This window comes from Chionomys nivalis, chromosome 4 (genome assembly GCF_950005125.1).
Source record: "Chionomys nivalis chromosome 4, mChiNiv1.1, whole genome shotgun sequence".
Classification (NCBI taxonomy): Eukaryota; Metazoa; Chordata; class Mammalia; order Rodentia; family Cricetidae; genus Chionomys; species Chionomys nivalis.
The window spans coordinates 31,132,663-31,204,751 of NC_080089.1; the positions used below are offsets into that span (position 1 = coordinate 31,132,663).

General features: G+C 44.3%; 1 pseudogene; it reads right to left on the reverse strand.

Annotated features, from left to right (window-relative positions):
* Positions 1-1,315: 1,315 nt before the first annotated feature.
* On the reverse strand, positions 1,316-18,265 carry LOC130872706 (dihydrofolate reductase-like; annotated as a pseudogene).
* Between the last annotated feature and the right edge of the window lie 53,824 nt (positions 18,266-72,089).

Sequence of the window (72,089 nt, forward strand, 5' to 3'; positions counted from 1 at the left end):
GGTGGCTCTGACAAGTGTCCAGAGTGCTCCCAGCCCAGCATCTGCTGCCTGATTGCCATGGAGACGGCAGCTGTAGCAAAGTCCCCTTTGAGAACACACCAAGGAGATTTCTAGAACCATTTTGGAAGCATTTGTCTCCACAGTGCCCGCTAATCTCCCTTTCATTTGTAATTATTTTATCGCCTTGATTCTGTTCATTGGCACGGGGCCCACGGCTGATGCTGCTCCCTGCAGGGGTCCGCCGGGAGATATCCGCGCCCCGCCGTCTGCGTGGAGATGAAAAGGTGGAAAGAAGACTAGCCCAGCACCCTGTCTTCAAACAGACACTGTCTCCCGTGGGCAGCCCCAGGGAGGGCCTGGCTGATTGAAGTAGCCGGACTTATGAAGCCCATAGCCTTTGAGGCCAGCCGCCCTATCCCGGCCAAGAATAATTGAACAAATAGTTTATCTGGTGCACCAACAGCTGTAGAGCCGGGCGATTTGAGAGGATTAGGGGAGAGTAGTGAACGGATACTCCCACAGCGCCTCCAAATCCTTACCCTGAGTCTGACCAGCCAAGAGCACATGGTGAAGCCCTGACATCACCCTTTAAAGTCCCTTTCTCTCCCTTTCCGAGCGACTCTTCTCGGTGCTCCCAAGAATTTTAAGTGGACAAGGCAACTCCTTTCGAGGGTCCCCACCACGGGAATGCGGTCAGTGGGTCCTTGTAATTAATTACGCCGAACTCATTTCATCCCAGACATCTCAGATTCACAGTGGGGTGGGGGGGATTCTGGTCGGTCTGGGAGGCAGAGGCCACCGCCTTTCCTCAAGTCTGTGCTGCCGGCAGCTGTTGTGATGTCTAAGCAGGGCCAGGCCAAGTTCAGGCTGGATGAAAGGGACGTTATTTAGGAGGGCGATGGCAGAGGAAGACGAAACAGGACTCCTCCCCGAGAGAGAAAAAGTAACAAACAACTCCAAATGAGTCAAAGGTTTGTTTATTTATTCTTGTTTTCTTTCCTTAAAGAATATTTAATATAATCTAGTTAGGTGAATGGGAAATAAAAACATTATTTAGAATCATACCGGGGCTGGGTTGGGGCTCAACAGCATAGCATTTGCCCAGCATGCACCAGGCCCCAGGTTCCATCCCCAGCACTATGAAACAAGCACTCCCAGCTACCCCTCCCTAAAGAAATAATTGCTCCGTCGATCTGCGGTGGACCGCAGTCCCAGGGCCTCGTCAAAACCGCGATGTTAGGAGGAAAACAGAACAACGTGAAGTCAGCACACAGCAGTCTTCCATTAGGCTTCTCCTGAACTTCAAGTTTATATACTAAATGCCCCTTTCCTCCTGGACCTCAGAAAGGACACCTGTGTATTCTGGGAGATGTTTATATCTTCCCAAATCAATTTCTGGGAAAACCAGATTTCAGATTCCTGCATGATCCTTGTCATAATCCCAAACAGTTTGAGGAGCCCTGGCTGATTCATGGCTCCCTCGTGAACGGAACTGCCTCTGGCTGTCCAAACCTTGTCTACTTTATTTGATAATTCCGGTTGTTCAGTAAGTTTTAAGGCACTGTCCGGACTTTTGACAAGAAAATGAGTTCCTTGTGGTGGTCCCTTGAGGTCTCCACTGAGAACTATGTGAATTCTGTTCTTTACCAGCCCGTTTTCCTCAGGAGATCCAGCTTTCCCCACCCATTTACCAGGTTCTGTTTACCTCCCATGGAGACGGCTAGTCTCCTCTTTGGGAGGATTTGAACTCCTTCCGGAGCAGAGACCAGGACAGGTCTCCATTCTTATTGATGCTCATGCTGTGGGACACAGTGTTGATGCAGTTCTGGGATGAACCACGATGGCTGTGGCAGCCACTTCCTTGCCAGCCAGACGCCAGGCTCCCCTCAAGTTTGGTGCAAAATTCTATTTAGTTATTTTTAAATCAATGTAACCAGTAGATGAATACTTGAGTGAAGAAATTTGAGAGAAAAGCTGTATAACCTTCAAGGGAGTGTCATGCTTCTAACTATGACTCTGATTCAGAAATCGCAAAGCTAGAGAGGATTAGTAAATTAAATAACGTAAAAAAGAGTCTGTGGGGATGGGGAGATGGCTCAGTGGGATGGAGCGCTTACTACATATAAATGGAGACATGAGTTTGGACCCGTGAAAAAGCCAGCTGTGGCTAAGTGTTCCTGTGACCCCAGCACTGGGGAGGGTTAGGGGGCCAGATGTAGGACGATCCTTGGGGCTTGCTGAGCACCATCTTGGTGGAAAAACAGTATATATACTCCAGGTTCAGTGAGAGACCCTGTCTCAAAGGGGTACGGGGGAGAAGAGGAAGATTCTACACAGCCTCTTCTGGCCTCCACCGGTGTGTGCAGGGATGTCTACGTCTGTTCATATACACACACCAAACACTCTCGCTTTCTCTGAATGGCAAAGACATGATTTAAAAATATAATAAAATAAAAAAGGATTTGTAATCCACATTATAGAAAAGCCAGTTTGACTTAAGAACTCATAGGCACCGCCCTGCAAAATACTAAAAACCCCAAAGAAGAATGGATAGAGGGTGTGAACAGATCATTTCCAGGACAGCAAGTACAAAAGGCCCCTATATATACTCAAGTGAGGCTCAAACCCTATACTGGAGGAACAGTGCAAGTTGAAACATTTGAAACATACTTGAGGAAGCTTGGAGAGATGGCTGGATGGCAAGGAGATCCCGGGAAAGTATGAGGACCAGAGTCTGGGTCCCAGAACCCACAAATCAAGCCGGCTGTGATGCCACGCATGCTTCTAACCTGGCCTCCCTGTGGAGGATTGCTGGGCTTGGTAGCCAGCTATAAAATCTGATCTCTGAGTGCAGAGGAATGGTATGGTGGAGGGCTCTTCTGAAGCCTTCCTCTGACGTCATGCACAGGAGTGCCATGGACAAACATATACATACCCCATACTTACACACACACACACACACACACACACACACACACGATCATTTCTTACTTATCAGAATGAAAAAAAGAATTGATAACTCCTCTGTGGACACCACTGTGGGGAAATAGAAAAAACCTTTTACATTAATGTTGACAGGATACCACAGGGCAATTTAGCAATATCTGTCAAAATTTGGAAGTCATATACTCTCTGACACAGTAGGACCCTTGAAGATTTACTTTATAAACAATTTTCACACTGGCATGAGCGCAGGAGTAAATTCACTCACGTATTCATAACCTGAGGTATAATCAAACAAGTTACAGTGTGATCTTATAGTTGAAAGCAATACAGCTATAAAAAAGAATTAAAAAGATTTTTAGGAACTACTTTCCAGAGTACATTAGGTGGAAAAAACTCAAGGTGCATCAGAGTGTATCTAATACAAATATGAACTTATATTCATATTTGTATTTGTATTAGATGTATTCCACTGTTTCTTTTTTGTGTTAATTGACTTTTTGTATACTTTGGTCACAGTACACTCAGAGCTTGTTTTCCACAGTGGAGAAAATCAATTGTACCCTTGAGCCTCCAGTTTATAGGAGACTCACAGTCAACATGCTTTGATCTCTGATGCTCATAGACTCTTTCATTCATCTGCTTCCCCGATCCCGGACTACCGTGATCCACAGAGCAGAAGCAGGTGACTTCATGGATTTGGGGCAAAGAGGTGAAAACTATTTTGGACAATATCCTTACCTTTAAAATGTTTAATTTCATTTTTAAGTGAAAGCGAGACAGTTTTAGTTAAAGACTTTCTAGGACCAGGTGTCAATCTTGATTGCAAGAGTGACAACCGAGGCAGGGAAAAAAAATCTTTATAAACCCTAACACATGACACTGCCTCCCTTTTTATCAGGAGGATACAATCTTCTAGAAAAGTTATTAGCTCTTTGAAAATGGTGCCCACCGTATTTTTTATCCCTTTCACCCCTCCTCTAGCTCTTCCCATGGCTGGCACTGCATGCTACCTTTCCACTTCCGTGTTGGGATCTTGTCTGTCTGGAGCTTGCGCTGGTCTTGTGGTTGCTGTCATAAGCATGCGAGGTCATTTGTTCAGCTGCCCTGTTGTGTCCAGGGGACACTGTTTCCTTGTGGTCATTGGTCACCTCTGGCTTTTACAGTCTTCCAACCCCTTCTTCCTTAATGACCCCTGAGCCTTGGGTGTGGTTGGCTTTATAAAGGGTTTTCTTTGTCTCAGTCAGCAATCCTGCACTCTAGGTTAACACCCGATCTTATAAAGTCGTAAATTAAAGTTGTCTTGGATGTGATACAGATGTCCCACTTAGGGCTGAGCATCCTGCAGTTTCTTACTCTCTGCACTTTATCCAGTTTTCTGTTTCTGTGTTAATCCCCATCTACTGCAAATAGAGCTTCTCTGATAAGGGTTGAGAGATACAGTAATCTATGGATATGATGGTAAGTCATTAGAAATTGGTTCAGTACGAGGCCCATTTAGTAGAATAATCATAATAGGTTATCTCCTAGATCTTATGTCTAACCATAGAGTCTTGGCCCTGATATTAGTGCTAGGTATGGGAAATAGCTTGTATAGAAGGCCTTAAATCTAATCAGGAAGTGGTTGGTTACTCCTGTGATGTTCATGCCACTATTGGGTGTGTCTAGACAGGCCATTCATTATTGTAGTTTGCAGGTTCAGAGCTTGGTAAGAGTGATGATTGCTTTTCTTCCCCAGTATCACGGACAGCATTTTCCAACTGTGAATGCTAATCAATAAAGTGTGAAGCTTCCAGTCATATTCTATAACTCAACTATGTGATGTCTTCAGCAATACGGCCTTACTGTCAAGTTCCAGAGGGTAACCATTGCATTGGCAGTCATCTTTAATATCTGGGGCCAATGGAACCTCACTGGCCAAAAGAGGAAGTAACCCATTCCTGGCACTGGGCTTTTTATTTGTTAACTTGTAGTATCATTAGGGACATTGTTGTCATTGTGTGTGTGTGTGTGTGTGTGAGCATTAGTAGGTAGGTTTTTGTATGACTTTATTAGATAGGTCTTTAGTGTTTTTCCCTTTCTATATTTCTTCCTGTATTGATCAGGTTTTTTTTTTTTTTTTTTTTTTTTTTGGTCAACTTTACTCAAGCTTAGAAGAGGGAGCCTCATTTGGGCAATCCCTTCTATTAAACTGGCTTGTAGTTAAGTCTGTGATTAATGATTGATGTTGGAGGCCCAGCCAGCCCCCTGTGTGCGGTGCCACCCTTGGATTGTGATCCTGGATTTTATATGAAAGCAAACTGAGCAAGCCATGGAGAGCAAGCTAGTAAACAGTCTTCCTTCACGGTGTTTACCTAAGTTCCTGCCTCCTGGCTCCTGCTGGGAGTTCCTGCTCTTACTTCTCAATGCGGATCTGTCATGTGGAACTGTTAACTGAAATAAACCTTTTTTTCAAACTGAGTTTGATCAGTGTTTTATCATAGCAACACAGATGCAATTCAACCTGTTCTATTCCATTACCCCTTTTAAGTCTTTATAGCATTGTATTATATCTGCCCCTCATTGAAAGCACCCCCGTGGCCCCTTACTCGGTCCTGATCTCTATGGGTATTCTAAGTTAAACACAAATATATGAATATTGACAGCTAATATTCACATATAAGAGAAAATATGCCATGTTTGTCTTTCTGGGTTTAAGCTACCTTGCTCAGAGGTTTCCAGCATCTCCAGCTCCATTCGTTTATCTGTACATGTCGTAATTTTTTTTTTTGTAATGACAGTATTATTCCATTGTAGAAATATACTATATTTTCATTATGTACTTACTGGTTGATGACCATCTAAGCTGTTTCCATTTTCTAGCTATTGTGAGTAGAGCAGCAATGAGCATGGATGAGCAGCTATCTCTGCAGTGGGGTACAGGGTTCTTCAGGTTTGTGCGCAAGAGTGATATAGCTGGATCATGAGCACTGGCGGCACTGGTGGCTGCCAGTTCAATTATTTTCACTCAGTTCTGTACCTTTTGCTATGGGTGTCTAGTATCCAGTGACGTTGTAAAATGCTTTAGGAAATCAAGCCAGCCATTTTTCTTCTTGGAGGGGAGGCATCTTTCTGTGCACAGGGTGCACACTGGGAAGCTGAGAGGAGAGGAGTGGTGTGTGTGTGTGTCTGCATGTTGGCATGTGTTAGACACACACGTGTATGTATGTGTGCGTATGTGTGCATGGAGTCCAGAAGATGATATTGGAAATCACTGTCAATCACTCTCCTACCTTATTCATTGAAGCAAGGGCTTCCGATGACTCCCCTCTCCTCCCCAGATGTCACTGATCTGACTAGTCTTGATAGCCCACTTGCTCTGAAGAGTTTCATTTCAACTTTCTGTGGTGGGCCACTGTGTTCACTGTCATTATGTGGGCTCTGGGGATTTGAACTCAGGTTTTGGGGCAAGGGCTTTAGCCACTGAGCCATCTTGCTGGCTCTTTATAAGTTTCTTAATAAAACCCTACAACTTATATGCACTACAGGAGTAGAAAGAAGAAATAAGAGCATTTCAGTGAAGGGAGGGAAGAACTTCAGAAATGAAATCTCTCTCTCTCTCTCTCACACACACACACACACACACACAGGGGGGGGGGAGGGAGGGAAGGAAGGAGGGAGGGAGGGAGGGAGGGAGGGAGAGAGAGAGAGAGAGAGAGAGAGAGAGAGAGAGAGAGAGAGAGAGAGACTGCAAGTGTGTGGAGAGCAGAGGACAACTGTATTAAGTTGGTTCTCTCTTCCCACCTTTCTGTAGGTTCTGGAAATCATGGTATCACGCGTAGGCTGCCAGGCTTCCGTGGCAAGAGCTTTTGCCTACTGAGCCACCTTGTTCTCCTTGGAGACCTTTTAGAGGATCTTTGTCTTATGCACTTTTCCCTAACAGTTTTGGAGTTTTGGGTCTTACATTAAAGTCATTTTGAATCGCCTTTTGTACAGGGTGTGAGGGATCTAGCTTCATCCCTTTACACATGTATATCCAGTTTTTTCCCAGGACTATTGTTGAAGAGTTTGTCTTTGGTATCTTTGTTAAAAACCAGGTGATAATTGCCACATGGCTCTATTTCTGGGACTTCTGTTGTATCCCATTATTTGGTCTATGTATTAAAAACACAAATGATGGCTCTGAAGGATAACATGATGCTTCCAACCTTATTCTTTTTGTCTGAGAATATGCTGGGTACCCAGAGTCCTTTGTGACTCCATATGAATTTTAGGATTTCCTTTTTCTGTTTCTTTGAAGAATAGTATTGAAATTTTTAATTAATTTATTTATTTGAGAATGTCATACATGAGTGCTACATTTAAATCATTTCTACTCCTCCTCTCCTCCTTCCAGCTTCCTTCTTACTCCCTCTCAAATTCATGACCTTTTCTTCTTTATTATGATTTTACACACACACACACACACTCACACACACTCACACACACCTTACTCAGCCCATTTAGTGTTGCTCATATCTGTGTGTGTGTTTAGGGCCGACCACTGTGATTGCACAGCCTAACAATGGGCTCTTCTGGGGAAGACGGATTTTCCCTCTCCCGGCAAAGATCGCCTGGCTCTTCATGTAGAGGGGATGCCTTATGGTATTTCCCTGTCTACTCTGGTGTTTTGATGGTGGTTATTGCACTGGTTGTACAGATCACTTTTGGTAATAGAGCGATTTTTGTGACACAGACTTGCCAACCCGTGATCTGTGTCTATTTTAGTCCCATTCTTCAGTGTTTTAAATTTCCACTGTAGGCGACTTTCACTTCCTTGGTTGGGTTTAGTAAACGTGCAATTCATTATTTTTGAAGCAATTGGAAATGGGATTTTTTTTCTGATTTATTTCTTAGAATGTTTGTTATTGGTCTCTAAAAAAAGTCAGGTTTTTTGTTTATTGATTTTTGAACCCTGCTAAACTGTTCTAGCTAAACTTCAATCACAATATTGAATAGGAGTGAAGAAAATAGACACCTTGTCTCATTCTTGATTTTTGTGTAAAAGAGCTGAGCATTTCTCCACCTGATATAATAAGTTTTCATTTGTGACTTGTGTAAATATTGAGGTAAGTTCTTTCTTTTCCTAATTCTTCAGGACTTTAAAGTTTGTTGGTCTTTTCTGCATTTACTGTGATAATCTTGTCATTTTTGTCTTTAAGTCTATTTGTGTGATATATATTAATTTTCATATTTGGAACCATCTTTGTATCTTTGAAATAAAACTTACTTGCTCATGGTGAAAAATTTTAATATATAATTGAATTCAATTTATAAGTGTCTTTTAAAGCACTTTTGCACCCTTGTTCGTCACAGTTGGTGGACAATTTACTCTCTCTCTCTCTTTTGGTTACAGGGTTTTTCTGTGTGGTCCTGGCTGTCCTAGAACTTGCTCTGTAGACCAGGCTGGCCTAGAATTCAGAAATACGTTTGCCTCTGAGTCCCCAGTGCTGGGATTAAAGGCACGACAACTTATCTTTTCTTGTGTTCTTATGTGGTTTCTGTACCTGTGTAATACTAGTTTCTTAAAATGAGTTTTGTAGCATCTCTTTCCCTTCTATCTGTGGAATCGCTTGAGGAGCCCTGGCATTAGTTCATCCATAAAGACGTATGAGGCTTCAGCCTTGACTCTGTCTAGGTCTGTGCTTTGTTTAACTGGGAGACAGCTTATTAATGCTTCATCTTGTTGCTGGTTATAGACCAGTTTAAGTTACTTAAATTGTCTTGGCTTAATTTTGGTAGACCATATATGTCTAGACATTTATCCATTTCTTCTACATTTCCTAATATACTGGAATATAGATTTTCAAAATATACCTTGATTTTCATGGGCGCAATGTCTCCCTTTTTGTTTATAATTATATTATTATGGACCTATCTTTTCTTTTCTTTATTTGGCTAAAGGCTTGCCAACTTTATCCTTTTGAATAAGTGTTTGATATGTCTATTATTCTGTGCTGTTTTTATTTCATCAATTTCTGCCTGATCGCCCTGCCCCGTGTGGATGGGCACTGTAGTCACCACTGTTACTGGGTTTCGATTCATCTTTATGGCTGGTACAGTTTATAACATTGCTGTACTAGAACCCACTGTATGTGCAAATGACTGTTCTAGAACATAAATCCAGACAGGGACCCTGGCAGCAGCCCAGACCCGGATATTACCATGGGTAACAATCAAGCCACCCACATCAGCCTGCTCTGCATGGCTTTCACCTCTTCAGATCTGCCTCTGTCTATAAGACATGGACCATTCTCTCTCTCTCTTCAGATCTGCCTCTGTCCATAAGACATGGACCATTCTCTCTCTCTCTTCAGATCTGCCTCTGTCCATAAGACATGGACCATTCTCTCTCTCTCTCCCATATATTTGCTCACCGTAATCATGCTGGGCTTCCAGTGCCACAGGCTCCGGGTGGGTGTGTATTTTCTTCTTGGCACCCCAGGCATGACTGTGGGTCTCCCTGTCATGCTCAGTCCCTAATAACACTGGGCAGGGCCATGTTTTCTCCTTGGTGCCTTGGCTCCCTTCACCTTTCAAACCCGAACATCTCCCAGAGTCCTGATGGTGAAATGGGTCTATCTTACATTAGACCCAGCAGAAGTGGGCTAGAGATGCATCTGTCAGACTTACAAACCTTGACAATGTTGCTCATTTGCCGTGTGAGTGCTACACAAAGGTCTATGGCGGATGCTTCTGATTTTATACAATTACTAAATTTAGATAGAATATTCTAGGTGTTCTATCAGAGTTTGCTATATGACACAAATAGTTTTGCTATAGTATTTCACTGTGCTTGTTTCAGGAAAAAGACCAAGGAGGAGAGTTTCTGAATGGTCCCGTGAAAACGAGCCCAGACTTCATTAGTTGCCCCAGACTTCTGTTTTGCTGGCTGTAAAAGAAGCTCGCACGATGAAAGTCACGTTCCTCCAACCCTGTGAGAAAGGAAGGGTCCTCCCCAGGTGCTGGGGTTTGCCCCAGGAGATTGTGTTAGCTGACCCTCTTTGAATCTACAGTGGGGTGGGTTTAGAATGCCAGGAGTGGACCAGGGGCAGCATGTGGGTCAGTACCGCTATCATTGCTTCTCTTCAAGATCATCTGGAAGTCTGTGGGCCCTCCATGCATGCTCACCACGGGCTCTCCCATCAGAAAGGAGGGCTGAAGGGAGCACTGGCAGTCTGTAGAGAGACTGGGAACTTCTGAATTAAGGAGGTTACTTATGATTGGCAGCAACACAGGGAGGCTGGGTTGTGTCCCGGACCTCTGAACAACTGTCGTCAAGACACATCCCATCTCAGGGTGACTCTGGGGGTTTCATCTGTGAACACAGGCATGCACAGTCTTTCTAGACTTGACTAGACTTTCTAGACTTGACTAGACTTCTTTCTAGACTAGACTTCGCTGGTAATGGTTGGCAGAACAGAGGAGTTATAAAAGCATTTTACTATCGTCACCTCTAGGGGGCATGCCAGGACTCCCGATGGCTTTAAATAGTCAAGCGGGCAATTTTTCATCATTCCCAATGTCTCTGGGGACCCGAGTTCTAAGTGAAAAAGAATTTACCGTGTAGGGAAGGAACCTGAGGCTGAACTCATAAGTGAGCAAGAAAGGAGAAGGCGGTAGACACGTCAGGAAGAAAAGGCGTAGAGAGACCGAATCCGAGGAGGGTCCCAGCTGTGCAAGGAAGGCAGCGCTGCAGGCTAAACCTGAAGCCGAGCACAGGGGGAATTTGTAGCTGTTTTGAAAATGGGTGCGGTCTTCCCACGCGGTGAACCCTGGGTAATCCAGGAACACATCGGATAAAAACGATGACACCGATAGGCTGTGAGGCCCATGGGCACCTGGCCATCACAAAGGTGTTACAGACGGAGGACAGTATGTATTAGAGACGTGGCCAAGGGGTCAGAGAAGAGCCAAAGGCAGCAGACTGTGAGGAGCAGCAGGAATTAATATGTGCAAAGAAAAGGTGAAAGTTGTGAATGTGACGGAGGAAGGAGGAAGCCGTGGGAGGAAGACGTCACTGCGAAGGAAGCAGCGTGTAGGGTTGGGGGCATGGTATGCAGGGAATGGAAAGGCAGACATGGCTGCTTTCCTGGATGGGAGATGGAGGAGTGGCTAACATAGGCTGGAAGGATGGGAAGGGGTCTGAACTCAACCCCGAGGACCGCAAGAACCTTTGGAAGGTTTAGGGAGGCCCATGTGTGGAAGGAATGAGGCGTTGCAGGGACTCCAGTTAGAACTGGCTACCCCCACACCAGAGAGAGATGGTGTGGACTGATGTGCTCTAGAGGGAACATGATGTTCAGTAGGGTAGCCAGACTCAATTTCCAAACCCATGGCTTCACCGACAAATGAGGAAAACCGATCCTATTGAGCCCCCTCAAGCGAGACAGATAACGTGAAGAAACGCTCCTTCTACTGCGAGCATCTTCTTCACTGTGTGGACAGGCAACTACAGAAACCTACCTACCACTTCACCTGGGGTGGGGGCTCTGTTTGCCCCACAGCTAAAATACCCTGGCACTTTAAGCATCACTGAAGAAAGAGATAAAATTCCAGTTGGCCTCTAACCAGAGACCCGGATTAACGAGATGCTATCTATTACCAGGCATGTTTGCAAGAGTCTCGCAACTCCACTGAAGAAACACTTTCTTCTGGGATCCCTTGAGTTTCTGCAGGCCAGCTGTTTGCTGCAGAGGCAGCGGCAGAGCACAGTTCCTACTTGCAGCCTTGCATTGGAAGAACAGAATACTCTGATAGACGAGAACTGGCTTTGTCACCTTCTGTCGCGTGGTACAGTCCCAGAAGTGGATCACAGCCCTTCAGGAGAGTAGGCACCAGGACTAGTGGCTAGGCTTTCAGCAAAAGGTTTTCCACCAGGAGCCGAACATGCTGCTCATGGCATACCCAGAACACAAGTTTACCTAGCCTGTGATCGGAGATCAATCTGAGCGTGCTGGAGATGTGGTCTGGGACCCTCAGTGGGAGGTGTGAGTGCCTGGCCTGTAACCCTAGGACTTCTCAGAGCTTTGGGTCATAAACTCAAGTCTGTCTGTCTATTCTTATCGCCTCACAGGTGCTGGCAAGTCCCCAAGCACACCAGGGGACTCTCAGAGCTCAGATTACCCCAGCCTGTGGGGTCACCTGCTGCAGGAGCGATATTCTCATCCCTTGTGGCTTCTCAGGAGTCCCCACCATACCAAGTGTAGCAGTGATACAGACGGAAACAGAAGGAGCAACGCTGTTGGGGAGCGCACCCCCAGAAGTCCACACAGTTTACAGTCTTGTGTTCTCGTCAATGCTGTTGGGGAGCTCACCCCCGGAAGTCCACACAGTTTACAGTCTTGTGTTCTTCTAGGCACTAGGCTAGGTTTGCAGACTGCCTTTGTGATCAACACGAAGACCTCCTCACCTGGGGACTTTGGCTACTGTGGAGCAGGACAGGGAAACAACAAATGCAGTTATTTTCTTCCTTTTGAATGTTGCTGACTCAACATTCAGCCTGACGCATTTGGGTGGAAACGTCATTCCTTCTGATGCAAGGCGTGGCAAGGGAGCCCATGCTGTCAAGAAGCCTAACCTCTTGGGGCCGGCATTCTGCTGCAGAGATCTGTTCTGTTATGAGCTAGGGTAGAAAAACAGCACAGCCACAAGGCAGTTGCTGCCTGCACATTAGGGAGGAAAGCAGAGTTCAAGACGTCAGATCGGAACCTTTTAGGTTCGTGTGGGAACTGTTGCTGCTTTAATAACATCACACTGTCCAATCCAAGGCATCTTCCCGTTTATCTAGGCGTTCTCGTGTTTCTTTCAAAATTATTTTGGAGGCTTTTTTTTTGGAGTTCTAGGTGCAAACATTGTGGAACTTTTGTTAACTTTATTCCTAGGTATTATCTCGTTTCCATGTTAGTGTAGATGAAGTTTTTCACCTTGAGTTTCAGTTTCGAAGGTCAATTGTGCAACCTCACTGGGCACTTACGTTAGTGGCTTTCCAGGTGTCTTCTGTGCGTTCTCTAGAGGCCACACGGTTTCACCTGCACGTATGCATAATTTTGCTCTTTTCTTCAATCCTCGTGCCTGTCACTTTGGGTGGATCTTCGAAAATAACGTGGAATACGAATTGTGAAAATGGGGAAAGAGAGATGAGGCTAGAGAAAGCATTTCCAGTCGCTTACAAACTTTGGTCCAGACAAATGTGGCCCTTTGTCCCTATGGGTAGGATGCCACCCAGGGCTGGGGAGTGCACTTTAAAGAGGCGTGAAGGCATAAGCCAGAGAAATGCTTGACTATTATATGGTTAAAATCCCTTGTTTTTTTTTTTTTTTTATTTTTACACAGAAAACTTAAGAAACCCATGATTGTACTTGTGGAGCACCAGAGTTATAACTCATCAAGGGACTGAAATGCTAGGAAATTCTCAAGTGGGTAGAATGGTCAGAGAAAGAACTGAGCTAGGCGGTCCCTGGGTGCTTCAATCACGTGGGTGAAGTCCTGTGAATGGGTGGGCTCGGCCCCGCAATGCCTTGTTTGTTTCTGACCTTTGACACATGCGATTTCAGGCTTAGTTCACTGCCAATGAAGCGGGAGGCAGGGGCTCTTGCTCAACTTCTTCCTGTGTTTGTTAATAATTATCACCCAGTTCATAATGGGCCTTGCAATGCTCCCACTTCCTTTAATTAATTTGCCCTGTATTAATTATTGGAGTATTTTGTTTTATAAAGGTGATGACTAAGCCAGTCGGCAGGTTCAGAACTGCCCTGTTGGCATTTGACTGACAAGGGCTTGGTCTCCCCATTCAGCCCCATCCATTCAGGAGGATGCATCATTCTCTCTTGACATCAGGTGTGGCAAAGGAGCTGGGCTTGCCAGCGAGCCTGACCTCCTGGGGCAGAGATCTTGTCGGGACCGCTGAGTCAGGGAGGTCAGCTCTCTTTATGACCACATGAAACTGAACACAGCCAGCTTCTGTACAAAACACGGTGGCGCCTGTGAGTACTGGCAAGGTGACCTTAGGACCAGGGCTCCTCTGCCAGAGGTCTGGAATCTTCAGTTTCTTGGCTAACCTTAACATATTCTTAAAGGATACAGGGCAAAGCTTTTCATGGAATGAAGGGATATTTCTTCTTTGTTTCTCTTTTGTTTTCCTTCTCCCTTTCACTCTATCCCTCCCTTCTTTCATCCTCCCCCTTTGCTGGCGACTGGACGAGGGCCTTGCACACACCAAGCAAGCCGTCTAACACGCAACTACATCACCAGGCCTTGAGCTCGTTCCTAAAGTTGATTTTTGATCTTTCTGTGTTTCCCTGTCTTGTAGAAGCTGATTCTCTGCCTCCCCCCTCCACAAAGTTACTGCCCTTTCACCCCAATTTCATTCCCCTCTCCTGATGGAAATCTTATGAAACTTCAGGTGGGACTCACAGCTCTATGGGGTGGACTCCGAGGGTGTGTCAGCCGGGCCAACATGGTGGAGATTGCGGCACAGACTCCGTTCATGGCAGTCACCTCCTAACATCTCCCCTGCCTCCTGTGTGGAGCGACTCCTCTCCAGTCTACACTCAGGGTGCTTTCTCCAGGTCTCAGGATTCTTGCCACCCCCTCCTTAAACCTATCTAATGGGTCTTTGTCACCTGAAAACAAATCTGTAACTCAGTAGCTTGGTACCCAGGTTCTCCAAGTCCCTGTCACCACCCTCCGCCATCCCTGAAGCAGCTGCCACCACTCCCTCGTGGCTATTCAGAAATCATCATTGGGGGAAATTCTGAGCACCTGGTGATGCCCCGGCCACCATATTTCACACACGTCATCTGCCTCCTTGGCTGCTGCTTTTCAATGACCCTACCTACCTTTGGTGCTCTTGGGAGTCTCCCTGACTCATCCCAGGCCCACTTCCTCTACCTTTTTGCCATTGCCCTCTACATAGCAGAACCAGTCCCATGTGAGAATGATTTATCTCGCCCTTTCTTGCCAGCTCTTGACTATTGGATTATGCCTTTCTCAGGGCTGGGACTAGGCTTATTCATCTTCATAATCCCGGGCCTCTCGGCAAGCTTTTCTCACAAAGGAAGAAGAATGACTAGGGCTTACCAGACTGAACAAATGAAGGGAGAAGAAAGCGCTGAGCTCAATGCAGCCTTTGCTCTGATACAAATGCATGTTATCTAAAAACAAAGTTGCACAATTTTCAAAAAGCCACCCCCTTTGAGATTAAACCTAAGACTCATTTCTTTTTCTCTCTAATGCTATTGAAATTTCAGAACAAATAAAATCTTGATACTAAGCCAACTCAAAGCAACTGGGCTCACACATCCTTATTCAGTCTCCCAACATTGCAATCCTCCTGCCTCAGGAGCTGTCAGCCTGCTTAGGCTTTTGACGGCTCTAGGTCAACCCCTGACTTCAGTTTGCTAAGTGTCAGTTATTTTCTGGTACTTTCACCATTTAGTGATTGTCTCTCTGTAAGGAACCCCACTGCCTCATCTTAGAGATCCCCGGAAGATGGGAAGATATCCATCTACGCTCTGTAAGCAATGCCCTGCCCAGTTTTTCTCTAACTGGAAAACCTCCGCCATAGTCAAACAAAAAAGTTGCTTTCAGAACTGTAAGCCCAGACTGTGCACCTCCACAGGGTGGAATTTATGTCTCATAGTGACCTCTATTCCTTCATGCCATGCCTTGAAAGTCGTTCTTCTACTTAGAAGGTGGAACTGAACCAGCTCCATCTTGTGCCCAGTAGATCTGCGCTTCAGTGAAAGAAACCCACGGAGTAATTTTCTCTTGTACATGTTCACATTCCAACTACAAGTGTGTTGGATTGGAGTGGGGTGCAGTGGCAGGGGAACGGGACGTCAATCTACCCGTTTGTTGTCAAATTCTCCAGACTTTGAGGAAGACTATGGAGGGAAGGAGGGGTGAGCTGAGATACCAAAGCTACCAAAGAGAGCTAAGGGTTCATGGCTCAAAATCAACATGGTTGGATGCAGACAGGTGGAAGAGGGCGTTGGCAGGTGGAGTCGCTGAGGGTGGAATTGGTGAGCTCAGCAGAGATGGGCTGAGCCTTCCAGAGTAGGCGGCAGAGGTTGCCACTCATCAGAAGCAGCCAAGGATGTTGGCCCTGGAGCAGAGCCTCAAGTTCTGGGAATCTTGGGGGAGGAGATGAGGACAAATGGATCTGGGCAGATCTGCCAAAATCCCAGGAAGAAAACAGCTCACTAGAGGAGTTCTGCCTCGGGCTGGGTTTGAAGGTACCATTCAGTCTGGGTGGGTCTTAAATTCTGTAACCTTTGTGTTCTGAAAAATCATTCTTCTTAGTTCAAATATTTTGCGTGATCCTTCCATGTCTTCTCAGCATGCCAGCCTTCCCCAGGATGGCTTCTGAGGTGCTCTCCTCAGGGTGAGCCTCCTCCCTAAGGTTTTTTTTTTTTTTTTCTTGACTTCCTCTGGGTTGCTGCCCTCAGAATAGATTACGACTTAGGACAAAGCAGGAGGAGCCTTGAATTCCCCCTTCTGCAATTCAGGTAGCAGGCAAGTTCCCTTCCCCAAGCTGCCTAGCTAATCCGCATTCCGAATTCCCAGGGAGTGCAGCGCCCTGAAGCTCACCGGGATGCAAATTGGTAATTTTCTATTTTTCTGCCAAGCCTCTAACATCAGCTTTAGTTTCATAACCTCAGTCACCCTTCCCTTCCCCTCCCTTGCTGCACGTACCGAGCCCTCCCCTGTAGCCCAGATACGCACCTGCAGGAAAACTTGGCATGGTCGTCCTCGTCTGTCACCGCTTCAAACAGCTCGAGTGTGCTGATGACAGATAAAGTAATTGCAGAGCGTACAAATGACTTAATATTTGATGTGCTAAAATAATTTTATAATGCCATGTGTTTGTATAATTTATAGCTGGAATCCATGGTTTTCGTCTTGCTTCCATTGGTACCTGGCTGCCCTTCCAGGAGAGCTGTGGGAATCTTCGCTCTGTGGCTCCCATCTCTGTGCACAAGGAGAAGCTGACTTTGGACGGCATCAACGATACCCATTGATTTCCACATCTCCAGGGCCCTAGTCAGTTCTTAGCATGTCGAGGAGCTTAAAAATATTTGATGAATATGTTAATAGCAGTTTGAGAGTCAGCTAACAAATATTTATCGAGTGCTCCTACGTGCCAAGCTCCATTCTAGGCATTGGAGCACCACAAGAAACAAGGCAGACAAGGCCCATACCCTCGGGGAGTTTAACGTTTGGTAAGAAAGCTAGACACTGAGGGAGGAAATAGAAAGGGACGAGAGGAGTGTTTTCAATCGGGAGAGTGGCATGCTTAGATTTTTCTACTAGAAAAATTCCCATATTGATACCAGTGGTTGATGAGTAGCCAATCTGAAGGGTGGCCAGGGAATTAGGCCATTGATAGAAGGTGGAGGTCTATCAGTCACACTGGCTCAGATTCTGAAATAAAGGGCAGGCAAGACAATAGAAGAAAATGGCCCTGTTTTCTTTGGAAAAAAAAAACAAACTTTTTTTCCTTTTTTTTTTCTGGCATCTGTCCATTGTAGATAGTACCAGTTTACATCAGGGTGTTTTCATCCAGGTATGTGATGTTCTCTGACCACATCCCCCTCCCACTACCTATCCTGGTGTAGTCCCTTCCATTTGACAGTTTTCGCTTCTGCTTTTGTGCCATTTGAAACACAGACGTGATTTTATGTATCTGTATACAATTTAGAATCTACAAATTGGGAGGGGGGGATTGGCACAATTTTTTTTCTGAGTCTGACTTAATTTGATTAATGTGATGACCTCTGATTATGTCTGTGTTTCTGCAAATGACACAATTTTGTTGTTCTTTATGGCTGAATAAAATTCCACTGTGTACGTATATCACATTTTTTGATTGCATGTGTGTGCACATGCATGTGTGTGTGTGTGTGTGTGTGTATGCATGTGTGTACATGTGTGTGTGGTTCAGAAGTGCATACAGTCCCAAAGCCTCAATTACTCTTCACCTTATTCACAGAGGTGGACTCTTTCAGATTAACCTAGGGCTCAGCATTTCCACTAATCTAGATTAGAGGAACATTTCCTCTGATGCTGACACTGCCAGTCTTTCCCTACCTATCTTAGTGCTCTAGCATGTTTCAGTTCAAAGGGAACAGTGATAATAAGTTCCGGGGATCCCCTGACTTTGCCTTCTGAGTGCCAGTATTACAGGTGGGCTACCATACCCTCTCAAAACTTATATGGATACCGAGGATTGGAACTCTGATCCTTACCCTTGCATGGCAAGAGCTTTCCCTGCGGAACCATCTCCCCAGTCCTCTCCCATTTTCCTTGTGCAGTCCTCTGATAATGCATAGCTAGGTTGATTTCCTAACTTAGCTGTTGTGATAGTGATGAAATACACACGGCTATGCAAGTGCCTCTGTGTGCACTGACTCACAGCACCTCTGGTAAATAAATACCCAGGAGGGAGACGGTTGGCTCATACCATAAATGTATGTTTAGATTTTGGGGGAGCCACCATACTGATGTCTACAGTAGTTACGTAAAGGCTTCTTTTTCTCTATCGTTGTTAACTTTTTTCCTAAATGGCAGCCATTCTGACTGAGTCAAGATTGAATCTCAATGGATTAACAGTTTTAATTTGCATTCCCTTGATATGCACAAGAGTCAGTTCTGAATGGATCAAAGAACTTAATGCGAGACCTGAAATTGTGAAATCATTAGACAAGAAACCAGGAAGAAAGATTCAAGATCTAGGCCTAGACAAGGCCTTTCTGAAAAGGACTCTAAAAGCCGTGGCAGCAGTAGACAAATGGGATTTCAGGAAATGGAAAACTTCTGGGCAGCAAAGGAAACAGTCAAGCCTAGAGAATGGGAGAAAAAAAAAATGCTAAGTATACACATTTGACAGAGGATTAGTATCTAGAATATACAAACGACTAAAAAACCAAAATACCACTAAATCACACAATCAATGGGTTAATGAGCAGATGATTCTCTGAAGATGAAGTACAAACAGGGGATGCTGATGCCTTGGGTGCAAGGCAAGCACTCGGTCTGCGGCCATGCTACAGCCCTAGTCCAAAATGCTGACAAACCAAACAAGGTGAAGTACAACCGGCCCATCACAAAGGAAACAGATGATTCCTAGACAGAAACTTCTGTCCCCCTTGTGCTTTATTTCTTAATGCCACCCTCAGTTCTGTGTGAAAGGGCAAATGAGAAGACTATAGCTGGGAAAGGTTCGTCCAAGATGTCTGTTCCTCCCTCCTGTGAGATCTGACCCTCTTCCTTGGTCTGAGGACCCCCCTCTCTCTTAGACTTCCAAAGCTGCGGGTGATGTCCTGGTACCAGTTGCTCAGGCTTGCCAGTGACATCACACCAAAGACTGAAAGTGAGCATAGGGGCCATACTTATACCACGGAAATGTACATGAACTCAGGGAGTTTATTTTTCTTGAGAAGCAGATAATTAATCACATACTACCACACCATGGCTGGCCATTCCACAGTGAAACTAGAGGCAAGCAGCCCGAAGCCCTCACAGATTGCAAAGGGTATCTGTTTTCCACATAGCACCTAGTTCCTGGCTCACTGAGGCGTGTCATTTCTGTCTCTGTACGGCTAGCTTTGACGATTCCTCTGATTCTGACTCTGCCAGTCTCTCCCTACCTATCTTAGTTCTCTAGCATGTTGTTAGTCCCAAAGGCAACAGCGATAATAAGCTCGCTCACATGAAGGGGATGTGTGTTTCTCTTTTGGAGAGGAAGAAATGGTCCCCTTTTTAGTCCTCTGTCCCAACTGCAAGTCGATATTCTGCATTCCCACTGATACACATGTTCTGGGGCAGGCTGATGATTTACTGTCTGTCTTTCAATTCCTTCTCTTTTGCCCATTTGGGATGTGTGTGTATTAGAACAAAAAGATAGAGAAAACAAGACAAATTAGCTTTGCTCATTTACTGCCCCTATGGAAGATAGTTGATAGATGATGTAATCCATGAGGTGTGTTGGAAGTGGTCTGGACATAACAGAACGGGGCTCTTCTGCTTACTGTTTGCTCACCATGAGGCCTCTGTGTGTTCCCTGATGACGGTGGGGAGGGAACCACACCAAGCACACATTTGGCCTAGGAATTAAATACAGAAGCTCATCAGCATCCGCTAATTCTTTTCCTTCCTTACGTGCAGTCTAAAACCCCGTGACTTCACTTTCTTGGTTTCTCTTTCTTCTATCCTTCCTTCCTTCCTTTCTTTTATTCTTCTTTCTTTAACTGCTTTGGACTAGAACCCAGGGCTGTACACACTAAGCAAGTATTCTGCCATTGAGTTACCTTCCTAGCCTAAAATGTTCTTTTTTTCTTTTTTTATTGATTTTTATTGAGCTTTACATTTTTCTCTGCTCCTCTCCCTGCCCCTCCTCTCTCCCCCTTCAACCCTCCCCCAAAGTCCCCATGCTCCCAATTTACTCAGGAGACTTATGTTTTTCTACTTCCCATGTAGATTAGATCTATGTAAATCTCTATTAGTGTCCTCATTGTTGTCTAATTTCTCTGGGATTGTGATTTGTGGGCTGGTTTTCTTTGCTTTATGTTTAAAAACCACATATGAGTGAGTACATGTGATAATTGTCTTTCTGTGTCTGGGTTACCTCACTCAAAATAATGTTTTCTAGCTCCATCCATTTTCCTGCAAAATTCAAGATGTCATTATTTTTTTCTGCTGTGTAGTACTCCACTGTGTAAATGTACCAGATTTTCCTTATCCGTTCTTTGATCAAGGGGCATTTAGGTTGTTTCCAGGTTCTGGCTATTACAAACAATGCTGTTATGAACATAGTTGAGCACATGTCCTTGTGGCACAATTGAGCATCCTTTTGGATATATACCCAAAAGTGGTATTACTGGGTCTTGAGGAAGGTTGTTTCCTAATTTTCTGAGAAATCATCATGCTGATATGCAAAGGGGCTGTACCAACTTCCATTTCTACCAGCAATGCAGAAGTGTTCCCTTTTCCCCTCAACCTAACCAGCATTAGTTGTCATCAGTGTTTTTGATCTTGGCCATTCTTTCAAGATGTAAGATGGAATCTCAGAGTTGTTTTGATTTGCATTTCTCCGATGACTAAGGATGTTGAACATTTCCTTAAGTGTCTTTCAGACATTTTAGATTCCTCTGTTGAGAGTTCTCTGTTTAGGTCTGTACTCCATTTTTTTAAGTTGGATTATGTGTTCTTTTGATTACCAATTTCTTGAGTTCTTTGTATATTTTGGAGATCAGACCTCTGTCTGATGTGAAGTTAGTGAAGATCTTTTCCCATTCTATAGGTTGTTGTTTTGTCTTGTTGACCGTGTCCTTTGCTTTACAGAAGCTTTTCAGTTTCAGGAGGTCCCATTTATTAATTGTTTCTCTCAGTGTCTGTGCTACTGGGGTTCTATTTAGGAAGTGGTTCCCTGTGCCAATGCGTTCAAGTGTACTTCCCACTTTCTCTTCTATAAGGTTCAGTGTGGCTGGCTTTATGTTGAGGTCTTTGATCCATTTGGACTTGAGTTTTGTGCATGGCGATAGATATGGGTCTATTTTCATTCTTCTACATGTTGATATGCAGTTATGCCAGCACCATTTGTTAAATATGCTTTCTTTTTTCCATTTGATATTTTTTTACTTCTTTGTCGAAAATCAGGTGTTCAAAGGTGTGTGGATTGATATCTGGATCTTCTATTTGGTTCCATTGGTCCTTCTGTCTGTTCTTATGCCAATACTAGGCTGTTTTCAGTACTGTAGCTCTGTAGTAGAGTTTGAAGTCAGGGATTGTGATGCCTCCAGAAGTTCTTTTATTGTACAGGATTGTTTCAGCTATCCTGGGTTTTTTGCTTTTCCATTTGAAGTTGAGTACTGTTCTTTCAAGGTCTGTGAAGAATTTTGTGGGGATTTTGATGGGCATTCCATTGAATCTGTAAATTGCTTTTGGTAAGATTGCCATTTTTACTATGTTAATTCTGCCTACCCAAGAGCATGGGAGATATTTCCATTTTCTGGTGTCTTCTTCAATTTCTTTCTTTCTTTTTTTTTTTTTTTATTGTTTAATATATAATCTTTATTTTGTAGAAGAAGTTCTTTAGAAAACAAGAGCTGTAGGAATTAAGGAAGGTTGCATGGAAATTTAAGTCAGAGCAAGATTAATTTCTCTAGGGTGCATTGATCACCTTTCTTGGGAATCTTATTACAAAGCAAAGCAAGTTAACTTATGCACAACCTGTTTGGGCATACAAATAGTGCTTAATCCTTGTGTTTTATGAGCGGATTGCTGAAAGGATAAACAATAAGATACAACTGTCTGTGTCTTAATTAATTTAGAAGTATTTTTCATTAGTCTACATTGAAAAAGAAAGTATGCATTGTCCCTTGAATTGTAATGAATTTCAGTGTAATGACATAGCAGTTGATTGTTAAAATTAAGCTTGTATATCATGAGCATGTTTAAAGAGAATATTTCTTTTTTTTTTTTTATTATATATTTTTTTTTATTCTTTTTTAATTAAAATTTCCAACTGCTCCCCGTTTCCCATTTCCCTCCCCTCCTCCCACACATTGCCCCCTCCCCCCTCTCCCCTCCCCTATCCCCACTCCTCTTCTCCTCCCCCCAGTCCATTCCCCCTCCCTCTCGCTACTGAAGAGCAGTCCAAATTCCCTGCCCTACAGGAAGACCAAGGTCCTCCCACTTCCATCCAGGCCCAGGAAGGTGAGCATCAAAACAGGCTAAGCTCCCACAAAGCCAGTTCATGTATTAGGATCGAAACCTAGTGCCATTGTCCTTGGCTTCTCATCAGCCTTCATTGTCCGCCATGTTCAGAGAGTCCAGTTTCAACCCATGCTTATTCAGTCCCAGTCCAGCTGGCCTTGGAGAGCTCCCAATAGATCAGTTCCACTGTCACTGTGGGTGGGTGCACGCCTCGTGGTCCTGATTTCCTTGCTCATGTTCTCCCTCCTTCTGCTCTTCATTTGGACCTTAAGAGCTCAGACGGTTGATCCAAATTGGGTCTCTGTCTCTCTCTCGATCCATCGCCAGATGAAAGTTCCTGTGCCATTCTCCTTGGCCTCTCGTCAGCTCTCATTGTCCGCCACATTCCGAGAGTCCGGTTTTATCCCATGTTTTTTTCAGTAGCAGTCCAGCTGACCTTGGTGAGCTCCCAATAGATCGGCCCCACTGTCTCAGTGGTTGGGTGCACCCCTCATGGTCCTGACTTCCTTGTTCATGTTCTCTCTCCTTCTGCTCCTCATTATAACCTTGGGAGCTCAGTCCGGTGCTCCAGTGTGGGTCTCTGGCTCTATCTCCATCCATCGCTAGATGAAGGTTCTATGGCGATATGCAAGATATTCATCAGTAAGATTATAGGATAGGTTCATTTCAGGTTCCCTATCCTCAGGTGCCCCAATGAACTAACTGGGGACATTGCCCTGGGCATCTGGTAGCCATTCCAAGTTCAAGTCTCTTGTCACCCCTTAGGTGGCTCCCTTACCTAAGGTATGAGTTTCCCTGCTCCCCTATCCAACCTTTCTTTATCCCCATTCACCCCGATTCCCCCAGTTCCCCTCATCCTCTCCTTCACACTTTTCTCTCCCCATCACCCCTCATCCCCATCCCACCCCACCCCCAAGATTCCAATTTTTTGCCCATCAGTCATGACTATTTCCCATAGCTGGGAGGATATCTATATGTTTTCCCTTGGGTTTACCCTCTTGTTTAGCTTCTTTAGGATCACAAATTATAGACTCAGTGGCCCCTATCCATGGCTAGAAACCAATTATGAGTGAGTACATCCCATGTTCTTCTTTTTGGGTCTGGGTTACCTCACTAAGGATCGTATTTTCTATTTCCATCCATTTGCATGCAAAATTCGAGAAGTCATTGTTTTTTACCGCAGAGTAGTACTCTAATGTGTATATATTCCACACTTTCTTCATCCATTCTTCCATTGAAGGGCATCTAGGTTGCTTCCAGGTTCTGGCTATTACAAATAATGCTGCTATGAACATAGTTGGACAAATGCTTTTGTCATATGATAGGGCATCTCTTGGGTATATTCCCAAGAGTGGTATTGCTGGGTCCAGGGGTAGGTTGATCCCAATTTTTCTGAGAAACCGCCACACTGATTTCCAAAGTGGTTGCACAAGTTTGCAGTCCCACCAGCAATGGATGAGGGTACCCCTTTCTCCACAACCTCTCCAGCAAAGGCTATCCTTGGTGTTTTTGATTTTAGCCATTCTGACAGGTGTAAGATGATATCTCAAAGTTGTTTTGATTTGCATTTCTCTGATCGCTAAGGAGGTTGAGCATGACCTTAAGTATCTTTTGGCCATTTTAACTTCTTCTGTTGAGAATTCTCTGTTCAGTTCAGTGCCCCATTTTTTAATTGGGTTAATTATCCTTTTAAAGTCTAGTTTCTTGAGTTCTTTATATATTTTGGAGATCAGACCTTTGTCTGTTGCGGGGTTGGTGAAGATCTTCTCCCAGTCAGTAGGCTGCCTTTTTGTCTTAATGACAGTGTCCTTTGCTTTACAGAAGCTTCTCAGTTTCAGGAGGTCCCATTTATTCAATGTTGTCCTTAATGTCTGTGCTGCTGGGGTTATACATAGGAAGCGATCTCCAGTGCCCATATGTTGTAGGGTACTTCCCATTTTCTCTTCTATCAGGTTCAGTGTGTTCAGATTGATATTGAGGTCTTTGATCCATTTGGACTTGAGTTTTGTGCATGGTGATAGATATGGGTCTATTTTCATTCTTCTACAGGTTGACATCCAATTGTGCCAGCACCATTTGTTGAAGATGCTTTCTTTCTTCCATTGTATACTTTTAGCTCCTTTATCAAAAATCAGTTGTTCATAGGTTTGTGGGTTAAAATCCGGGTCTTCTATACGATTCCATTGGTCGACTTCTCTGTTTTTATGCCAGTACCACGCTGTTTTCATTACTGTAGCTCTGTAATAGAGTTTGAAGTCAGGGATGGTAATGCCTCCAGAAGTTCCTTTATTGTATAAGATTGTTTTGGCTATCCTGGGTTTTTTGTTTCTCCATATAAAGTTGATTATTGTCCTTTCAAGATCTGTGAAGAATTTTGATGGGATTTTAATGGGGATTGCATTGAATCTATAAATTGCCCTTGGTAGAATTGCCATTTTTACTATGTTGATTCTCCCAATCCAAGAGCAAGGGAGATCCTTCCATTTTCTGGTATCCTCTTCAATTTCTTTCTTCAGTGCCTTAAAGTTTTTGTCAAATAGATCTTTCACTTCCTTGGTTAGAGTTACCCCAAGATATTTTATGCTGTTTGTGGCTATCGTGAAAGGTGATGATTCTCTTATTTCTCTCTCTGCTTCCAGATCCTTTGTGTATAAGAGGGCGACTGATTTTTTGGAGTTGATCTTGTATCCTGCCACATTACTAAAGGCGTTTATCAGCTGTAGGAGTTCTTTGGAGGAGTTTTTGGGGTCGCTCATGTACACTATCATATCATCTGCAAATAATGCAAGTTTAACTTCTTCCTTTCCAATTTGAATCCCCTTTATCCCCTTATGTTGTCTTATTGCTATTGCTAAAACTTCGAGAACTATATTGAAGAGGTATGGAGAGAGTGGACAGCCTTGGCGTGTTCCTGATTTTAGTGGGATGGCTTTAAGTTTCTCTCCATTTAATTTGATATTAGCTGTCGGCTTGCTGTATATAGCTTTAATTATATTTAGGTATGACCCTTGTATCCCTAATCTCTCCAAGACTTTTATCATAAAGGGATGTTGAATTTTGTCAAATGCTTTTTCAGCATCTAATGAAACGATCATATGGTTTTTTTCTTTCAGTTTATTTATATGATGGATTACATTGATAGATTTGCGTATGTTAAACCAGCCCTGCATCTCTGGTATGAAGCCTACTTGATCATAATGGATAATTTTTCTAATGTGTTCTTGGATTCGGTTTGCCAGAATTTTGTTGAGGATTTTTGCGTCGATGTTCATGAGTGAGATTGGCCTGTAATTCTCTTTCTTGGTTGTGTCTTTGTGTGGTTTTGGTATCAGAGTTACTGTAGCTTCATAAAAGGAATTTGGCAATGACTCTTCTGTTTCTATATTGTGAAATACATTAAGGAGAATAGGTATTAGGTCTTCTTGGAAGTTCTGGTAGAATTCTGCATTGAAACCATCTGGTCCTGGACTTTTTTTGGAAGGGAGGTTTTTGATAACAGCTTCTAATTCTTCACGACTAACCGGTCTATTTAGGTTGTTCACCTGGTCCTGGTTTAACTTTGGTAAATGGTATTTATCTAAAAAAGCGTCCATTTCTTTTACATTTTCCAGTTTTGTGGCATACAGGCCTTTGTAGTAAGATCTAATGATTCTCTGAATTTCCTCTGTGTCTGTGGTTATGTCTCCCTTTTCATTTCTGATCTTATTAATTTGCAAATTCTCTCTCTGCCGTTTGATTAGTTTGGATAGGGGTTTATCAATCTTGTTGATTTTCTCCAGGAACCAGCTTTTTGATTCATTGATTCTTTCAATTGTTTTCTGTGTCTCTATTTTGTTGATTTCAGCCCTCAGTTTGATTATTTCCAGTCTTCTACCCCTTCTAGGTGAGTCTGCTTCTTTTTTTTCTAGAGCTTTCAGGTGGGCTGTTAAGTCTCCAATGTGTGCTTTCTCTGTTTTCTTTAAGTGGGCAGTTAGTGCTATGAACTTTCCTCTCAGAACTGCTTTCATAGTGTCCCATAGGTTTGAGTATGTTGTTTCTTTATTTTCATTGTCTTCAAGGAAGAGTTTAATTTCTTTCTTTATTTCTTCCTTAATCCAGGAATGGTTCAGTAGTTGACTATTCAGTTTCCATGAGTTTGTAGGCTTTCTGGGGGTAGCATTGTTGCAGAATTCTAGCTTTAATCCATGGTGATCTGATAAGATACAGGTGGTTATTAATATTTTTTTGTAACTGTGGATGTTTGCTTTGTTACCGAGTATGTGGTCGATTTTTGAGAAGGTTCCATGAGCTGCAGAGAAGAAGGTATATTCTTTCCTATTTGGGTGGAATATTCTATAGATGTCTGTTAAGTCCATTTGATTCATTACCTCCATTAATTCTCTTATTTCTCTGTTAGGTTTCTGTCTACTTGACCTGTCCATTGGTGAGAGAGGAGTATTAAAGTCTCCTACTATTAATGTGTGCGGTTTGATGGCTGCCTTGAGTTTTAACAATGTTTCTTTTACGTACGTGGGTGCTTTTATATTAGGGGCATAGATATTCAGGATTGAGACTTCATCCTGATGAATTGTTCCTGTTATGAGTAGAAAATGTCCCTCTCCATCTCTCCTGATTGATTTAAGTTTGAAGTCAACTTTGTTAGAAATTAGTATGGCCACCCCTGCTTGTTTCTTAGGTCCATTTACTTGATAAGCCTTATCCCAACCCTTTATTCTGAGTAGGTGCCTGTCTTTGTGGTTGAGGTGTGTTTCTTGTAAACAGCAGAATGTTGGATCCTGTTTTCGTATCCAATCTCTTAGTCTGTGCCTTTTTATAGGAGAGTTGAGTCCATTGACATTAAGTGATATTAATGACCAGTGGTTGTTAACTCCGGTCATTTTTTAAGTTGGAAATTTTGTGTGTTCCCCTTCTTTGTGTTGCGCTGGTGAAGGGTCTCTAGTTGTCTGAGATATTGTGGTCATTGTTGGACTCCTTGGTTAGTGATTTTCCTTCTATTACTTTCTGTAAGGCTGGATTAGTGGCTACGTATTGTTTAAATTTGTTTTTATCCTGGAAAATTTTGTTTTCTCCATTTATAGTGAACGAAAGCTTGGCTGGGTATAGTAGTCTGGGCTTGCATCCATGGTCTCTTAGTTTCTGCAGTACATCTATCCAGGACCTTCTGGCTTTCATGGTTTCCATAGAGAAGTCAGGTGTAAGTCTGATAGGTTTACCTTTATAAGTAACTTGGCCTTTTTCCTTTGCTGCTCTTAGTATTCTTTCTTTATTCTGTATGCTTTGTGTTTTGATTATTATATGGCGAGAGGATGTTTTTTTTTGATCCAGCCTATTCGGTGTTCTGTATGCTTCTTGAATCTTCATAGGTATATCTTTCTTTAGGTTGGGAAAGTTTTCTTCTATAATTTTATTAAGTATATTTTCTGGACCGTTGAGCTGCGCTTCTTCTCCTTCTTCTATTCCTATTATTCTTAGGTTTGGTCTTTTTATTGTGTCCCATATTTCCTGAATGTTTTGTGATGAGAATTTGTTGGCCTTGCTGTTTTCTTTGATCAGCATGTTTATTTTCTCTATGGTATCTTCAGAATCTGAGATTCTTTCTTCTATCTCTTGTATTCTGTTGGTTATGCTTGCTTCTGTAGTCTCTATTCGTTTACCTAGATTTTCCCTGTCCAGCTGACCTTCTGTTTGTGTTTTCTTCTTTGCCTCCATTTCAGTTTTTAAGTCTTGAACTGTTTCCATTATCTGTTTGATTGTTTTTCCTTGGTTTCCTAGGGTATCATTCACTGATTTACTCAATTCTTCAAACTTTCTGTTATACTTCTCATCCATTTCTATAAGGGCATTTTTTACATGTTGTTTAAGGGCGTCAATCACTTTCATAAAGTCAATTTTATCTACTTCTTCATGATTAAGGTGTTCATGTCCACCTGTTGGGAGGTCGCTGGGTTCTGGTGGTTTCATATAGTTTTTCAGATTGTTAGGTGAATTCTTGCATTGGCGCCTGCCCATCTCTTTCTCTGAATGCTCCCCTCTGGATCTTCTTTTACCGGATCAGGTCTCCTTGCCTACTGATGTACCTTCCCAGTGATGGCTCTCTGCAGTGCTAGTCTCCTGGTGTTATAGTGATGTCTCTCCTTGCTTGTTGCAGGCAGGCCAGTGAGACAAAGGAGGTCTCGCCTGCCTACTTGCCCTGAGGATTTGCCCCCAGCGCCAGACAGACTGAGCTGGATGGTGTTATGTGCCCAAAGAGGAAAGGGGACAGAAGGAAGAAGGGTTCTGGATGCAAGCTGGGTGGGACAAGAAGAGAGAGGCAGTATGGGGGGGTAGAGCCCCTGCAGGGAGCCCGGGGAGTATAGGGAGGGGGATGAGGGACTTCAGAGTTCCCTGTCCAGGGCTGCTTCCGCCGCCACTGGTCACAAACTCACCGCCCTGCTGTCTCTCCTGGTGCCGAGATCAGATCTCCGTGCAGGTTGGGTAGTTCGTAAACAAAGCGCCTACCTTGGTTGGTGCAGGCGGGCCAGTGAGACAAAGGAGGTCTCGCCTGCCTACTTGCCCTGAGGGTTTGCCCCCAGCGCCAGACAGACTGAGCTGGATGGTGTTATGTGCCCAAAGAGGAAAGGGGACAGAAGGAAGAAGGGTTCTGGATGCAAGCTGGGTGGGACAAGAAGAGAGAGGCAGTATGGGGGGGTAGAGCCCCTGCAGGGAGCCCGGGGAGTATAGGGAGGGGATGAGGAACTTCAGAGTTCCCTGTCCAGGGCTGCTTCCGCTGCCACTGGTCACAAACTCACCGCCCTGCTGTCTCTCCTGGTGCCGAGATCAGATCTCCGTGCAGGTTGGGTAGTTCGTAAACAAAGCGCCTACCTTGGTTGGTGCAGGCGGGCCAGTGAGACAAAGGAGGTCTCGCCTGCCTACTTGCCCTGAGGGTTTGCCCCCAGCGCCAGACAGACTGAGCTGGATGGTGTTATGTGCCCAAAGAGGAAAGGGGACAGAAGGAAGAAGGGTTCTGGATGCAAGCTGGGTGGGACAAGAAGAGAGAGGCAGTATGGGGGGGTAGAGCCCCTGCAGGGAGCCCGGGGAGTATAGGGAGGGGATGAGGAACTTCAGAGTTCCCTGTCCAGGGCTGCTTCCGCCGCCACTGGTCACAAACTCACCGCCCTGCTGTCTCTCCTGGTGCCGAGATCAGATCTCCGTGCAGGTTGGGTAGTTCGTAAACAAAGCGCCTACCTTGGTTGGTGCAGGCGGGCCAGTGAGACAAAGGAGGTCTCGCCTGCCTACTTGCCCTGAGGGTTTGCCCCCAGCGCCAGACAGACTGAGCTGGATGGTGTTATGTGTCCAAAGAGGAAAGGGGACAGAAGGAAGAAGGGTTCTGGATGCAAGCTGGGTGGGACAAGAAGAGAGAGGCAGTATGGGGGGGTAGAGCCCCTGCAGGGAGCCCGGGGAGTATCTTCAATTTCTTTCTTTAAAGATTTAAAGTTCTTGTCATACAAGTCTCCCACTTGTTTGGTTAGAGTTACTCTGAGATATTTTATGCTACTAAAATGAACTTTAATGCATGATGTTTGCATCTTTGCTTTGAGGAGACAATGGCAGTCACCTATGAAGACATACAAGCCTAACCTTGCCCACACTGACCCAGAAGCAATGCCAAGGTTCAAGCATTTGGAAATTTTTGGATAAGATGGTGGACTTGATGTTGCCTCTGTGTACTTGGAGAGAGAGAACAGTTAGAACAAGACAAAGTGGACTCTACAGTTAAAAAAAAGGAGGGGAGGAGGGACAGGGAAGGAGGAAGGGGGAGTGGTGTAGGAGTTTCTTCTGTTTGTGTGTTGCTTTCATTGGTTAATGAATAAGGAAACTGCTTTGGCCTAGTTGATAGGGTGGAATGTAGGTAGGCAGAGAAAACAGAACTGAATTCTGGGAGGAAGAAAGCAGAGTCAGGAGAAGCCATGGATGCTCCGCCTCAGATGGACACTGGTTAGAATCTCTGGTAAGCCACTGCCACATGGCGATACACATATTATTGGAGATGGGTTAATCTAACATGTAAGAGTTAGCCAATAAGAAGTTAGAGCTAATGGCCAAGCAAAGTTTTAATTAATACAGTTTCTGTGGTTATTTTGGGTGTAAGCTAGCTGGGCAGCTGGGACAAACAAAGGGCCTATTCCTTGTAATGGGAGGGAGGGAGGGAGGAAGGAGAGAGAGCACTTTGGAAATCCATAGAGATCCAGGGCAGTTGAAGTGCCTGGAGGAAAACAAGAGAGCTACAGGGAAAAGAAGGCAGTCAATCTGGACACAGCTCCACCATGAGCAGGGAGGGGGAGCAGAAGCCTCACCCTAAAGCTGTTTTTCCCACCTCTGTCAGTGTACTGAGAGTTGAGTCCTCAAACGTGAGCTTTTTAATAAGATCTTCCCAATAAAATGAGAAGAGTTAATCAAACCATTCAATCATCTATTCTTGTTGGTTATTCAGTCCCAGAGCCCATCTCCAAAAGGCTCCAAGGAGATGGCACCGAAGAGAATCAGGTGGAACTCTCAAATATTATAGACTGAACCAACATGATAAGGCTGGGGTGTTCCCTTACGACTCTGGTTTTATCCATCATGTAGCAATAATAATACACTTGAAAAGCAGAGTTATTGGTCCCGCAACTTGTCCTTCATGAGACAGGGAACAGGGAGGAGAGCTGGGCTGGGGCTTCAAGGGTGACTGCTCAGATGTGACACAGTATGGTCTCCATGATCATATTTCCCTAATCCCGAATCAGACACATCACTTCCCAATGGCTTGCAGGAGCTCTGAAATGCAGTATGGCATCAGAGAACAAGAAGCAGTGATGCTGTTTGGCTCACACACCACCTTTTGCCACCCAGTTCAGGGAGGGACAAGAGATGGGACAGAATCTCATCCCCCGGGAATCAGTAAATCGTGCCACGACAAGGCTCTTCCATTGTGCTCATTCTTAATGTCTCTCAGTCCCCTGCTATACTCCTCTGTGCCCTTCTCCTCAGACCCTTATTTTCATTTGAGGCACTCTCCAAAAGACATACTCCTTAAACTTTCCAGATGTGTCCTTCACGCCATCACTTGGATGGCAGTGATGTCTCTATACATTCTTTCTTCTCTGGGTTAGTTGATCTGATGACAGATCAGAATAGTGGTGGCCGCAGATAAAGGTTTTGAGAGGTGGAAGGCAGAGTGTTCAGTCCCATGACACACATCTGAACTGGCAGACATCTGAGGAGGAAAGAAGAAATCTGCAGAAGAAGGTAGGTATGATAAGGTTTGCCTGAAATCCTAGCACTACAGAGATTGAGGTAGAATAATTGTGAGTCTAGGTCAGCCTGGACCACACATGTCTAAAATAAATTGTAGAAAGGCTGCAGAGAGTCCATCAATCTTGTTTTTAATTTTTAAAATGTAAATTAGAATAAGATCGCAAGAATTCCAGGAAAACTCACCCATGGACAACACCAGGATGAAAATGTGAGTCAAGAGGTGCTTGCTGCGGTGCTGTGTTGAACCGAGTGGCTAGAAGTAGTTTGAATTGCATTAGTAAGAGAAGGATTAAACAAGTTATTCCTCGTCCAGTTAGCTTTACATTTCCTGAAGAGGGGAAAATGCCTTTGGGTTCAGGACAGTCTGTTTCCGTTTGAGTGAAAGAAATTTTATGTGGAGCAGTAAGAGTACGTGTGTGGTGTGTGTGTGTGTGTGTGTGTGTGTGTGTGTTCAAATACCCTCAACTCTTAACTGGACTCTTCAGGGCAGTGGGATTAAGAAGGAGGAGCATCAGGGAGTATTAATTTTTATTTTGTTTATGTTCTGATATTTGAATCCTGTGGTAAAACTTATAGGAAATAAAGGTATTTACTGTTGACAGAGGCTGCTCATTCCTTTCCAGCTGCCCAGATCTGAAATAATCATAGAGAAATGTTGCGGGAGGTCCTTCCGCTCCTCCAGCCAATAGCCGCTGAGATACCAGCCCACTGGGGCGTGGTCTCTCTCCCTTTAAAAATGAGGCTACTTCCCTCCTCGCTCTCTTTACTTCCTGCTCCGGTTCTGGCAACTAGACTTCTTCCTAATTGCGCAGAGGGCTGTTGTCTGGGACGGTGATCTGTAAGATTTTTCCCCTTTAAATAAATACCACCCTATTAATCATAATTCCAAACTGGTGTGGGATTGTTTATGACTTACGCCAACAGAGAAACTATATTATTTGCAATACTGTTTGGCCAATAGTTTAAGTATCTTTTTAGCTAGCTCTTATATCTTAAATTAACCCTGTTTCTATTAATCTGTATATCACCAGGTGGCTATGGCTTACCCAGCAGAGTTTTGGCTGGCAGCTCGCATCTTTCTCCTCTGGCAGTCACGTGGTATCTCTTTGACTCTGCCTACTCTCTCCTCTATCTGCTTAGAACTCCCTCCTTGCCCTATTCTGCACTGCAACAGACCCAAAGCAGTTTATTAACCAATAAAAGCAACACATAGACAGAAGGACTTCCCACACAAATTTACAAAACACAATACAATTCCATTTCCACTCTGCTCTTGAGAGCTAGGAAATTCTGGCCTTCACATGGAGCTCAGGCATGGTCTATGAGGGACCAGCTGTTCATGGCTGATTAGGATGAAATGCTTAGTTCTCCTTGGAGTGGGGACTTGTCTTACAGTTTGAGGAGGAACTTCTCTTCGTGGGGGAGACCTTCACACAGTCACCTTCGAATGGTGCCAGATGCAATTCAGGGATCTACCATTAGCAGAAACTTCATTCCAAGACCCAGGCAGGTAGGCAGGTAGCATAAAGAAACCTGTCAAGATGTCATAGAATCTTCCATTCCACCAGCAGGGTTCACACCTCGTTTCAGGGCTTGCTTATTCTATTATTTACATTCTTTAATTGTGTTAACGGCAGAACTTAGGGCCCTGTATTTGCAAGGCATTTACTCTACTACTGAGCTGTTTCCCAACCTACCTGACTATGTGGTTTTGGAGAATAAATAGGAGAGAAATCTAGAAATAAGAACGACTAGCCACCAGCCTTAGGGAAATGGGGATTCCTTAGAGGGATCAGCGAGTTCTTCAGAGCCAGTTATCTGAACACGTGTGGGCTGAAGACAGCAGACACTGTCCAGAGGCAGCAGGGCCTTGTATCCAGGGTGACTCAGCTAGTTCCAGTGGCCAGGTCGGGACTTAAAGAAAACCAGGATGAAGGTAGCTTCAGCTGCACAGGAGCAGTGGATAGTCCTGAAAAGGCAGAGTCCCTCATGGTGGCCACCATGGCCTAGGACGGAAGTGATGCGCATACTATTTTCTAAGTGTGCTGAAGGTTCTGTGAAGAAGTCTCCTCTCCCACTTCTGAGCAGGATGTGACTGCGCTCTGTCTATCTCACTGTATGACTGAATGACTGGTGTCACAGGACTTGACTGGTGGTGCCCTGCCCAGATCCTTGAGCCCTGGACACCTGTGATTCTGTCCAGGCTGAGAAGACAGGCAGGGACCAGGGCCACCTCTGTCACCCTTGTTCATTATTTCCCAGATACAGACCTGGAGGAATAAGATGAATAGAAAACCAGTGAAATAGGCTAGTATCTGTCCCTGATACCCTGACAGCCAGGGCCGTGCATGGGAACCCTTAGTGTGAGACTGACTTGGTGATCAGAGGGTTTCTGCCACTGCTGTGGGATAGGGGTGACAGGCAACAGCTCCCAGGGAGCAGAAGCTCCTCGAGACCAGCCTTCATGGGCTCTTCAGTATCAGACAGAGGGCAAGGGGTAGAAGAAAAAGACAGGTTTTGGGCCAGCCTGCTTGATATGCAATGCTGGTGACATTTCTGGGCTTTAGGTCCCCCATCTGTAAAATTGCACTTCTTAAGATTTGCTATGACCCCTGAATGATGGCTGATAGAGAAAGGACATTCCTTTCTCTATGTCACCGGTTAACATTGTTTCCCTTGGGAGGAAATGATCTCTGGAGAAATGATTTGATCAGTGCTTTGGGTCAGAAGGCAAAGTGTAAAGGGCCTTTGGCAGAGCCAGAATCTGAGATGGAGATTTGGAGGGGAATTGCCCATTCTCCCACGGAGGCCAGAGAAGAGTGTTTGTCTAGCATGCTTGGTCCCATCCTCAGAACCACAAACGAAAGCAAACAAACAAAGAACAACGAAACTCAAAAATTGTGCTCTGGAGATTATAGACGTAAACTAGCAGGAAAACAAAGTCTTCGAGGTGTGTGGAGTGACGTCAACCCCTAACACTTTCTCCATATTCAGTTTTCTAGGAATTCATTTATATAGAAGTGAACCCCCCATGTGTGTGTGTGGGGGGGGTCATTGAGGATGAGGGTACGTCAGAGCACAAACATCATATATAGATGAGATACTCAAAAAAGTTATACTTGTTAGATAGTGTTGGAAGACTGACTTCCCAAAGGCCAATGAGCTTGGAATCACACCAGGTTTAACAATCTCTTTTTTTTTTTTTTAAAAAAGAACATTTCTATTCTATTCTGTTCTGTTCTGTTCTGTCCTGTTCTGTCCTGTCCTGTCCTATCCTATCCTTTCTGTTTATTATATTTTTGTGTGTGTGCACACTTGCTCTTGCCTTGATGTGCAAGCAGAGGTCAGAGGACAGCTGATGCTTGTTCTCTCCTTTCATTATGTGACCATCAAGTTTGGCAGCAAGTGCCTTCACCTGCTGAGCCATCTTGCCAGCCCTAACGGAATTTTTAGAGCAAGGGAACTTCGTGGTGCAACTTTCTAACCCTCTCCTCCTCTTCTTTCTTCTCCGACACCATGGTGCAACCTTCTAACCCTCCCCCTCTTCTTTTTCTTCTCCGCTTCCTCCTTCAGCATCCTTATTTAGCAAGGAGAGAGAAACAAGTTCAAGTGAAGTAGTTTGCTTAGTCAAGATCACACGGCACCCATGGACACGACTAGTTTTAAATTCCTTGTTGTCTGCTTCTAGCCCATAGCTGTCCCTGCAGAGCCAGACCACCTGTCCATCATGAAAGGCTTGTGGTCTCAGGTAACAGATGAGGAACTTAATCTCACAGGTCTTGTGCAACCCGCCTGAGGTCAGATCAGGCTTCATGCAGGGCACTTATGGGCTGGGGTGGGGTGGGCAGCCACTGACAGGGCCTTCTGGGCTGAGGAGAGCTGCTTCTCTTTCAGATAAATAACTCCGCTGGCAAGATCATCCCTGCTAATCCTGGTTACTAATTATGCCAAAGTGTCCCTACTGTGAAGGCAGATTAAGGATTACAGGGGCAGAACCGGGCGCAGCACCCAGGAGGCCTGCACTCACACCCCGCTTTGACTTCAGGGCCGCACCTGTTTTATTCTCGAGGCTCCAAGTTTCATTTGGTCACACTTCAAAGCATAATCTCACATAAAAAGGCTAAATTTAGTGTTGGTCAAAGAATTGCAGAGGAGTAAGTCACCAGGCAGTCATTACCAACTCTAGTTATTGGTGATTAAGGGGAAAATGCCCTAGGAAGAGGACAATCAGCTACATAATTGAACCTCATGGAGGTTTTGAAAGGTAACGCTATGTGTGTCTGCATATATTCTTAATTTAGAAAGCACAGCCTCTGTATCAGGTGCCACAGAAGCCCCACTGGCCATCAGAGTAGAGGGGACACTAGAATGACCACACTGGGGGTGATCCATAGGTGTTAGGGGCCAGAAGAAGACACTGTAAGAGGGAATGATGATCATCCCATGCCTTTTAGATCAGTATTGCTCTATCTCAGTTATACTTCCAATAGCCAAGTCTGGTGGCACATGCCTGCATTCCCAACACTCTGCAGGCAAGGCAAGAGCATCCAAAGTTTGAGGTCAGCATGTACTACACAGTGTCACAATTAAAGAAGCTGCCAAAAGGTCACCAGCTAAATTCTTTACCTAGGACAAGAGAATCATGGAAAAGCAAGGAAGAAAGGGAAGGAGGCCTCTCCACAGCAACAAGAAGAATAATGAGGAAGGCATGAGCGACATGCAGGGCTTTATCCTTAGGATGTAGGCCCGTTCATATGACTATGGGAAGGTTTCTGGGGTTCTGCAGATGCACGGGGGCACTGGCACATTGATGGGAATGACACGGTGATTGTTAGGTGTCCACTTGCCTCTCTGAGCATCTTTGTCATTACGACAGGGTCTCTAGATTCTGGGATCTCTAGACGGAGGAAGCTGCTTATATAGCTCCTAAGTAGTGCCGTCTAGTTGACGATACCCAGGGAAGGTTGTAAATGCACGTCATCAAGAGGGCAGTGGAGGATGTTAGCCCGTACTGGGTAGTGGGAATAGCTTTGCCTTCAGTGACATCATCATGGCTGCTGGAAACTGGTTGGGATGGGAGTTTCAAAAAATTCCATTTTTCACTTATAATGAACTATAAATGACAGATAACAATGTATACATTCAGAGTATGCAATGTGGTATTTTCGTAAACACATGTCAAATGCCTGGTAAAATGACGCCTTTGGCTAAGCTGGCACAGCCATGGGCACAGCTTCGCTTGCCCTTTGTGATGAGAACACAGTCTGCTCTTCCCATAAAGTATTTAAGAGGACACCGCTTGCTCTGACACTTCAATACATCTCTAGAGCTCACAGATAATTGGAAGCTAATACCTTTAGGTCAAGATTGTATCCACAAAGTAGCTACCCACCCCTCTTTGAGCGTGGTTTTTAAAGATGCCACCTGTGCGGTCAGGCAGCATTCAGCTTCCTGTGTCCGGGTTAATTTGTTTGGCATAGTGTTCTCTGGGCTCATCCATGTTATCCCAAATGGCCGTTTTCTTCTTTTGAAAGGCTGAGTGATGTTTCATTGTAGCAAATGCAGTGACTCTTGTTATGTGTGCACCCCTCTTCTTTGTCCACTTGCCTGTTGGTGGACACTTAGGTGACTTCCCGATATTGGATGTTGTGAATAAAACTATAAGGAACATTGAAGTAAAGATACTTCTTTGAGAAAGCAACTTTGTTTCCTATGTGGATATCCAGAAGTAGGATTACTGGCTATGCTAGCCAGTTTTTGTCAGTTTGACACAAACTAGTGTCTCCTGGGAAGAGGGAACTTCAATTGAGAAATTACCCCATCGGATTGTCTTGTAGACGTGCTTGTGGGACATCTTTTTGATTAATTATTGATGTGGGTGGATTCAGCTTACTGAGGGCAGAGCTGCGCCTGGGCAGGTGGTCCTGGGTGCTATGAGAAAGCAGACTGAGCAATTCATGGGGAGCAAGTCCGTAATCAGTCCTTCCCCATGGCCTCTACTTCAGTTCCTGCCTTCAACTCCTGCTTGAACGCTTGCCCTGGCTTCCCTTCATGACAGACTGATCTATAAGATGCAGAGTGAACTCTTTCCTGCCCAAGATGCTTTGGTCAGTTTTTTCCCTCCACAGCAACAGAAAGTAAACCAGACACTGGGTTATATGGCAGTTCTATTTTTTTTTCTCTAGAACTTGTATGGTTTCTCATAATGGCTATATTATTTATATTCCCACGATGGGACTATTTACACCATGAAGATTCACAAAGGGAGCAAACACTTCCCTTTTCTGGAGAACTGGTTTAAACACACACAAGTAAACAACAAATGAAAAGCCACTGGCCATTTGTGAGAGACTAAAATTCAGTTCCAGCAGCATCAAGTGCTGGCAAGAAAGCAGAATGACAAAGGCTCTCATTCGGTGCTGGCAGGAACGCAGAATCGCGTGGCTACTTTGGAAGGCAGTTTCTTGCAAATCTAAACATATTCCTACCGTAAGCTCCAGCAGTCACATTCCTTGGTATTTATTCAAAGGACTTGAAAACTTAGGTTTACACAAAAGCCTACAAGTGGATGTTTATAGCAGCTTTATTCTTTACTGCCCAACTGGAAGCAGCTAAAATGTCTTGCAATTGATGAATGAATAAACTACAGCTCATCCACACAGTGGAGTATTATTCACTGGTAAAAAGAAATGAAGCCTTAAGCTGCAAAATTATGCAGAGGAATTGAGATGCATATTGTCAAGAGAAAGAAGCCAGCCTGGAAAGACTACATATGGTGTGATTTCCAACTGCCCAACATTCTGGAAAAAGCAACACCTGTGGGGTCCAGAAATGGCAGTGACTTCTGGCTCTAGGTGAAGTGGGGAGGGTTGAGCAGGTGGAGCTCATGGATCTTTAAGGACTTTTAACAATCCTATCCTGCGTGACACTGTAAGGGCAAGTGTGTGGCCTGTGTGATGTCAAAACCCAGAAGCTGCAAACAGAGGATGCTCCCTAAAATAAACACGGGTCTTAGTCAATAATCATGCATCAATATTGGCTCATGAGTGTCTCATAAATGCTTTATGTTAATAACAGGAAAAACTGTGGGTAGTGAGGGACAGAGAAAATGTTTGGTAAGCTTTAACAAAAGTTTATTAATTAAAAAAAACACCAGTGTGTCATTACTGTGCATATGTAATGAATTATTGAGTCAATGGTCATTGAGTCATGTAAGTGTGCTGGCACACTTACAAGGAACTTTATTTTTTTATACCATTGTCTTGTCTGGAAACTCCCTCCCCCCTTTAAGCCAATGCCTTGATCTGTAGCCCAGGCTGGACTGAAGCTACCTGGTTGTCTGATTTTCTTTCCTCTTCTTATTGATAGCATCGGCAGAAACTTGCCTGGTCTTTATAAACATTGAGAAACATCTCTAAGAGTAGTACAAAGTTAAGTCCATGGGACTATTTAAACACCCCTGACCTGAGGCTGGGCTGCGTCAGGTTGGGAGGCCACAGTGCAGAAGGGACTTGACGTCCTTACTCTCCCGTCTGCACCCACAGTTCTGCTATGGCTCCTCTGGAGATGAGGCAGGTAGCAGGAGAGGCAATTATGTCCATAGTCTCTCTGATACGTCCCAAGATGGGTGCCTGTCCCAGTTTAGCCTCTATGCTAGATCTCTGGACCCAAGTCAGGGCCTCCTGTGTCTGGCTACTTTAAACTTTTAAGTTCTAGAGGCCAGGGATGTAGCTTAGTTGGTAGAGCCCCAAATGCACAGGTCCTGGGTTTGATTCCCAGCATCACATGAACAAGATGTGGTGGTTCCCACCTATAATCTCAGCACTTAAAGGATGGAGGTAGGTAATCGTCAGGGTCATTCTCAACTACGTGGTGAGCTGGAGACCAGCCTGGGTTATATAACATCCCATCTCAAACCAAAAAACCCAGAAAACAAGATATATACAAATGCACACACACGCATGCGTGTGCACACACACACAAATGGATAAACAACAAAACCAAAGCTAAGGGACTGGAGATATGACTCAGCAGTTTAGCATTGGCTGCTCTTTCAGAGAACCTGGGTTTGATTCCTAACATCTTTGTGATAGCTTGCAACAAACAGGCTAGCAGAGAGAAACAGAGAGAGGCAGAGAGACAGAGACATGAGAGAGGAGAGGCAGAGATGGAGAAAAAGATAGAGTCAAGAGTGGCCGTGGTGGGGGTCCTGACATTCAAAAGCTGACTTGGCATGTATAGTTGAGCCTATTGGATACACACAACCACACAGAATACCCACCGCAGAATACCCCGAGGTCATGATAAAAGGAGGCAAAGCCAAGCCACTTCTTACTTTGTCTAATGTAGACAATGACTGTGCTTTGTGAAGAGTGATCAACACTTGGCTGGGAAAATAGTGACCACTCTCCCACTCTTTCCAAATACGGCTTTGTCCTTGTCCATCTCCACTCCCTACAGATAAGATTTATTGGCGTCCTTTCTCAGACGATCCACCCTCCACCTCTCGCTGCTGTTTCAGAGACAGAGCTTACTCTACCCACAGTCCAATGTCAAGTGAGCCCTCACTTCCTTAGCACCCCAATCATGCATAAACTCCTACAGTCAGTTCTCCCTAACCCCCTTTATTGCCATGCTCCATGGATCCTTCTTAGGGGTTGAGACAAACATCTATTTCCAGTGGTTTTCACTGGCAGAAGTCACAGCAAAAGCCACACATTGACTTTCCCCCCGTTTTATTGTCTTTATTGAACTATATATTTTCTCCATTCCCTTCCCTTCCTCTCCCCTCTCCCATGGTCCCCATGCTCCCAATTTACTTCGTGTTGTGTGACTTTCCCTCTCTGCATCCTTCCAAACCTTTTCATTCTCACCAGACACAAATGCTTTCATTTTCCTTTACAGCTTTATTGAGGTTTGATTTGTATATTTAGAATGTAACTTTGCTAAATTTTTCTTATGTACTTTCAATAACTATGAATATGCTTTTTGATACAGTAGACTCTGTGTGTGTGTGTGTATGTGTGCACCACAGAGGGGATTGGGGGGCAAGAATACCCCAATAGCGATAAGAAGATTTAATGCTTATTTCTGAGTTGTGGAATTTAGCCTCAGAATCCCCTCTTCACTAAGAGGAGACAGGATTCCCTTGAGAAACGGTCAGCTCCAAGGTTATAGCTGAAAAAGTCCAGAAGGTGGCTGAGATGTTTGGTTGCGTTAGAAAACCAGGAGTATTTAAAGAATTGCAACATCGAGGAAGCACAAAGGAGCCAGTTTGAAGGGACTCCCAACCACCAAGCATGCCGTTATGTGTCATGAAAACGAGTGTTAGTAATGGATTCTATACAACTGGATAAAGTGGAATCCACGAGTCAGACAGATACAAATACAAATGAAGAAAGAAAGAGAGAAAATCTCCTTCCAACCAAAGCACTTGGCAGGAAAGGTAAAATTGGAAAATCACCAGTTGGCAGCCATCATGGTAGTTATTTCACCCAGGAAGCAATGTCAAGGATGTGAAGGTGGCCCAGGAGTGGTGAAGGTTAAAGAGGAGTGTATTTTCTTAGTCTCTGCAAAGAGAAAAAGAGCAACTTTTTTGGTGGAGATCGGAGAAGCATCTCATTTAGGTGATACAAGTTCACAGCAGCTGACGTAAGGCCAACTGTAATGACGGTCAGTCATCAAAGAGAATGCAAGGAGAGCACGTGTGCGACATTCTTGTCCCCAAAGCATCACCTGAACCAGTCACAAGGAACTGTCTACAAAATAACTCACACGGTCTCAACCACATCGCAGTCAGGAAGGTCAAGAGCGGATGGAGAAAACCAGGGAGGGGCTGCAGAGATGGCTTGGCAGGTAAGAGCCCTGACTGCTCTTGCAGAGGACCCTGGTTTGGTTCCTAGCTCCTACGTGGTAGCTCACAACCATTGTAACTCCAATTTCAGGGGATCCTCCTTTGGCCTCTGCAGGCACCAGGACTGCACAAGGTGCACAAACATGCAGGCACAACACCGACACATACGAACATTTTAGAAAGGTTTTAAGGAACACAGCCACCACAGGTGGGCTCTAGCATTATTGAAATGGTCAGCACACCCTCAATGGCTGTGATGAATTAGGTGACAAGAAAGTAGGCACATTAACTTCGTGGATTTTATGCTATGTTGTTATGTCAGAGAATGTCCTGCGTAAAGACTTATGCTCAAGTATTTGTGCTGATCTTGGAACTGAAGTAATGACATATTTGAATCAGTCCCCTTTGATACTAGTCTTAAGGGCTCTTGAACCCTGTCCTTCCACTCTGCATGGAAGGTTCTCTGAGGCCTCTACAGAAGACCTCGGTTCTCTTGATGTTGATGCCAAGAAATAATTGAGAACAATACAAGAGAGAAATAATGCGGATGAACTTTGTTCCGTGCCTGGGACTTTCCCTGTTTTTGCTGCAGTGTTGAAACCAGGAAACTTATTCATGATATCTATACCATATCAATGCAAGCATTAATATTAATGTCTGGTGAGGAGGGTTGGAACAGTATGGGAATTCCCCCTGCCGTAGGCACTGTCCCCAGAAGGATATGACTGCTGAAGCAATACCGTGCATAGGAAAAATAAATACTCACGGCCAGACCTTGCCTTTCACACTTTGCATGGTCAAGTTGTATCTGTGCTGCCTTTAAAAATTCTTCTAGAAAGCTGTAATCAACTGTAACACAACGCTCTCCAGGTAGGGGAGCAGTGCTTTCCCCCGGCTCTTGAAATTACCCAGAGCTTCTGCCTTTTTGTTTCTTTTGCTGTTATTGCACAGATCACCGATGTTTACATAAACTGATCACCTCTCTCCATCCTTCTATCTTTGCTGTACTCTCTTCATATCCCCTCCCAGTCCTAAGCAATCCCTCTTCTTTGTTCAACTTTTACATTTTTTTATTAATTTATTTATTTATTAAAGATTTCTGTCTCTTCCCCGCCACCGCCTCCCATATCCCTCCCTGTCCCCCAATCAACTCCCCCTCTCTCATCAGCCCTAAGAGCAGTCAGGGTTCCCTGCCCTGTGGGGAGTCCAAGGACCTCCCACCTCCTTCCAGGTCTATTAAGGTGAACATCCAAACTGCCTAGGCTCCCACAAAGCCAGTACGTGCAGTAGGATCAAAACCCAGTGCCATTGTTCTTGACTTCTCAGCGGTCCTCATTGTCTGCTATGTTCAGTGAGTCCGGTATTATCCCATGCTTTTTCAGACCCAGTTCAGCTGGCCTTGGTGAGTTCCCGAAAGAACATCCCCATTGTCTCAGTATGTGGGTGCACCCCTCGCGGTCCTGAGTTCCTTGCTCATGCTCTCTCTCCTTCTGCTTCTGGTTTGGACCTTGGGGTTGTAGTCTGGTGCTCCAATGTGGGTCTCTGTCTCTGTCTCCTTTCATCGCCTGATGAAGGTTAATATCCAGGAGGATGTCTATATGTTTTTCTTTGGGTTCACCTTCTTATTTAGCTTCTCTAGGATCACGAATTATAGGCTCAATGTCCTTTATTTATGGCTAGAAACCAAATATTAGTGAGTACATCCCATGTTCCTCTTTTTGGGTCTGGCTTACCTCACTCAGGATAGTGTTTTCTATTTCTGTCCATTTGCATGCAAAATCCAAGAAGTCATTGTTTTTTACTGCTGAGTAGTACTTTTATTTTTCCTTTGTAGTTTTCAAGGATGTGAAAGGACCCACTGGGTAACACTTGTCTCTATCTAGTTGGTTTTGGTTAACATTCCACCCCAAGCTCTATCCATATTGCTGCAAACGACAGGTCTATACCCCCTACCCTCGACACTGTACAAGGGTCTTAAAACAGACTACTGACTTTACGTTATAAAAACAATCAGAATAAAAATGCTGTTGCGGTAGCAAGTTATAGATTCTTTGACGTGGAGGGCAGTCCGGGTGCTGTTTCTGCCACGTCATGTTTAGCTATATGTATCATGGTCACTCTTGACCCACACAGATATCTGAAAGACCATGTTGCTGCTGAACCTCTCTGCCACAGGAGAGAAGGTGGTGACCTCATTTATGCGGCTTTCTTTCTTCGAGTTTCTGGCTGGTTAATTCCAGGCCATGGGAACTGGCCCCTATAGTGGTTAGCCAATCATTGTGCTGGTTTTCTTGCAAATCCGCTGAGGAGGATTCCCATCTCCCATCATCCTCTGCACCTGCCTCTCGCCACCTTTGCCTCGGCTTCTCCGTGCTACCTCATAGTTACCTTCCTTGGTTCTGTTCTACAGCAAAGGAATTATGACTCCAACATGTTTTAGCTTCATCCCTGCCTCTAAGGCACCATGTTCAGCCGAATCAGACAGACACACAGACAGCTCAGTCCTTTAAGAGGCTGACTGGGTCTGTTAAGTGGCATGTCAGCACCATGCCTTAGATTCTACACAATCTACTATTTTATGATGGAACTCAGACTGGTGTCCATCTCTCTCCATCACACCATCATCTCCCAGTTGAATTGCTCCACGCGAGGGTACCTAGGCCAATTGCTTATCTTACATAGAGATAAATTGTTTTCGTTCCCGCCTTGAGGGGAGCTTACTCCCAGCAAGGCTCTGCAAAATATGATAAATACCAACTTAGCAAATTGCATGTCAAAATCCCTCCTGATGAGTAAAAGGGTGTTGGTGCGGGGGACAGATTGGGGAGAGCCCAGAGCCGCAGGCTGGGGAAGAACCCCTTTACTAACGTGAGATAATCTGGAGCCAGGAGACATGAATGGGGGATTGTGCATTTCTGAGCTGTAAACCCCCCTCTCCCCTCCTCCTCGGCCCCATCTCTCTATAAAATGTGAGCTGGGATAATTGCTGGAAAGCAGCCTGCATGTACTTGGGGAAAGAAACTTTTCATGACATAATGGTTTTGGATACAATCCTGCTAAGCTGGTGCCCTGTGGCTGTTTTTCCATCACGGTATTTCACAACCTGAGATCTCTTCTCTGGAGAAAGAGGGAAACTCAGGCATGGGGCCTGCAAGGGGAGATGGGTGAGAAGGGACTCTCTGTTCTCTTTGCAGAATGTGGGATGGAGCATTGCTTCTCCCTGGATCCAGGAAGTCTGTGGCTTGGCCCTGATGACTCCAGTGGTCCTGGACTCTGGGCAAGTTAGTTCTGGATAAGATACAAAGAAAGTACGTTACAGAAAACAGAACTTCTATAGGCTAGGTAAAGAATAGCAGTATAGACTCTATAACAGAACCACATTCCCAATCAAGACTTTGCTCCTCTTATAGTTGGTTGGCTCTGAGATTTGACACAAGAGGAAGATATGGAAGACTGACCAAGGGGTCTTCTGTATGACCCTGTATGACCTGTGGGAGCCTAAAGGCTGAGACTCAGGGCCAGGGGACCTGGATGAGAATCAGAGATGTCTCCCAATGGTTGACTCACACCACCTGGGAATGAGCCTGCACTGCAGAGGAGAGAGAGACCATTGAGAGCCCATGAATAGGAGAGGTAGCCAACCTGCAAAATGCAAGGAGGCCAGAGACAGAGGAGGCCTATGTTTGCCTACCTAGAGGGGAAACAACAGCCCATTGTGCTGCACTAGTGTTTTCTCCTTGACAAAATGCTCCACGCATTGCCTCATCCACAGAAGCCTCTGAGCTAAGTAGGGCGGATGCTCTGATCTCCAGTTCACAGAAGCGGAATTCAAGGTTCACAGAAGTTAAATGGTCTTCAAAAGCCTCACAGTAAACAGGGACAGAGCCAGGGTGGATGTCAGCTCTTGCTCCCATGGTTGGTGGGATTGCCAAGGGCGTGGAGAACATGATGGTACCTATAGGCTCTAATAGGCTGGCTTGTTTGGTCTTCTGCTCCTCCACAGCCTGCTTTGGTGGCCCCATTCTCTCAGGTTGAAGCTCCATTTCCAGCAGATTATCCCCCAAAAGCAAAATGGCAATTATAAAATTGTGAAGTTCACGAGTCTTTGGCCCATTATAACATCCTAATTTTTTATGCCATAATTCTGTAGAAGAATATTCCAGAGACATACACATCGACATGACTCTCAGCTTCCTAACCCTGTACTACCTCTCTCTCTCTCTCTCTCTCTCTCTCTCTCTCTCTCTCTCTCTCTCTCTTTCTCTCTCTCTCTCTCTCTCAGAGGTACAGACATGAATCCTGTGTTGTACCCTGCTCTTTGGTCAACATGTGTTACCTATCTGATGTAATGGATACATCCTCCCAGGTTCAATTCTTTGGCTCTGTTGGAAACCTTTCTTGTCTTCCTGGCCACACATTTATCCTTCACTTGGCTATAATGAGAGTGTTCTGTAAGATGCAAAGGGCCACCTTAAAATTGTATATTTGACTAATCAAGGACTTTGTATGTAGCAGTAACTATAGATTACTAATAGAAGATTTTGTGGAATTTGTTGGAAAAGGTTCCATCCATTTTGGAACAATCAATTAGACTTCAGAAGCCTTAGGATGTTGGTGACTTTCTTGGGGATAGGTAAATGTTTTAAGTTGTAGACAGAGCTGGAGTCTGCTGATGGTATAGAATAACTGTATGCCACCTACAAAAGTTGTGTGGAGGTTTGAAATATCTCCACTTTCTCTGCACCTGAACCCCATAACACTATGCTAAAGCCTACAGTCATCTTGACGCTTGGGATTACCTTTGCACACTGAGGTCCTGAGGTTGGTGGAAAAGGAATTAAGACAGGTTACTATCAGTGGGGCCTAAAAGGGGCAGGCCATGCACATGTTGAGTTTTGTTTTTTTTCTTCACCATGTTTCTTCAGCAGCACGAATGTTATGAAACATCAGCAACATTTTCCAATCTAGTGGCTTCCCATCTAATCCCAGGAACAAAAACATTACAAACACAGTTCTTGGAGATCCTGATGGCTTTGGGTGACACCAGGATTGGGATGATTCAAATGTTTACCCAGGCTGGGGAATGACAGGCCTGTCTGTGGGGAGGGCCTGGGAACTTTTGAAGGGTGGTGCCCTACGAGCATGGTGCCCTACAAAGATGGTGCTCTCTGAAGGGTGGAAACAAGAGGAGATGCTAATGTTGCTTCATCCCTCCATCTGTCATCATCTGCAGACAGACTTTCTCTGTCCCATAACTGCTCCCCAAGTAACCACACAAAGACTGCTATTAATTATAAAAGCTTGGTTGATAGCTCATGCTTGTTACTAACTAGCTCTTACAGCTCAAATTAACCCAGATTTTTTTTTTAATCTACCCTCTGCTATGTGATGGTACCTTCTATCAGCACAGAATGTTCATCTCCTGCTTCATCTGTCTGCACTAGTGACTTCTCAGGCTCCACCCTTCTTCTTCCCAGCATCCTCCTAGTCTAGCTCTCCCGCCCATTCTCTTCCTGCCCAGTTATAGGTAAGTCAGCCCTTTATTAACCAAGGAGAGTGATACATATTAACACTATACAAATTTGTTCCACAGCAATCATCAATAAGGAGCAAGCAAGAATGCCACGGCCGTCATTTCATTTCTTTTCATGTCAAGTTTTCTGGTGCTTAGACTTCCATATCCTTGAACACACCAGACTCCCTGAAGAAACACAGCTCTCCTGGAGAGCCAAAGTTACCTTAGGCAATAGTGCTGAGTGTTGAATCCATGAATTCAGAGAGCTGCCTCCAACAGCAGCCAACACTACCAGGATCATTCTAACATTTCCCCCTTTCCCAGTTGAATAAGATATTAAAAGTTAACAGCAGAACATGTACCCATTTATTACTAAATGGAGTGAGTCATGTTAATCATGTCTGATAAAGAGTATGGGAGAACTAACAGATGGAACATAGAGCCAACATTAAAGTCACCATCAACAGCACTGTAAGAGTGAGGGGTAGACAAAAGGGCAAAACCTCTTTCTTAGATTTTATATAATAGTCTCCATCTTTAAAGACCCATTTTAGCTTACAGCGTCAATATTTTTTGAAGGTTTTATTTTTAACAGACATAAAATTTATATATACTAATAAGGTATCATTCAATTTTCTAGTACATACAAATCCAGTCTTTTAGGGCATATGGTTCATTGCTTATCAAGGTCTAACTACTGTGTAGTGTTTTTCACTCTAACAAACTCTGATGAACCTCCCTGTCTCTTCTCCTTTCTACTCTCCTGGACCTCAGGAAATGACCACACAGCCAAACCACAGTACAGTCCCACCCCCTCGAGCCAGAATGGCTACTGTCTAAAAGACAAATGGAACATGTATTGCTGGGAAGGGGGAGAAAAAAGGAACCCTTCATATTGTTTACAGCAATGCACATAAATAATATAGCCACTATGGAAAACTGGGACATTCCTAAAAGAATTTTAAAAAGCCTCCTACTGGGTATATATGCAAAGCAAAGAGGTATCTGTGACAGTCACCAAGATGTGCCATCAGGCAAGACGTCCATCAAACAATGACTGGACAAGGACAAGGTGGTGCATACACACAGTGGAAAACATTTAGCCATTGTGGTAGTTTGAATGTAATTGGTCCCCATAAACTCATAGGGAGTGGCATTATTAGGAGATGTGGCCTTGATGGAGAAGTGTGTCACTGTGGGGATGGACTTTGAGGTCTATGCTCAAGCTATGCCTAGTGTCTCAGATCACTTCCTGTTGCCTGTGGGCCAAGATGAAGGACTCTCAGTTCCTTCTCCAGCACTACATCTGCCTGCAAGCCACCATGCATCATGTTGCACCATGATGATAATGGACTAAACCTCTGAAAACGTAAGCCAGTAGAATTAAATGCTTTTCCTTTATAAGAATTGCCGTGGTCATGGTGTCTCTTCATAGCAATAGAAGCCCTAGCTTGAACAGTCATAAAAGCATTACATCTTATCATTTACAACTTGCGTGGAATTGAGGATTATTATCAAGCAAAGGAAGTCAGACAATACTGTTTGGTCACATTCATGTGGAACCTAAGAGCCGATTTCACAGATGCTGAGAGTGGAATGGTACTCACTTTTCTATATATTTTTTGTCTCGCCATAAGAAAAAGCTTTGGATCCTGTTGGGTTTCATACAGTTATGCTTTTGGTTAACCTCTGTATTGCTCCCATCATTGCTGTTACCACCTCCCACACTGAGGTGTCCTCCTCACCCATGTCAAAACCTTCTCACTGTTCCCAGCATTTTATGCTGGTCCTGCCCTGTGTGGATGCTGTCTTTGTGTAGCTCATATTTGGGGGGCATAGAAATTCCCACAGGGATACCCTCAGACTATCTTAGACTGTAACACTTCTGTGACTTCTCTTGCATGGATAACTTCACCTTGCTTGAGTTCTGAAAGCTCATTCTGGGCATCACACCAGACCTTAGACATGGGAGCCTGTCTCGTGCAGGTCCACTAATGCATGTAGGACTTAGTTGTTTTGGAGGACAAGAGGAAGAGAGGTATGAAGGGAGAGAGAACGAACACACTTCCGAAGACAGGGACTGAGCCTCTTCCTTCGGTGAATTCATGGCTGGTGGGCTATTTTTCAAATCATTTTTTCCTTAGAGAGAATAGAGGATCAGAACATCACATTTAGCTGATGAGGAACAGATTGTGGATTTACATTAGTCTGCCATTGCCCCTTTAATTCCGTGTTCTCTCAGTGCTTAGCTTATCTTTGCTTGTCCGATGTAGATGGTAGCTATGCTCAGCCCCCCACAAGGTCTGGTGTGAAGTTTAAATGAATGGCTGGCACAAGGAATGCCCACAGAAATGCTACTGCCAAGGAATCCCATGTCAAGGTGGAGTTAGGAGTCTGGTGTTGACTGCCCCTTATAAAGAGAAAAGCCCCAGCCATGTGTGTTTCTGTGTGAACCTGCTTTCCCACCAGTAAAGGAAGATGACTGCATGTTAAGGAGGCCATCCTCACTCTGTCTTGTGGTATTCTATCATCGGGCTTCCTGAAGAAGCCAGAGACGGGAATTAGAATTCAGACTGCGTCCATCTGTGGATGGTTCCAGAGCAGGAGGACCACACAGACTGTAGAACTAACAGCACTGGTTTGCTCTCTACCACTCAGCCTCAAACGTGATCCTTTCAGCAGCCTAGACAGAGAAGCATCTTCACAGAGACAACCCCGAGGCTGGAGAAAGATAAGTGACACAACACTTAGAAGCAAGAAACGCTGATGATGGGGGAGGCTCAGACAGGCGCCGCTGTCGTGCTTGACCTTTGGATCTGCAGGATAGCTGCCCAGATTTCCTGGGTGGGACAAGTATGACTACTCTCTCAGAGCTTTGAGAAAACCGCGAGGACAGACTAGTCATTGATGGAACTTTGTTGCTGAGGCTGAAGGGCGAGTTGCGTATTAGGTTTAATCCAGGAGACCTTCTTGTAGAGTGTGGTATAATTGGTTTGTGGTTTCAAATGAAGACACAGTGGTTGTCTTGGAGGAAAGATGACATTGGAAGGCGACTCCCATCTTACTCTGACCCTCCCCATATCAGTTCCTAGGAATCTGGTAGTCTTCTTCCCACTAAAACAACGCAAAAGTCAGAAAGACACTTTGAGACCTCTGCCCTTTCCAGTTGAAGACATGAAGAGAGATGCTGCCCCCCCCCCCCCCCCCCCCGGCATCCTTCATCTGGTCCTGTCTTAGTTTTACAGCGTCAGAGTTTCAGGCCAGTGGGTGGTGTGTGAGAGCAAGTGTCCATGAACCACCTGGGTGACCTGAAGAAAGAGGCAATGTTTCTGTGAAGCTCTGCAAAGAAGCCTTCCCCACAGTTGTATGCTCCTATTCATGCCCTGAACCTGGAGGCTGCGCTTGATTGCCGAGTGTCACTGACATTCACCAGAGAGTACCAGGAGGGGCGTGTTATGGCAGGGCGGTGGACTGAGGCCAGATGCCTCCGGGCTACAATGCAATAGATGATGGAAGACCAATTAATTTTTTTACAGTGGGAGAAATAGCTAAAAGATTAACAAGCATTAATTATTTATTGAATTGCTGCCTGTGCAAAAGAAAAAAAAACGGAGGAAAATTCGCTTTGTGTGGAGGAATTAATCTCTTCAGTAATGTCAGCTCTGGGCTTCTATCTGCTTTTGCTTGGAGGTCATGTCCATCATCTCCAGGTAAGGGAGTGATGTCACTTAGCAAGCCCCTAATGACTTTCCAGTCTCTTCCAAGGTAATCAACAAGCTGGTGAGAAATCTGCAGGATTTCACCATTCTGTCTCTCAAGTTCTTCAGTTCCACCTCTGTCCCAGGCTTGCAGTCATTGCCGGGGAGCCGGGCAGCTAGCAAAGCCTGGGCATGCAAGTGGACTCAAGCAGGGGAGAAGGCATGTGAGGGGCACCCCTCTGGACCTGTCAGTCAGAATCCATCCTAGGATAAGCGTTAAGGAAGTGGTTCATTTTCTCACTCATTTGCTCACTCCCTGGCTCAGTGTTCATGGCCCCTACCCCTCTAATTCCATTTCAGATGAGCTCACCCTGTCCATGCTGGGCTCCACAGACATCTTTCTTTCAGAAGGAGCCGCTGAGATGTCTGTAACTTGGCCTGTGGTCTGTGTACTGTGGTAGGATTTTGTTCTCTGAGGGTGTGAGGCTTACAGAAGAGGTGGTGGTAGAGATGCCCTCACTTGTGTTCCCATCTCTCAATACTCTCCCCATTCCCTGATAGGTACCAACTCCTTTCTCCATAGTGCCTTTTAAATCTACTGTCTGTACTCTAGATCCAGTGCAGGGCCCTCCTGAGGTCCTCTTTGTCCCACACTTGAACTCTGCTTACAGGTTCTTCTCAGCATCCTGCCTCCAAGACCCCTCTTCCTAAATACTTTCTCCATAACACTGCCAGAGAAATTCTTTCAGAAAAACAGCCTTGGGAGTCATGCGCGCCACTGAAAGGTGATCCGCCCACAGCCACCATTCGGAGTCTGACCCTGGTTGATACTCTAAACCAGGCCGTCAGCATGTCCTCCCGTTCTCCCTTTGCCTGCTCCTACACTGGCTCCAGCTATGTCAACACTGGTGGCCCCTGCCCCTTAGGGAATCAACTTTGTTCTGTCCCAGTGTGGACATTTTGTGTCTTTTCATATGTGGGACACTCTGCCTGGAGACCTTGAAAACCATCTCCTGGAGGAACATTCCTTGACCAATGAAGACATAATCATGGCTATTTTATCACAAGCTCCAGTGACGCATCTCTACAAGCAGAGTGCGCCGTCTAATAATGACTATATCCCACCAATGTGACTTTGAACCCCACATGGAAAAAGATGACATTTTATTCAATCCTCAGCCCTTTAATGGGGCCTGAGATTCATTCATTTGTTCAGCCACTACTTCCTTCCTGTTGGCTATTCAGTCTAAGTCTGGCCTCTTTTTAGCACCGAGGGACACCACAGTAGCCCTGTGCCCCATACTCTGCTTATTCCCCGGGGAGGAGTAAACCAGGACTCAAGAGGGTGTGGTGGGAGCCTGGATGGCAGACAGCAGTAGAGGTGTGGGAGGGTGCAGGCAGGGGCAGGAGCTGGCACGGCTCTGCACACCTGCAGAGCTCTGAGCCAGGCCCATTGACAGCCTTGTACACCCAGCCAGCAGAGGAAAGTGCCTGCAGGCTAGTCAGGCGAGGGGCCCCCATTGTTGGCCATGCCTGAGTCTCCTGAGGTAGAGAGGTACTGATGCAGAGAGGCTGGGAGACCTGGGTTCCAGGTACAGCATTCTGACACTTGGCAGAATCACAGACCCCACGACACCAGAAGACCAATGTGTCCTTGGAGTTCTTTAAGGAGATGGTCTTAGAAAGTGAACTTCAGTAACTGTGGTGGTAGTTGGGCAAGCTTCTGTGATGTCTAGCAAATAGACTTCCACATAACCCAGAGGCTGGAATCTGGTGCAGCTTCCCAGGGGAATGACATTAGTGAGACTTCATGTCCTTCTAAGTCCAAGTTCAATTTTCCCACAGCGACTACATCCCAGTTCCAAACCCAGCTGTCTTGCAGCAATCCCTCTACCCACAAGGGGGCCTGGTTGACAGGGGCCTGGGCCTGCACTTCCCAGTACCTGGGTTGTCTTGGGGTCTTGAGCAGCCAAGACTGTCCTGCAGGCGAAGACTGACCCTGAGTGTAGAGGGCCTGGGCACTCTGTAGACAGAAGTGAGTAGGGAGCGCCCCAAGCAGGCTTGTGTCCTCTTGATGGAGCATCCACTCTGTCCTAAGCTCAGAGCTTGCTGAGATGGCTGGTCGGGCCCTGGGTGACTCTGCTCTGAGGCCCCACCTCTTCCCAAGGGTTGTCGTGAGGGGTGGGCTTTTTTCTTTTTCTCTATTTCTACCATTTTTACTACTATTATTTGCTATTAGTATCTACTCACTGTTCAGGCCAGGCTGCGCCCTCTCTCTAAGGGCTCTTCGGGATTTACCCACAGCAGCTCGCCTTTCCTGGCTATTGAGTGGCTACAAAGCGCTTCTATGTGTGTGTGTTCTGTGTGTCTGCTCCAGTGACAGTGAGGGAATCACCTTACTCATGAGAGGCGAAGTCATCAGCACTCAATGCCATGCCTTCTGCCTCTTTGTTCAGTGTACTTTATCTCGTCTGTGGTTGTCACCACTCGGGTATCCTGATGGAAGGAAGCACCAGATCACAGGAGTCTGTGACTGAAAGCCTGAGCAGGCAGCAGAAGATGCAACAGGCCATTCCTGGGGTAGGGGAAGGGGTGAAGACTGAGATCTGATGATAGAAAGGTCCTTGGGGGGAAGGAAATGAAGGCTTCCCTCCATGCGAGGCAGCCTGTATTCCTGGGATGAGCATATGTCTTCATCCATTCTTTCTTTAGACTTGGTAATGGGAGGACATATTTAAAATGGCTTCCCAGGCTACGGTTTGCAAACTGCAAGAGTGTTGCTTAGTATTGTTGCGGGGAGCGGGGGATGTCCTGGTAATCCCTCAGACTAGACAGCCCAGCTCTGTCTTCCTCAGCTTAGGGCAATGCCAGGAACACATTGTTCCTTTCTGAGCTGTGATATGCCTGCTTCTGGAGTAGGAAGATGTTTCTAGAACTCCCTAAGCAGGGCAAAGGCAAGGAAGCTGCTACAGGGATCTGAGATACCAGGTTCCACAGCTGCTGCCCTGCAGAAACCTTCTGCACAGACAGAACAGGTGTGGTCAGTCAGGCAGGGCAGGTAGAGGAGCTCAAACCCTCCTACAGGGTCTAGGACATTAATCTCCGGACAACAGTGAAGAGTTAGTTCTAATCCAATCCCACCATGTCTCTGCCCCTCTGAATGCTGCTCTTTATTATTGCAGTGAGGCAGCGGTTCTCTTTATTTAAGAGTGAGAACCCTGGGCTTGTGGGGAAGTCCTTAGGGATTTGAACAGGGACCCGGATTTCCCATTGCCTTAGGTATGTGGTCTTGGCAAGGAATTCAGCCTCAGAGAACCTTAATTCTCTCATCTGTGAAGTGGAGAAGCTAACATGCCTCAAGGGATGCTATGAACCTATAAGGATAAAATACACCAAAGCCACTCAGAGCCACAGTGCTCACCCAAGCTGAAAGGCCACAGTGCTGAGTGCAGAGGCGAGCAGAAGAGTGGGGGAGCACAGCTGTGCCCAAGCCTTCCCTCTTTCCCTCCCACTTGCCCGTTCTTAGCATCTTCTACCCAGCTCCTCAGAACATGTGCATTGTGTGTTGTAAAATGGATGCTTTCTCTACACCGTGATCTTTATTTCACCCTTCACACTCTGAAAACATGTGTGCTATTGGTGCAGGAGTTCATCTTGTCTATTTTGACTCTGGGTATTTATTATTTTTATAGGTTATTGTTTTTCATTGAGATATACATTTTCTCCAATTCCCCTTTCTTCCTCCACTTTGCCCTTCCACCCTTCTCCCTCCCCATGCTCCCAAATTACTCAGGACATCTTTTTCTCCTTCCTATTTAGAGCCATGTAGACTCTTAGGGTCTCCTTTGTTGTCTAGGTTCTCTGGGGTTGAGGACTGTAGGCTGACTATTCTTTGCTTTATGTCTAAAAGCCACTTATGAGTGAGTACATATTATATTTGTCTTTCTGAGTCTGGGTTACCTCACCCAGTATGATTTTTTCTAGTTCCATCCATTTGCCTGCAAATTTCAAGATGTCATTATTTTTTATCACTGAGTATTACTCCACTGTGTAAATGTAGCACATTTCCCTTATTCATTCTTCAGCTGAGGGGCATCTAGGTTGTTTTCAGTTTCTGGCTATTATGAATAAGGCTTCTATGAACACAGTTGAACAAAAGTCCTTGTGGTATGATTGAGCATCTTTTGGGTATATGCCTAAGAGTGGTATTGCTGGGCCTTGAGGTAAATTGATTCCTAATTTTCTGAGAAATCGTCATAATGACTTCCAAAGAGGCTGTACAAAGTTTGCACTCCTACCAGCAATTGAGGAGTGTTCCCCTTACTCCACATCCTCTCCAACATAAGTTGTCATCAGAAAAAGTGTTTTTGATCTTGGCTCTTCCGACAGGTGTAAGATGGTATCTTAGAGTTGTTTTGGTTTACATTTCTCTAATAGCTAAGGAAGCTGAGCATTTCCTTAAGTGTCTTTCAGCCATTTGAGATTCATCTGTTGAGAGTTCTTTATTTAGCTCTGTACCTCATTTTTTTAAATTGGATTATTTGTTCTTTTGGTGTCAAATTTCTTGAGTTCTTTGTATATTTTGGAGATCAGTCTTCTGTCAGATGTGGGGTTGGTGACAATCTTTTCCCATTCTGTAGGCTGCTGTTTTGTTTTGTTGATGATGTCCTTTGCTTCACAGAAGCTTCTCAGTTTTAGTAGGTCCCCCAGGGTCTTCATTCTTATAATAAATGTTTGTTGACTGCCTTGAAGAATGAACCCTGGTATCATGGGAAGAATGTGAAATTGAGTCTTTGCTTTTGTTCCAGATGAGTAATGTGACCTTAGGCTAGCCAGTCCCTTGCCTTCTCTGGGCTTCTATTTCTGAAAATAATCAATGGAGACAACGCCTGGATTATAGTGTTGTCAGGAGGATGAAGAGGGGTAATGGACTCAAAACCCAAAGCTCGGGCTTCTGTAAGTGTAACTCTCTGCCCTGTCTGCTGCTGTCAATCAGATAACCACACAAAATGTTGAGTGGCAATGAGCTGACTGGGATTTGAGTGTTCCCGACAAAACAACCCACATGACTTTAATCCTGGTGACCACCATGAATCCTGGCCTGGTAATAGTTTTTTGATCATCATGACTGAGTTGCCAAATTCAGCTCCAAAGAGAATGAGAGGGAGGCGTTCCAAATTGTATGGCTAGGTCACCATGATTTAGCCCGTGGGACAGAGAGAAGCTAATCTCAAATGTGGTAGAATTCTACATCCCTTCATGTAACAGAGGTTCTGGAGAGGGGTTTAGATTTTCAACACCTTTTGTGTGCTGGATCAGTTTTAAAAGGAGACATGTCATTAGGTGTGCTTGCTGGCAAGTTTCTGGTGACTGCTTCATCTCATCCCCTGCCCATTTCTAGTGTGTTCCGTAGGTGAAACTGGTCCCTATGTACATCTGGAAGTGGGAGCCATTGCCACTGGGAGAGATGGCCACTCCCCCAAAGAGCCGAGAGCAACTCTTTCCGAGGAAATTAATTCTCCTGGCTGGGACCAGGGGCAGTGCAATTTCCCATGGCAGCAGGAGCCCAAGGCCTGCCCCTAGCACCCCTTCTGGGCTGGCAGGATTAGGATTGGGAGAGGGAACAAGTGACAGGCCTGGACTGGTCCCTTGTGGGAGGGAAGCCAGACGCGGCAGGCAGTGCTTTTTGCACGGTGGTAAGGAAGGATGTGGGTGCAGCATCAGGGTGGGCATGGAAGGAAAGCCTGCAGTTCCAGAATTGAACCCGTTTATTTGAAGGTGTCAGGAAGGGCAATTCCACTATGAAAGCAATGCCAGTGAGTGCCACAATCTGTTCATTCTGCTGTGTCCTGAAGGAGGGAGGAGAGGCTGGCCCTTTTCCCAGGGACCCGGGACAGTGGAGAAGAGAGAACAGGGCACACAGGGGCTGTGCTCTATCTTGTCCAGCATGGGCTGGCCACTGCTGCCTTCAGTTTGGCGCATTGCCCAACTGATATCCATGCCTCCTTCAGCCAGAGAGTGGGTCCTCATTAGACAAGGATCTGGGGGCTGGGGATGTCCCCATGCCATGCCTCTGTCCAGACTGCGGAGCCAGAGTTCCTGCAGCATACGCTGAGATTTCTGCAAGGGCTATTTCTACTTTATTAAAAGTTACATGAAATAAAAGTCATTCTTTTTTTAAGTGTTAATTAATGAATTTTGACAAACACAAAGAGCAGGAGTCGCACAGCTAGGTGTGGTGGGCACAACTAGGCAGTGAGCTCCTGCCAAGGGCTGCAGTCACCACCAGAGCAAGACCTGACGATTTCTATGCCCAAGAGGAGTTCCTTGTTGGTCTCTCGCATTCAGTTCTCTCTCACCCCAACATCTTCCAGAAGTGTCTTTCTTCAGTAATAACCTCATTCCTCTCTGCATGTCCTTTTCTCTGTCATTCAGTCGGCATCATGTTTGGGGAATTTATCCACGATGTTATGTATTTATAATTTCCTTTTTGTTGTGGAGAAGGATCACTCCTTTTGGGAAAACATATTACTGTGATTTTACATATACCAACATTAAACTTCGTGCTTAGAATGTTAAGTGTACAGCCTGGGCAGAGATGATCATCACATTGCATGACCACTGTCACTCTCTACCCCCAAAAGCTTTCTTCACTCCACAGGGCCTCTCTCTACTCAGTAGGCAGTAATTCCCCCTCTCCCCAGGCCCTGGTTCCTCTAATCTGTTTTCCGTCTCTGTCCCCATCGTCCGCATTCGTATGAGTGACCTCATACAGTACTGTTCCTCTATGTCTGGCTTATTTCACTCATTTCCAGTCGTTTGTGTTGTAGCACATGTCAGAGCTGCATTCCTTTCATGGCTGACTAATATTTTCTAGTTTGCATATACCATATTTTATTTACCCAGTTCACTTGGTGAACACTTAGATTATTTCCAGCTTTTGAGTACTGTACATAATGTTGCTATGAACATTGGCGTAAAACCATGTGTTTGGCAAGGAGCTTGTGTGGGTCTGACCTACGTGCTCTGCATATTTGTTACAGTCGTGTAGCTTGGTGTTCCTGTGGGACTCCTAACAGAGGGAGCAGGGGCTGTCTCTAGCTCTTATGCCTGTTTTGGGGACTTCTTTTTCATCTACTGGGTTGCCTTGTTCAGCCCTTATAAGAGAGGATGTGCCTAGTTTTGTTATAACTTGACGTGCCATATTTGGGAGGCCCGCCCTTTCTGGAGAGAAGGAAGAGGAGTGGATCTTAGGTGGGGGGCACTGGGAGGAGAGGGGTGAGGGGAAGTTGTAATCAGGGTACAATACATAATAGAGGAATAAGTTAGAAACCAAACCAAAACAAAAACCCTGTTTGTTTGGATCCCTGTTTTTTTTTTTTTTTTTTTTTTTTTTTCAGTTATTTTGAGCCGAAGAGTGGAATTGCCAATTCATATAGCAATCTATACTTAACTTTGAGGGAACTGGCATTCTGATTTCTGCAGAGGCTGTACCATTGTCCCAGCAGCCATGCCCAAGTTCTGTTTCCCATCCTTGACAACATATCTTCTTTACTTTTTTTTTTTAAATGTAGAGTCATTCTAGCAGGTGTGACGGGAAACTCATCGTGGTTTCAGTTATGTCATAATGACTCATGATGTTGAGCATCTTTTCCTCGTGTATCTTATTTGGGGACGTGTTTGTTCAAGTCATTTTCACATGCGTGAGGTTTTGTTATTGAGTTGTAGGAGTTCTTTATATATTATGGATATTAATTCCTTATCACATAGAATGTACAACAGAGTTTGTAGTGAAGTGGTCATCATTTCATTTATTAATGCCCTTTGATACACAAAAAAGTTTTAATTTTGAGGGAGTTTATTTTTTCTTTTGTTGTCTATGCTTTTAGTATCATAGCCAAGACAGTTTGCAAAGCCCAGTGTTGCGGAGTTTTCTTCCTAAGAATTTCTAGTTTTAGCTTGTATAGTGAGATCTCTCTGTTTTGGGTTCATTTGTATGTGTTGGCAGGCAAAGCTCTGATTTCTTTATTTTTATGTTGTCCAGTTTTCCTAGCACCATTTGTTTTAAAAAAAAAAATCCCTTTTCTGCATTGAATGGTCTTTTCTGTTGAAAATCATTGTTTCTGGTTCTCTGTTGTTCTACATGCTAGCTTTATGCCAGCATCATATTCTTTTTGCATTTTTTGTTAAAATCAGGAAAAACAACATCCAAAACAGACAGGATTTTTTTTTCAGATGACTTTAGGATTATGGTTTTATTGCAATCATATACCAATTTACATGTTTGCTTTTGAGACATGTGCTAGGTAGCTCAGGCCAGTCCAGGAGAGCCTCAAACTTGTGACTTCCCCTGTAACCTTCCTAGTGCTATGGTTTCACCACACCTGCGATTTTCTCTTTCTGCAAGCATGACATCAGGATAGGAATCACATTAACTCTGTATCGTTTTGGGCAGAACGAACCTTCCATTCTGTGAACACTGGCTACATTAGTCAAGCTTTGACTGCTTTGACAAAATACCCATCGGACAACTTAAGAGAAGGATTATTTATGCTTAATTCGTGGCATCAGAGAGCTCAGTCTGTCATGTTGGGGAGGGCATAGCACAGTAGAATATCTTATACACCACAGCACCAGAGAGCAGGCTGGGGGAGGGAGGGAGGAAGGGAGAGAAATGGGGAGGGAAAGAGAGAGAGAGAGAGAAGAGGACAGAGGGAAGGAAGAAGGGAGGAAGGGAGAGAGAGGAAGAGAGAGAGAAGAAGAAGGAGTGAGTGAGGAGGAGGGAGAGAAATAGACATGATATAGATAGGTAAATAGGTAGGTAGGTCGGTAGGTAGGTAGACAGACAGACAGACAGACAGATGATAGTGTACGTGTGTTTTCTTTTTCTCTATCATTCCACAAGCCTCGAGCTTATGGGGTAGTGATAAGCACGCACATTCAGACTGTTCCATTCTTTCTTCTTTCATCCTCCCTGTAAACCCCCTCACTGACAGATATATATCTTTTCTAACCTCCCAGGCTCCTCTCAATCCAGTCAGCCTGAAAAGGCAAACCTCTGCTTTGGATGGCTTCTGTTTGTTTGCCTCTCTAGTCTCTCAGCAACACTTCATAGATTTGCGTACAGACAGCAAGTCTTTCTCTTTCTTGGCTAGGCTTCTTCCTAAGAATTTTGCTCTTGCAAATAGAATTTTCCCCTAATCTCCTTTTAGATTGTTCATAATCTTCAGAAATTAAATTTTGTTTTAAAATATTTTATTTTTGTCAACTTTATAATGTATATAATATTTTTGGCCATTTTTACCCTTCCTTATTACTCTTTCCCCTTCTACCGAACCCCTCCAAGCCCCAACCTTCAAGCCTTCTTTGCTTTACTGTGATCCATGGAGTCTAATTGTGTTTCATGACATGGATGAAAGGTTATTTACTGGGTCCCTGGCAACTTCTCAGTGCCAAAATCCCTGAAGAAAATAACATTCTCCTGCTGCCAGCAACTGTGGGGAGGGAGAAGTTCTCAGGAGCCCCTCCTGTGTCCACAATAGACTGTTCTACAGCACTCTGCTTGTTTATTTCTTTATTGGAATTGGATTTTGTTTACAGCTTTATGCAATATCTCTTCAATTCTGATATTTTTGGTACATATATGTGTTCATAATTATTGTATCTTCTTCATAAATAAGTTTCTTTATAAAAATATTTTGTCTTTACCTCATTATAGTTTTTGATTTAAAGTCTATTTTATTTAATGTTAATGTAGCCATACCAGCTCTCTTGTTATCTTTGAATTTTTTGACTGCAGAGAGCCATTTGATTCTGGGGATTGCTAAGCTAAACCAACATGTATATGTTAAAGGTATCTTGACTTCAGAATTTGAGTCTAAGGATATGCTGCTTTGGAAAAAAGGTCCTTCTTTTGTTTCCACAGAGGATGAGAACCTGTGGATTCATTACAGGCTAATGTGGTTTGATGGACCAAGACCCCCTGAAACCCCTTGAACACCCCTCAAAAATTACTTCACCCAATAAATAGCAGGAAACAGTTTGGAGAGAACTATGCCATATTCCCAAATATTGTTTGTAAATGTTTGTTTACATTTAAAGGAGGTTAAAACCTTCCTTTTTTATTTAAACAGAAAAGGGTAGGTGATGTGAGATTCCCCTCTGTATGCAGTGAATAGCATTGGCCTGTTGATAGGGTAGAGCAGAGCTAGGCAGGAAAACTAAAATGAATGCTGGGAGAAAGAAGCACGGAGCCAGAGAGAAGCCATGTAGTCCTGCCGGAGACAGACACCAGAATTTTAGCCAGCAAATCACAGCCATGTGGCGATACACAGGTTAATAGAAATGGGTTAAATTAATATGTAAGAGTTTGCCAAAAAGAAGCTAGAGCTAATGGACCAAACAGTTATTTAATTAATACAGTTTCTGTGTTATTATTTCAGGGCTGAGCAGTCAGGAACAACCAAGTGACCTTCTTACAACAGGTCATGACTTTCATAGACTTCAAGAGTCATCCAGCATTATTTCTTCTAATAAACGTTGCCTCTCTCCTCCTTCTGTAACTCTCATAGACATATTGATGTGATTATGGTCTTCTACAGACCCCTTGGGGTCTAGTTTTTAAAAATAGCTTTATTTTTTGCCTCCTAGATTTGGTACTTTTAATGCCTTATTTCCCAGTTGCTGCTTCTTCCGCCTTGCTCAAATCTGCTGCTGAATTTCTGTTATGAGATTTATTTCACTTATTATAATTACCAGCTTTAGAACTAGAGATGTCTTTTGATAATTTATAGCACTTTGCTACTTATCTGTTTATACATTGTTGGCCTGCTATCTCTTAGTTTCCTGCTTATGGTTCCCTTTACTTCCTCAAACACACTTAGAACACTTGGTTTAACATCTTTTTTTTTTTTTTTTTTTTGGTTTAACATCTTTGATTAATAAGTCTGCTGTCTGGATTTCCTTAAAGACAGGATCTATCAAATTATTGTTTTCTGTGGGTGGTCCATATTTTTCTCTTTCTTGGTATGTTTTGTACATGACTGGGCAATTTCAAAGTAAAAAAAAATAAATCCACACATTTTCTTGAGACTTCAATTTGCACACGACAGTGTGATAACTCTGATTGCCCTTTTAGGATGACTTTTAGAGGTGTCACTGCACGCTTGGATAATGGATTTTCCTAGCAGTGGCAAAGTCTGCATTTCCTGTGTGTGATCATTGTTCCATGATCTCTGCCGTCAGCCTGTGCCTGATAGGGATTTCCTTAAGAGCTAAAGTTCAGCAGCCTCTCCCTTCATCAGTCATTGTTCTGATTATGCGGACTTGCCACGGTTATTTATATAAGCTAAATTATTACAGAAGAGTAAGTCAAGGATGTAGTCAGAACTCAAGTGCATTAGATATTGGCAAGTTTCTAAACTATTTCATCAGCTTAGTAAACATCAGTAGCTTATGAAGACCTCTTCTCCAGCTGCCTGTCAACAGCAAACATTTCAACCTTTCAAAGTTTGCTAATTTGAAAAATTAAAATGGTTTTTGTTTCAGTTTTGTTTGTGGTTTATTAGTGAGTTTGTCCCATGTTCCTTTGTGTTTGTAATTCCTTTGGTGGGATTGTTACTTGTGTCTTTGGCCAATTTAGGGATATCTTTTTCTCCTTCTAGTCACTTATTAGTAAATATTCATTTTACTAGAAGGAACATAGTCTCTTTAGAAGGACTGGTTTGAATTTTTATTTTAGTTCATTCAAGAAAGTAAAGAATTTATGTGAGATAAACATCTAAATATGGAAATAAAAATACAAAGCCAATATGAAGACATTTGGGAGAATATATTTTTGACACAAGTGTATTAAGAACTCCATGAGCAAAACACAAATGGACAAGATGGTTTGTCTGACTATATTAAAGTGAAATATCTCTGTCTAATATTTCATGCTATGACACAGCGACAGAAAGTTGAGAAAACAGAGTATATTGTAACAGGGAAGAAAAATAGAGGCTTAATCTAAGCACATCTAGCATATAAGCAAGAAATATACAAATACCAGTTGAAAATTAGGAAAAGTCTTATGAGCAGCAATACACAGAGATGGAAATATGAGTAGTCAATAGGTGTGTGGGAATGTAATTAATATGATCAATTATCAGAAAAGTCATACAAAAGAGTAAAACTGTCTGATTGATAAAGATTAGGGAAAGTCACATTATTTAATTAAGAGCAAAGACAGAGGAAAATAAGAACCTGCCCCGTCTCCACGGACTAGAAGTATGTATTGATGCAGCCAGTTTGAAAGCTAGTCTTACTGTACTTTCTGTGTAAATACCTCATAATCAGGCAGTTCCAAAGCAGAAAAAGTCTACATAGCAAACAAGAAGGCATCATAAATATTTACCACACTGATTGTAGTGTCAAAGAGATGCATGTGTCTTAAGAGTTTGTCTTAGGACATGCAGTGGTGAGCAGCAAACTATATTATATATGCACACAATGCGATATTGACCAGCATTTTGAAGAAATAAAATATAATAATGTTGCTAGGTATTAAAAATGTTGAATGGGAAAAATGGAGTGAGACAAATAGGGGTCTTGCAGAGAACACTTCTTGAAAGGAAGAGTACTACCTACTTTCAGCTAGGCACTTGGAAAATGGGCATACATGCATGCGTATGTGCGCATGAACAGGAAGAAGTCGCATTGTGCATGTGTGTGTGTGTGTGTGTGTGTGCATCCACATACACATGAGAGATGCTGCATCATCTACAAGCAGTTACTGGTGTTGAGCCCACATCACAAGGCTGAAAAACCTGGAGTCTGATGTTAGCACCAGAATAGATATACTCAGAAAGAAAAAAGGCTTGTGGGGATGCACACTGACTTTTCCCTTGGGCTTCTTGTTCAGACAGCCCGCCATGGGAGGGTGCTACCACACTTAGGGGAGATCTTTCTTACTAGTCACATGTCAGCTTTCTCTGGAACACTCCCTCCACACACCCCAAGCACACCCAAGTACACAGGTACATTTGGCCATCCCTGAGCTAGAGAGATGGCTCAGAGGTTAAGAGCACTGCCTGCTCTTCCAAAGTCCTGAGTTCAGTTCTCAGCAACCACATGGTGGCTCACAACTGTCTCTAATGAGATCTGGCGCCCTGTTGAGGAAGAGACCTGGTCAGTTGTCCTCATCAACTTAGACCATGAAACCTAATATGGACAAGTTCAACAGAACTGCCATATATGGGCTGTCCATGCATGCCCTCCCCCGCAAAAATAAAATATCTCTTACTCTTACCAAGTTAACAACCACAACCAACCATTACAACCAAGGAATAGTCTATGTGGGTGTGCCTTTGTACTACAATCACACCAACTACCACGAGTAAGAAATAGTCTATATAGGTGTGCGTTCGCAATAACCTGACTTAAGGGGGGAAATCCAAGATTTTCTGCTGCAGAAATCTAAATAATTTCAAAGGGCATATTTGACATTCATGTATTTAATAAGTCCACTGATTAGCCACTGATTTCATCCTAATAAGTTGCTATGCTGATTGCTCTCCTGCCCTCTTGTCTTATAGTGGGTTAAGCATGAACCCTTGAAAGATGTGGGCATATTCCAGACCCTGTGGAGACTATGAATGTTTCTTACCAGAAATAAGAGTCTTTGTAGACATAATGAAGTCAGAAATATACCAACGAACCCTCTAGAGTTAGAGTGGCGCTCGGATCCGGGAAGAAACATATGATAGCAGAGGAGGGACACGTGGGAGAAGCAGAAGGCTACACACATGTGCCACAAGCCAGTACCTCCATGTGGCACCTGCAGCCGGAAGGAGCCATGGAAACATCATCCCACAGGCCTTGGGGATGGGGCGGGCATTAGCCTGACAACATTTTGACTTTGAACTTCTGACCTTTGGGTCTGAGAGAGAACCTATTTCTGCTGTTCAAAGGCACCGAGTTTGTGGGAAATTCTTACAGAAGGCCCAGAGAACTGGTCCACACATTCTTCTTTTTTTCTCCACTGTGTCTCTCCATCTCTCCCTTGGGAAGAACAGAATTGTTCTTTTTATTACTTTATTAAGGATGGTTTCCCGTTTGCTGTGTTTACCGCCTCACCTTCCACCTGCTCTCCCGCACCTGATGTGTGAGCAGCGACAACAGCTATGGCATTCTGGGTGGCTAACAGGCAATGAGAATTTACCCTTCACAAGTCTGGGGCCTGGAAGTCTTAGAGCCAAGCTCTGGCGGGTTCTGTGTGGCCCGATTCCTGGTTCAGAGAGGGCTGTCTTCTCACTCAGCGTCACATGGGAAGGTCAAGGGAGATTTTGAATGCCCCTAGAGCCTCTTATGGGGGGGGGGCACTATCCCATTTGTGAGGGCTTTGCTCTCACAAATTCACCTCCAACCACCGTCGCCTTGGGTGTGAAGGTTCCAGTTTTTGGACTGTGAAGGGACACGACTTTTCAGTCTGTATCGGTCAAGTCAGAGATCAAAGGCAATGAGAGGACTGACTGAGCCTTTAAAATTTCTTTTAAATCAGATCACATGGTACACTGTTTATTACCAGAGCTGATAAGTGAAAGGGTTGGGGGAGTATGCGTATGACCTAACGCTGTATCATCTCCGTTACGAAAGGGAAAGCAGGTTGCAGCCTTGTCGTTTGGAAAGCAGGCAATAGTATCTGGCTATTTATTAATCTCATTTAATTTCACTTTTGCTTGTCTGCTCACTTTCAGAGTGATGCCACTGACTCTTTTAGGCTTACGACAGCAATATCCCTTTTAAGTAAATGAATATAAATTAAAAAATACCACTATGCATGTTTGAAAAAGCTATAGGAAACATTATTTACATGCATATATACACATACACGCACACATAGTTTAGATGTAGTTATACCTTATGGGGTGGTAATGTTCCAACCAATGGCCATAAACTATCTAATAGAAACCTCAGTGCCAGACAGGGAGAGCAGCTCCTTGAGTTGTTGTTTATGGAGGTCCAATAACCTCCGCTGTCCTCCGTTGCCTCGCAGAACTTGAAGCTATATATTAAGCCCCAGATTTTTCTGATCTGCTCATCTGGGTTCCAGCCCCAGAATTCTTTCAAGTTTAATTTAAATGTTGAGGATTACATACCTGAGTGTTGTAATTATATAATTTGTACAAATCTTTCCAACTCCTAGCTCTCACAGAACCTTAAGGTGCTGTGCAGGCTGCCAAGGGAGAAAAGGAATCAATAGTCCAATCCAGCCATAAAGTCTACAAACCCTACCAATGTTAGTCCTGGCAAGGTATCCCAGACGGAGCAACAGTGGTACTTCTATCTGTGTGGGAACCAACAGCTGTCTAATTGGCCCGTAGGCCTTCTCAGTAGGTGGGTATTATGCCTCAAACTGTAAACCTATCCAACTACCCATGACTGGAGAGATCATAGACCCTAGAGGATAACCTACTGGTTTGGCAGAGCTAGGCCTCAGGAAGGAGGCTTATGGTCAGTTCTAGCTCAGTTCCTCCAAGTTCTGTGTCCCAAGTGTATGGTGTCTTTGAGCAGCAGGGTCTTACCTTCAAGTTTTGTGGCATAGATACCGGAAACTGAACTTAAGTCCTCTGCAAGAACAACCTAACCAAGCGTCTCTCCAGCCCCTAGCAGTTTGACTCTATTGCCTTCCCACTGATATTATTTATTTTTGTTCTAACAATTTTTTTTATATTTAGGGAATCCCTTAACATTGTAATCCATCTGCTGGCTCGCCACTGAGTGAGCCGTGGTGTTTAAAGGGTTTACAGAGCTTGTAAAATCCTGACAGACACAAAGGGCCAGTTTTTCTGAAGGAAGAGAGCTCTTGTCTCTCCAGCTCCTAAGTGTCAGCTGCCCAGGGCCTCAGACTTCTTTGGTGATCTCATCCCCTGTTGTTGTGTTATTGTATCACTTCTGGACTCTGACGGGACTTGTGTTGTATCGCTGTCTACTCAATGTTTCTACCACAGCGTCTCGTGCACACCTGTTTCCCCTAGTTTGAATACACAACAGCTCGGGGCTCAGAATGAGTGTGTGTTTCTCCCCACACCGTGGAGTTCTCCAGCAGCACCAGGTGTCCTGTGGTTGCAATCTGTTCCAACACTAACCAGTGCTAATGTGGATCGCAGAGATTAAGGACACAATGCGAATGTCCTCTACCTTAACTTCAGGTAGCAACTACCAGTTCCAGGATGCCACCTGTATTTCTGAGTAACTAGCTGTAAGTTGGGGTTCCCATAAGCCCCTTCTCAGGTTCCACAGTTTATGGCTCACAGAACTCAGGTTACAGAATCCCTCTTTGTTACTTAGTAAAAGAGACAATAAAGGATACATGTGACCAGGCAACCAGAGAGAGTCCAGAAGAACCTCGGGTGTTGAAGATGGCAGCAGCACCAGCATGGGGGTTTGTTTGCCAGCCTAGGAACTATGGATATGGGGCTCCGAGGATAGGTGGAGGTTTTAACCATGCAGGAATGACCAGCTGCTACCTCAATCATAGAAGATGGGGTACAGCTGACAACCCCAAACTTCTAATCATGGTTTGGCCTTTGTGATGATCAGCCTCCACCAAGGAACCCATCAAAAGTCACCTCATCAGAACAAATGATAGTCCTATAGCTCAGAACAGCCCAGAGTTTTGGGGCTCCATGTCAGGAACCAGAGTCATAGATCACATATTAGAACAAACGACTCTTCAATAGTGCCTGTACTACCCAGACAATTACAAAGGTTTGAAGAGTCTGTCTCATTTATCGCCGATCAGTTGGAAGCTATTCTTTCATCTAGTAGAGACTATGCTTTATTTTTACTTTTCTTTATTTTGTTTACTTTATGTGTATGGATATTTTGCCTGCTTACCTGTCTGTGTGTGACTTAGGTGCAGTGCCCTTAAAAGCCAGAAGAAGACTCAGTGGGATAGGAGCACTGACAACTTTTCCTGAATGTTTCTATTGTTGCATGAGTTGTGCATTCATTGTTACATAGTATTGTGCTTCAAAGAAACAATTTATTCAAGTTCATCATTTCACCATGCTGCCTTACCCCATCACTAGTCTCCTTTATTTCCCTAGTTTTTCTGTGCTTTCATCATTCACACACACACACACACACACACACACACACACACACACACACACTTTGTTTAAACAATTTGTGTATGTGTAGTACCCATGGAGGCCAGAAGAGGGCAACAGATCCCCTGGAACTGGAGTTGCCATATGGGCGCCGGTATACAAACCCTAGTCCTCTGTTAAGAGCAGCCTGTGCTCTTACTTAGCCTCTGAGCCGTATCTCCAGTCTCAGTTTCATTCATTTTTATAGAATTCAATAAAGAATCTTAGGACCCATGAGGAAACATACTCTATTGTTATTCTGTGTCTGACTCCTTTCACTTACTACAATTTCCTGGCATGTTCGTTTTTCCAGCAAATGATACAGTGTCATTTTTCTTTACCACTGACTGAAACACCACTGTGTATGTATTTCCGGTTTTCTCATCCTGTAAGTTGGCTGTTGGGAACAGAGCTGCAGTAAGCCTGGATGTGCATCTATCTCTGCATATGTTGACTTACAGTCCTTCAGGCATACGGTCAGAGGTAGTATAGCCGGATCATGTGGAAGTTATACTTGTAATTTCTAGAGCAACCTCTGTATTGGTTAGCATAGTGGTTGGACCAATTTGCATTCCCACGAGCAGTGTATAAAGATCCTTAAACCCTCACCAGCATTTATTGTTATTTGCTTAATGATAGCTATTCTGACTATGGATGGCATCATGGAATCCTAATACAGTCTCACTTTACATTTCCCTGATTTCCAAGGATGCTGAACATGTTTTTTTTCTGGTTTCTGGCCAGTCATATATATATATATATATATTTCTTAAAGATTTCTGCCTCTTCCCTGCCACCGCCTCCCATTTCCCTCCCCCTCCCCCAATCAAGTCTTCCTCCCTCGTCAGCCCAAAGAGCAATCAGGGTTCCCTGCCCTGTGGGAAGTCCAAGGACCACCCACCTCCATCCAGGTCTAGTAAGGTGAGCATCCAAACTACCTAGGCTCCCACAAAGCCAGTACATGCAATAGGATCAAAAACCCATTGCCATTGTTCATGAGTTCTCAGTAGTCCTCATTGTCCACTATGTTCAGCGAGTCCGGTCCCACATTGGAGCACCGGACTGAGGTTTCACGATCCAAAGGAGGAGCAGAAGGAGAGAGAGCACGAGCAAGGAACTCAGGACCGCGAGGGGTGCACCCACACACTGAGACAATGGGGATGTTCTATCGGGAACTCACCAAGGCCAGCTGGCCGGGGTCTGAAAAAGCGTGGGATAAAACCGGACGCTGAACATTTTAAATGCAGTCATCGTTCATCTTTATGCCATCTTTGAGAACTGTCTATTCATTTTACTAACTCACTTATTGCCTGAATTGTTTGGTGTTTTGGTATTTAGTTTTGAGTTCTTCATAAATTATATTCATTTTTGAGACAGGGTTTCAATGTAGACCAGGCTGGCCACAAACTCACAGAGATCTGTCTGCCTCTGTCTCTTGAGTGATAGAATTGAAGGTGCACACTATCCGTTGAGTTCTTTATTTATTTTAGATATCAACAGTTTGTCCGATGTATAGATGGCAAAGGCTTCTCCCATCCTATAGCTTGTCCTGTTGCTTTGCTGACTTGACCCAGTGATCCCACTCTCCATCACCGTTTGGTCAAGAGGTCACCTTTCTCCTGTGTGTTTGACATCTTTGTAAAACAGGCGGCTGTACTGAGGAAACACGCCTTTTTCATTTCGTTTTGTTTTTATTTGTGAGTGTTTTGCAAGCATTTCTGTCTGTGCACCACACATCTGCAGTACCCGTGGAGGCCAGAAGAAGATCCCCTGGGACTGGAGTGGCAGACAGTTGTGAGTGCCATGTGGGTGCTGGGAACCAAACCCGAGTCTTCTGCAAGAGCAGTCAGAGCTCTTAATCACTGCGCCATCTCTCCAGCCCCGAACTCTTTTGAGATAGTGCCTCTCACTGAATCTGAAATCACAGTTTTGCCAGTTGTGCGCCTCTGATCATTGCCACCTGCATATGTGCGTTGAAATGCCACACCATACCCCATAAATATGTACAATTACTGCGCACCAGTGAATAATATATTATTTATACTTTATTTTCTTTCTTCAATAGACATGTTTCTAACTTCTATTCTGCTTCACAGTTATGCGTGTCTACTTGGCATCAGTACCATGCTGTGTGTGATCCCACAGCTCTGTAGTATGACTTAAGATCAGGCGTTGTGACAGCTTTAGCATTGTTCTTCTAGGAATGACCACTTCCTTCTTTGTTTTTAGGGTGTGTGTGTGTGTTTGGTATGTGTACAGATGCGTGCACCCTAGTATACATCTATAGAGACTACTGGAAGTCAACAACACTTGTATTCCTCTATTGTTCTCCCCACCTCCATCCCGGTCTAGTAAGGTGAGCATCCAAACTGTCTAGGCTCCCACAAAGCCAGTACGTGCAATAGGATCAAAAACCCATTGCCATTGTTCTTGAGTTCTCAGTAGTCCTCATTGCCCGCTATGTTCAGTGAGTCTGGTTTTATCCCACGCTTTTTCAGACCCAGGCCAGCTGGCCTTGGTGAGTTCCCGATAGAACATCCCCATTGTCTCAGTGTGTGGGTGCACCCCTCGCAGTCCTGAGTTTCTTGCTCGTGCTCTCTCTCCTTCTGCTCCTGATTTGGACCTTGAGATTTCAGTCCGGGACTCCAATGTGGGTCTCTGTCTCTGTCTCCTTTCATCGCCTGATGAAGTTTAATATTCAGGAGAATGCCTATATGTTTTTCTTTGGGGTCACCTTCTTATTTAGCTTCTCTAGGATCACGAATATATAAGCAATCTATAGATTCAATGCAATCCCCATCAAAATTCTTCACAGATCTGGATAAGACAATAATCAACTTTATATGGAAAAACAAAAAACCCAGGATAGTCAAAACAATCTTATACAATAAAGGATCGTCTGGAGGCATTACCATCCCTGACTTCAAACTCTATTACAGAACTGCAGTATTGAAAACAGCTTGGTATTGGCATAAAAACAGAGAAGTCGACCAATGGAATCGAATAGAAGACGCGGACTTTAACCCCAAACCTATGAACACCTGATTTTCGATAGAGAATCTACTTTTATGACTTTAAAAATTTAAGTGTATTAATGGCCGAGAAAGTCATGGCAAATGTTGTTTAAAGGAATGTGCATTTGAAAATGCTGTGTAGCTCAATTTAGTAGACAGAGGTATTAAAATCTTCTATATCCTCCATATCAACGGTCTGTGTGCTTGTCCTTATAATTACTGAGAGGCATTGAGATCTCCACGTTCAGTGATACGTTCATTTACTTCTCTGGCACTTTCTCTGAATCTCTGTAATCAGGGCAAAAGGTTTATGCCATTCTTATGAACAAAGCCCTTTAGCACTGTGCGGTGACCCTTATTATCCGTGATAATGTTCCTTGGTTTAAAACCTCTGTTGTCTGATAGCGATATGGCTTCCAGTCCATCTGGAGTAATGTTAGCGAGGCTTATGTGTTGATTGGTTGTTTAGGTGAGGATTTCTCCTGCCGCACAGGCTGCCTCCAAACCTATGGTGACCCTCTGCGTTAGCCTCCCGAGCACTGGGGTTGTAGGCACCAGGCCCGGTTTTACACAGATTTATCTGTGTCTTTATGTTTAGAGTGCATTCTCCTGAGCAGCCCAGCATCGCGTCCTTATTTGTCACCCAGTCAGATGGTATCTGCTTCTAGCAGGGTTTTCTAGCTGACTTCACACCGAGTGTGCTAACTGGTCTGCTTGGGATTAAGTCTGTGGTGCTACAATTTGTTTTTGTTAACCCACCTCCACGTTCCTTTCTCTAATCTTCCATCTTGTTCTATCTTCTACAGATGGATTAAAACATTTTTAAATTTACAATTATTTATTTGGGTATATTTGTGTACATATGTGTGTGTGCCTATGACCATACACGCAAAACTGCTCTAGTAACTCCCCCGCACTGTA